This window comes from Lontra canadensis, unplaced genomic scaffold (genome assembly GCF_010015895.1).
Source record: "Lontra canadensis isolate GAN:19392208 unplaced genomic scaffold, GSC_riverotter_1.0 scaffold138, whole genome shotgun sequence".
Lineage (NCBI taxonomy): Eukaryota > Metazoa > Chordata > Mammalia > Carnivora > Mustelidae > Lontra > Lontra canadensis.
The window spans coordinates 3,568,571-3,640,659 of record NW_022631132.1 but is presented as its reverse complement, the minus strand read 5'-3'; the positions used below and the strand labels follow the sequence as shown (position 1 = coordinate 3,640,659).

Below are 72,089 nucleotides of genomic sequence, written 5' to 3'. Positions count from 1 at the left end.
TTAAAAAAAAAAGATTTTATTTATTTATTTGACAGAGAGACACAGCAAGAGAGAGAACACAAGCAGGGGGAGTGGGAGAGGGAGATGCAGGCTTCTGCTGAGTAGGGAGCCTGATTCGGGGCTCGATCCCAGGACCCTGGGATCATGACCTGAGCCAAACACAGACACTTAACGACTGAGCCACCCAGGTGCTCCAGTTTGTTCCATTATTGATGCTAAGTTGAATCACTCAGTTAAGGCAGCGTCTGCCACATTTCTTCACTACACACTGTTTTCCTCCTTGTAATTAATAAGGATCATGAGGCAGGCTGCTTAGAGACTGAACTATTCTGTTCCCCATCAAACTTTCACTGACTCATTCTGGCATCCACTGGTGATTCTGGACTGTAACAGTTCTTACTGGGATGTTTGTCGAATGTTGCTCTTTCCATTAATATCATTCCTTCTTCACTTTTATTTGGAATGCTGCTGTAATAAAGAGCGTTCTCTTCTCCCTATTCATTAGTTCTTGAATTATTTAAATCACTGCAGACCCAGGCATTTTATCCTGTAGGTAGTGATCCATCAGTAGCATTAATTACTTTTGTGCCCAGAAGTTGGCTCTTGGGAGTCTCTTTGTGTTGGTCCCTGTGTCTTTGTGGTTATTTTCCCATCATTCTTTGAGCACTTTCTTAATTTCTGGCACCACAAGATACACCAGGCTCATCTTGTACTTTTCCTGTCCTAGCCTTGGAATTGGCTGTTTTTCCAAAAAGCCCTGGTTCTACTCATTGGAAAGTAGTATTAGAAGTAGGAGAAAATACTAGTATTACAAACTAAGCTCTGGGCATTAGGTTATAACTTTTATTTTATTTTATTTTATTTTATTTATTTTATTTTATTTTATTTTTTGTATTCCAGGGAGACATTTACTGTTTGCTGAATTAGAAATCTAGTGGAAAACAGTCCCAGGCTTTGAGTGCTCAAAGACATGATCCAGAAGTCAAGCCTTTCTTCCCATTCTATTATACCATTCTCAGATTTGTCCCCTCTTGGTCACAAGATGTCTCCTGCAGCTCCAGACATTCACACAAGATTCAAAGCACAACAGGAGGGAAGAGGGCTCCCCAAGACCCTATTTCTACAACTCTCTATTAAGGAAGAAAAGTCTTTCTCATATACCCCCCTGTAATCTAGATGGCCAAAAACTGTCTCACACTTACTTCTCTCTAGACCAGTCAGTGGTCAGTGGGAATTGGTTTAGACTGGGCACATTGTCCACTGAACAAGACCCAGGGTTCTGTTAGCAAAGAAAAGAAGGTGGGGGAAAGGACTTTTAGAAAGAAAATTAAGAATGTCTGCCACAACAAGGTATAGAGCTGAGTAATATATTCTTTTAGACATTCTCACCAAAGTATCTATCCAATGTATATCTGAAAGAAAACAGTGATTCCATTGCACCAAAATGACAAACACCAATATTTTAGTACAGCGTGTTCTCTAGAAATTGAGTATTTAAGGAGCATTTCCTATTTTAAAAAATATTTTATTTACTTATTTGACAGAGATTAAGGAGCATTTCCTAAGAAATTGCTAACTGTAAGACATTGTGCTAGGTGTATCAGTCGGCATAAAGATGAATAAGAAATGGTCCCTGTCCTACCTCAATATAGTTATTCCAGAAGAGACAGGATAGATCTAGTGAGGGTTCTCAACCCTTGTGGCACAGTCCAGTCACTTGGGAAGCTTGTAAAATTCTTGCTCCAGGGCCAAGCCCTAAAACAATGAAATGAAACCCTTACAGGCAAAGCTGGGTCAAAGGTTAAAGCTTCAGAGTGGGTGAAGATGCAGAGAAAGGGGAACCCTCTTGCACTGTTGGTGGGAATGCAAGGTGGTACAGCCACTCTGGAAAACAGTGTGGAGGTTCTCCAAAAAGTTGAAAATATATAGAGCTACCCAAGATCCAGCAATTGCACTACTGGGTATTTACCCCAAAGATACAGATGTAGTGAAAAGAAGGGGCACATGCTCCCCAGTGCTCATAGCAACAATGTCCATAATCGCCAAACTGTGGAAGGAGCCGAGATGCCCTTCAACAGATGAATGGATAAAGAAGATGTGGTTCATATACACAATGGAGTATTACTCAGCCATCGGAAAGGATGAATACCCAACTTTTGCATCAGCATGGATGGGACTGGAGGGGATTATGCTGAGTGAAATAAGTCAAGCAGAGAAAAACAATCATATGCTTTCACTCATACATGGAACATAAGGAATAGCGTGGAGGACCATAGGGGAAGGGAGCAAAATCCAAAGGGGGAGAAATCAGAGAGGGAGAAGAACCATGAGAGACTATGGACCCCGAGAAACAATCTGGGGCTTTCAGAGGGGAGGAGGGTGGGGGTAGGAGTAACAGGGTGATGGATATTGAGGAGGGAATGTGCTATGTAACGAGTGCCCTCCTTAATGCCCATCGCACACATTTAACCCATCCCCCCGCAGCCCAACATCTCTTTCTAATGTTGCTCTTTCCTAGGATCAGGCACCAAATTCAGAATAATAAAACTGATGAGGTATTTTATACCAAAACCCATCCTTAGCTGTTCTCCTAGAAGCCCGCGAGCACCTGACTCACAGTGTGAGTCAAAGGTGGGGAGGGGTGTGTGTTAGCAATAATTAGGTATGTTAGGTATGCTTCATGTATGTTTCATGAGATCAACAGTAAACTGTCTTGTAGTTTAGCCTCACAACACAGGGAAAGTTGTCAAGTCAAAGAAGCTCAAGTTACTTTTGGTTTACCTTTTACTACTATAGGAAATGGTATCCCTTTTCAAGCATTGTGGTGATAGCATTCATGTTTGTGGGTGTAAGCGCTAGTGAAGTGGCTGTTTTTGTTTTTAGGATTTTGTTTATTTGTTTGGCAGAGGGAGAACCAGGCTCCCTGCTGAGCATGAAGCCCGATGTGGGACTCGATCCCAGAACCCTGGGATCATGACCTGAGCCGAAGGCAGACGCTTCACCGACTGAGCCACCCAGGTGCCCTTAACTGTTGTTTTATAGGGATTCTAGCACACATTGTAAAGGCCAGATTTTAACACCCTGAAGATTTCCCTGAAGCCTTCTCTGTTCATGAAATGTTCTTGCCCCAGGGTTATCGTACACCACTAGTTACAAGCGGGTCCTTTCCCTTGTGTACTGTTCCCTGCTAAGGCATTCGGCTCACCTCCATTCTGATACTGTTGGTTATCCTAAGGAACCACTAGAACAATTTGGTCTTTCCATAGATGGTCTCTGCTCTCCCTTCGGGCTTGCCCAAAGATCCCTGCTGTGATTTAAGTAGAGCTGTGCTATCCAGTATGGCGGCCACTAACTACATGTGGCCATTAGTCTACGTTCAAATGAATTACAGTTAAATAAAAAATTTGGTTCCTCCGTCCTCCTAGCCACATTTCAAATGCTCAGTAGCCACTTGTAGCTGGTGGCTGCTGTTAGCCCGCATGGACGGCTGGAGAACATTTCCATCGTTGTAGAAAGAGTGGGACTTCCAGGAGGAATAACAAAGAACAGGGAGGGCTCTACTAGAGGCTGATTTCTCTGTAAGGTGATACTGCTACGAGGGGCCCAAGACTGACAGACTGTTCCAGTATACCAAAGATTCAGGACTTCTAGGATTATCTTAGCCCAGAGTTGGAACACTTCATGAAGGTAGACTGCTGGGACTCCTGGGTGGCTCAGTGGGTTAAGAGTCTGCCTTCGGTTTGGGTCATGATCTCAGGGTCCTGGGATTGAGTGCCACATCCAGCTCTCTACTCAGTGGTGAGTTTGCTTCTCCTTTTCCCTCTGTGATCTCTCGCTCTTGCTCTCTCTCAAATAAATAAAATCTTTTAAAAAAGTTTATTAAAAAAAAAAGTAGACTGCTACTCTAAGTAGAAAACAAAGTAGGACAGAGTAAAACTGATAAGAAACCGAGTCACAGTTGTCTTAGATCAGAATTGTTCTGAATGTTTTCTGTGGCCGGCATAGCCAGAGCCCCCTTTCTCTTTTCTCTCTTCAGTCCCTCAGTTTAGCAGGCTGTTATCCATGCCATTTACCAGTGGACTCCAGTCTAAACTTCTAAACCAATAGCGTAACTCCTTCCTTGACTGTTAATGCCATTTCAATTACCTGATTTGTAGAGGGGTGCTTTTAAAGAAATCCTTGTAGGGGCGCCTGGGTGGCTCAGTCAGTTAAGCATCTGCTTTCGGCCCAGGTCAAGATCCTGGAGTCCTGGGATCAAGCCCGAAGTTGGGGGGGGTCCCTCTTCAGGGAGCCTGCTTCTCCCTCTCCCACTACCCCCCACCTTGCTAATGCACATGGATGCTCTCTCTCTCAAATAAATAAAATCTGAATTAAAAAAAAAAAACCTTGCAAGGCGGGGAATTAAAGCAGTATAGGGCCAGGGAGGGAGCTGAGCAAGGACATGGCCTCAGGGAAAGTCTAGTCCTGGCCTGACTCACAGGGGAAACCAACCCCCCATACAAGGACTTTGTATCCTAGAATCATTGGCTACCCTGGGAAGGGGGAGGGGAGGGTACCCCCCCAGGCTCCCATGAGGCAAGGGCAAGTAACCAGAGACCTCGCATGTAGAAATTAAAAACCAAACAAGTGTGGGATGAGGGCACTAGCTGGTCAGGGAAGCAGGGCACCAACAGCACCTCCCACACCCGTGTCCATAGCTACGTGCGATAGCTGCCAGTGAAAATGAGTTACCATGGGGTTTTGTTCTGCTAGAAACATTTTCCTAATAGAGGAAGGCAGTTTAAAGGAATATTATTGCATTATCATGAATAGAAATAACTTTAATAATGACTTTGCGTGCTACATAATTAAGACTAGTCTCATTTCCACCATTTGTTAGAAATTTTAAAAGCAATTGACTGGGCAACAAATTAATGGAATTTTCATTCATTTTCGCTGGTAGCTATTGAGTAATAATTTGTTTAGCTGAACCCAGGTAACATTCTGAAATTTACGTGTATAAAATGTTTCTTCTCAGCTTTGTGTGTGGCCTTTTAAAGGCATACTATCTGATGGCTTTGTAAAAATTATTTTTATTTAGCAATTGTATTTTATCTCCATTTTGTATCTCTTAATATTCTTAAGTGTCTTTGGGGAGTTTAAATTAGTATAATACTAGATTAATAAGCATCTACTTTTACACAGTGTACTAGAATTGCCTGAAATATATGCCTGTAACACCTATATACAGAGATGGTAATTATATGCAAGTGAGCGCTGATCTCGAGGTGATTTCAAAAACCTCAGGAACTTGTGTTTACATCTCCCTTCCCCCCTGAGAAAACTGGAAGTTTAGATAAGAATAGCAAACCCTTAAGTTGCACTTACCATTGGAGAAATTTAAACACTGGAGGTTTGAAGACAATCAGGGAGTACTATTAAAAACTGAGGAGTCCAGGGGCGCCTGGGTGGCTCAGTCGCTTAAGCGTCCGACTCTTGATTTTGGCTCAGGTCGTGCTCTCAGGGTCACGAGATTGAGGCCCACCCCAGGCTCTACTCTCAGTGGGGAATCTGCTTGGAATTTTCTCTGGCTCCCTCTTGCACCCTGCGCCCCATCAATGAATCTTTTTAAAAAAGAAATTTATCTTAAGGCTATAATCAGACAAGGGCAGAAAGCTATATGGATAAGAATGTTCATCTCAGGATGCCTGGGTGGCTCAGGCGGTTAAGCGGCTGCCTTTGACTTGGGTCACGATCCCAGGGTCCTGGGATGGAGTCAGCACAGGGCTCCTTGCTCAGCGGGGAGTCTGCTTCTCTGCCCCGCCCCTGGCTCGTGCACTTTCTCTCGCTCACTCTAAGTAAATAAGTAAAATATTTTTTTTTAAAAAGAGTGTTTGTCTCAGCATCATTTGTTACCGAGGCTTTCTATAAGAAAAAAGGAAATGTCACTTCAACAAAATGAAAAAGGAACCTAAGACAGACGAGGACACCGAAATACAAACAAAACAGGCGCAGCTGAAGGGTGAAAGCAGCTCATGAGGTCAATCTCCTACACTTCGGGGGTACTCCAGCAGAAAAGGTTAGCAATCACCCCAAGTACTGGGGAGGGAGAGAGTTCTCTCTGGGCCACTTGATCCAAATACAGTATATGCTCTTTCCTCCAGATTGTGGTTCCTTAGTGGCCTTTGGTGGCCTTCCTTTATAGGCAACTTGATCCAAGTATAGCTCGTGCTCCTTCCTCTGGGTTCCTTAGTGGCCTTCCTCTCTAGGCTACTTGAGCCAAATATAGCTCGTGCTCCTTCTCCAGAGTGTGGTTCCCCTTCCCTCCCCATACCCTTCGGAAGGATGTCTTGGCTTACTCCCGTTCCCTGAGTTTGGACCTTCTTCAGGCTCCCTTAATAATGGCTGCTATTTCTGCTGGTATGCCTAACGTTAGATTTTTTCCCAAAATTATAGAAAAGTGGCAATAACAGTGCAAAGGGCTCCTGCATACCATCCACCGAGATTCATCAACATGTGGTATCGTGCTCCATTTGCTTTATCTCTCTCTCTCACTCTCTTTCTCCTTCTTTCTGAACCAGGTAAAAGGCAGACATGACACCTTTACTCTTAAGCACATCGGTATCTGTTTTCTAAGAATAAGACTATTCTCCTATAACCACAATTATCAAAATCAGGACATTGACATTGACATCATAGTATCAATCTCCAGCCCATGTTTACATTTAGTCAGTCGTCCCCAAAATGTCCTGCACACCAGGAATTCTTTTTTGCTGAACCAGTCCCCATGTCAGGATCCCACATTACTTTCAGTCGTCACGTCTCTTTATTGCCTTTAACATGGGACCGTTCTTCAGGCTTTCTTTGATCTTCAAGACATTCAAGACAAGTACAGGCCAGCTGTTCTCTAGAATATTCTTTAACCTGGGGTTCTCTGCTGTTTCTTCATCATCGGTTGGGCACTGTTTGCAACAGCGAGGTAATAGCAACAACAAAACCCAGAAACTTAACGATCTAAGGATAGGAAAATGGCTAAACTAGGACAGATCCACAAAATGCACTATTAGGCAACTAATAAGAATGATAGAGTTTATGTATTGAACTGTGAAGATACTTCCGATTTTTAGGTGGGAAAAAAAGCGGAATACAACTTAGGTATAAAATGCGCCCATTTTTAAAAAAAGATTTTATTTCTTTATTTGACAGAGAGAGATCACAAGTAGGCAGAGAGGCAGGCAGAGAGAGGAAGGGAAGCAGGCTCCCCGCTGAGCAGAGAGCCCGATGCGGGGCTCGATCCCAGGACCCTGAGATCATGACCTGAGCCGAAGGCAGAGGCTTTAACCCACTAAGCCACCCAGGCGCCCAGAATGCACCCATTTTGTGTGATTACATATATGCACAGACATGTTTGAAGATTTTACAAAAAATACAATGGTGGCCTTACGGTTCATAAGATTAGGGGAGATTTGAAATTTTTATTTTTATTTCTCTGTATTTTCTTTTTTTAAAGATTTTATGTATTTATTTGATAGATCAGAAATAGGCAAAGAGGTAGGCAGAGAGAGAGAGAGGAGGAAGCAGGCTCCCTGCAGAGCAGAGAGCCCGATGTGGGGCTTGATCCCAAGACCCTGGGATCATGACCTGAGCTGAAGGAAGAGGCTTTAACCCACTGAGCCACCCAGGCGCCCCTTCTCTGTATTTTCTAATTTGGATTCAGTGACCATTAATTCATGTGCAAGTGGTGAAAATACAAAAAAAACTTTTCAAAGAGATGGGACAGCATTACTTTTATATAATGGAGGCTCACGTGTGGCAGGCAAGGGGACTAGCTGATGAAAGGATTTCCAGTCTTGACCCTGTCATCTAATGTGTTACTCTTACTCTCGGGTTATCTGCAAAATAACCACGTGACAGTGCTTGGACAGTTAGGGACATGACAGTCAAGAAGTCAAGGAAAGAAGAACTGAAGAGGACCGACGGGCTTTAACAACGGCCACTGGTGGACTTTGCTGGAACGGTGTCTGTGTAGTTGAGAAAGTGAGTGCAGTGAAGCTGAGGACTAAGTCATAAAAATAGGGAAGCAGGAGCATCGAGCGGGGACTCAGCTTTCAAGAAAATTATTTGCGAAGAGGAGAGACACAAGGTAAAAGAAGAAGGGAACACAGGAAGCAGGGCCAGCGTGTCAGGGGGATGGGAAATTCTTGCGTCTATTCTCTCCTTTAATCCTCACAAGTCTATGCATGGGGTACTATTTTTTTTTTTAGATTTTATTATTTATTTGAGAGAGAGCATGAGAGGAGAGAGGTCAGCCAGAGAAGCAGACTCCCAATGTGGAGCCCAATGTGGGACTTGATCTTAAGACTCTGGGATCATGACCCGAGCTGAAGGCAGTCGCCCAACCAACCGAGCCACCCAGGCGTCCCACTGAGTACTATTTTTATGGGCATTTTAAAGATGACATCATGGAGGTGGAGATCCAGTAACTTAATCAAGGTTACACAGGATCCCAGTCAAGGCCACCCATACCTAGAGTCCATACACTTACGTTTGTAATAGGTTCTAGGTATAAAAGGAAAGACAAGTAAAAAGGATTGCAGACTGATGTGGAGAACCTGAGACGAAACCCCAGTGTATGTGGTGGCGATCTCTAGTGGGTCCCCTTCCCCGATGGAACAGGAGAAGGAACTCTAGGCACAGGGACATGAAAGGGCAGATGAGAATCGCAGAGTGGCAAGTCGTGGCCAGTGATGTCTATTAAGCATCTCATGTGGACTGAGCAGGAAAGGAAGTGAGGCCAAGAAGTGCCCCCAAAGAAAACGGAGGAACAAAGAGTCTGGTGAACAAGGGTGCAGAGTGGAAACAGAAGTTGGGATTCTGAGCAAAAGGTGAAAGAGAAAAGCAAAACACCAGGTAAAATCAAAACTAGTTTGTCAGCCGTGAGGCTGTGGAGAGGATGGATCCAAGAGACAGAACGAATGACGGGTCCTGAGGAACTTCGCAGGCAGACGTGGAGATGGATCCAGACCGGGTGCAGCCCTAGAGACGGATGGTGTCATTAACAAAGACATGAAATTCCGGTCAGGACAACTGAGTTTGGGACTCAGGCCGGAGTAGCCTGCAGCGTGGGTACAAAGGCTCAGGAGGAGAATTGAGACTATTTGGTGGGTGGAGCCAGCTGTGGATGAGGATGGTGACTCTTTGCAGCAGACCACAGTGGAAAGGAGAACAGTGCAAGACGGCAGAGACCAGAACGCTGCCGTGGGTCAGGGCTGGGGAGAAGGGCTGGGGAAGGAGTCGTCCTGAAGGCGTGGTACAGATCATGGGAATGAAGGTACGGGGGTTTCCAGGAAAGCATCAAAGGAAGAAAGGAAGAAAGATGTGAACTGTTCCAAGTTTTGTGCCAACCTTTCTAGGAAATGGCCTAGAGTTGGCTGTATTTCCAAGTTTCATGGAATGAAGGGACCCCAGTTACGAAATAGACCTCTCTCTCCTACCCTGCCTCTTCCTGAGCGAGAATGAGCACCTGTCAAGCCTTTCCCTTAAGCAACATATTTTTTTTAAACCCTTCTCCCTGTGTGCCCGTCCCCAGCCCCTGCATACTGGACAGCTGCCCTAAGCCATTTGGGCACCTGGGACAGGTTGAAATGCTTAAGGGCAACTCCTCTAAGGGAGGTCCGGAATGACTGTTGTGTTTGAGGATAATGCCAAAATTCTAGCTCTCTGATCCACAAACTGTCAGAAACTGCTTATCTTTTGTGCTTGCTCTCTAACCGAGAACATGTGAAACCAGGATCCCAAGAATGATTGCTTCCTGGTAATACTAAATCAATACTAAATATAGAACATAGGCCTACTTGGGCTTAAGGATCAGGAACATTTGAAAATAAGCCTTTGTGTTAAATTGTCCGGTTAACTTCTGAAATGAAAGTAACGGCAGTCTCTGTGACCACTGAAGTTCAAAGTTGTAAGAACTCATGGAGTCAGGGTGTTTTCTTACCCCTCTTTACAGACTTATTTCATAAACATATGAGAAATGAGTGGAGGCAAACATGATCAAAGGTTCTGTTATTGGTAAAACATTAAAGAATTATTTTTATAGGTTATGCATCTGGCCGAAATCTTTTTAAAAAAATGGCTGTTTGGCTAATGTCGTAAGTACCTAATTAGCACAAATCGATTTTGAGAATTAGAAAAAACTACTTTTCAGGTGGCACCGACCATCCCTGACTCCATTCAATTTATACTTTACTTAGAAACTGGTAGGTTGACTGAGGAGCATAACCGAATATTTATTTTTGCCAATGGTTTATTTTTAGACATGAATGAAAGCAATCGTTCTTTAGCAAATGAGCTAAGAACATGGTATGTACATCAAGCCAATTCTTCTGGTTTGTCCTAGATTTTTTATGCATACAAGGACAAAACAGCTAGTTGAAAAGTGAAAAGCACAAATGGCTTCGTCTTGTCTTTACACAATTGACTAGTTGTTAGACACACGGATGGGGAGTAAGAACCATCACAACAGATGAAGGTCAGAGGAATTCTTCAACGGAACAGTACACGACCCGTTCAAATGCACCAAACCAAGCCACACATGACCGTGGACACACAGAGAAACAGATCATCTGGCAACCATGAACGGCTATGTCAATCCGTTACATTTCAGAAAGCAGGGGGAAGAGAAATGATTCACCAATTACTACTGTTACTAATACATATGAAACAAAACCTTGACTCGTTTCACAAATGAGATTCCCCCAAATAATCCATATTCTACTTTGAGATATACTCTACATGGGCTTTATGACAAAATGAAAAGCCCAGAGTTTCCTATAGAGCACGTAAGCATGTATCACGTTTTTTTAAAAGAAAGTACCAGGTGCCTGGGTGGCTCAGTGGGTTAAGCCTCTGCCTTCAGCTCAGGTCACGATCCCGGGGTCCTGAGATCGAGCCCTGCATTGGGCTCTCTGCTCATCAGGGAGCCTGTTTCCCCCTCTCTCTCTTTGCCTGTCTCTCTGCCTACTTCTGATCTCTGTCAAATAAATAAATAAAATCTTTAAAAAAAAAAAAAGAAGGTACCGTAACTCTTTCCATTAAAAGGCACTCGTTTGGAGCGGAAAAGCAGAGAAACTTAATCCCTTTGGGTGAACTTTTCAATTGGTATAATTTTTTTGGATGGCAATTTTTATTAAAACTTTAAATGTATATATACCTTTTACTTAGCAGTTCCACTTCTGGAAATTTAGCTTGTGAAATGGCCTGAGTAAGAACACGAAGATGTATGTGAGACCAGAGAGAACCATTCCAGCCCGTTCACAGAGCTGCTAAACAGAAGGCGGGAAATCTAGTTGTTCTGACACCTTGTGGTGGTGGTCCAGCGAAAAGGACAGGTGCAGATCTCCATGCCCAGCATGACCCTATTTATGCTAGAAAGTGTAGAAGTTAGAGATGTACACAAGTACTTTAGAAGGACCCATGTCACATCCTGGGGAGTAGGCTTGCGGACGCGGTGAGGTGGGGAAGGGGGGGTCTCACATTTTGCCCTACAGATCTCTGTATGCTTTAATTGTGTACGATGACCACACAGTACTTTTTAAAAATCGAGGTTAAAGTCATGTAATATAAAACTACCCTTTCCAAGTATATAATTCATGGTTTTTAGTATATTCACAAAGTTGTGTGACCATCACTACTACCTAATTCCAGCCGTTTGCATCACCCCAAAAAAACCCTGTACCTGCTAACAGTTGCTCCCCGGGGCCCCCTCTCTGCACCCACTAATCTGCATTCTGACTCTATGGATTTGCTGCTTCCGGACATTTCACATAAAGGGCAAACAGCAGGGGCGCCTGGGTGGCTCCGTCGGTGAAGCATCTGCCTTCGGCTCCGATCCTGGTCCCAGGGTCCTGGGATCGAGCCCCGTATCGGGCTCCCTGCTCAGCGGGGAGCCTGCTTCTCCTTCTCCCTCTGCCCCTCCCCCCTCTCGTGCACTTGTGCTCTCGCTCTCATAAATAAATCAATTAAATCTTTAAGGGAAAAAGAAGGGCACCATACAAGATGCGATCCTTGGTACCTGGCTTCTTAGCATTAAGTCTTCAAGCAGGGATCAGTTCTTTAGCTCTTTAAACAGCCATGCATGACTTCAATAAAGAAAACAATCTGTAAATAGCTCTGATTAAAAAAAAAAAAGACACTCAGAAAAAGAAAACACCTCACCCTTTTGTACAAATCACTTTGTAGAAGCTCAGCAGTTCTAAATCCGATGTCCATATTAAAGCACGGTTTATTTCTATCTTCCTGCTCCTGGCGCTCACTTGAATATACTCTCTCTCAGGTCCCAGTTCAAAGGTTTGGCCCTTCACAGAGCATTTTTGTTTCTGCCTAAGTCTGTTTATGAGATCATTTATCCCAGCATCATCTTCCCTATCTCCCTGGCACTGCCCCCACCCCCACTGTAAAAACACATTTATAGCCACAGAGAGGTAGAGACAAAGGCACAATCTGGGTGTTTGTGGACCTCCTATCTTTTGACAAAGATCCAGGTCTAAATGACTTCGGTACACTGACCACGTGCAGACCATGCCCGCTGCCCTGCAACACTTGAAATGCGATCGTTAACTTTCGTAAGTGACTTTCTAGTTTCCACCCTCTGAACAGAAATCAAGAATGCATTTTTGCTTTAGGTCCTTAATGTCCAGATGCCTCATTATCTAAACAAGGCAAAATTATGTGAACGTTGGTTGATCTACAAAGCAGCACCGTCTCTGCAGCTGAGGACTCTAATACATAAATAAGGAGGGTTTTCCCTAAAAAAGATGGACCAGCCCTTTGCTGGCCATAGAATTTTCCTAGAAAATTCTCCCAGGTTCATACGTTAGAATGATCTCAGCACCTGCTGATGACTGAAGCTGGAAAAGGAGAACAAAACTACCCCCCGCAAGGTCCCCAGCTGCCAGTAGTTTCAGTTAGCTGAAGAAAAGCACAGAATCTCCCTTCTCTAGGTCTTTATGGTGGTAATAAAAATGAAACTAAGTAATAGGGAGGCCTGGCTGGCTCAGTGGATATAGAGTGTGCAACTCCTGATCTTGGGGTTCTGAGTTCGAGCTCCACCTTGGGTGTAGGGATTACCTAAAAATAATTTTTTTAGATAAAATCTTAAAAAAAAACCAAAATGAAACTAAGTAATATATTTTAAGCACACGCACTCACACGTGTATGCACGCACGCCGAGCACTACTAGGTAATGTCTGCACATTAATGTCTGTCCCACAGTTCTGGCGTTAATCAGAACCTGTTCGTAATTTTTTTTCCTCTCGAGTAGGAATGCAGGTGAGGGCTTTTCTGTATGGAATGAGCACATTCCACTAACTGAAAACTGATTTCTGCTCTGGCTACACCTACCTCACTGTATGAGCGCGCTACTGTAAGTCAGCTGTCCATGATAAAGGGAGGACATTTAAATCTGTAAGTTGGAATCTCTTCACCCTTACTACCAAGCAGATAAACCACACTAGGAGTTTTGGTTTATTTTTCAAAATCACCTTCTACCTAGGTTCCGGAAGACCCAGTTGAAGCCAGGATTCTCCCTGAATCACATAATAATAAAAACAGCGAGGAGTCACGTACTTCTGCTGTACCTGGGAGACTGCCGGTTCTCTCCATGGCGAAACCTCTGTGCTGTGACCCCTTGAACTGGACTCGAATGCACTTTTTGACGACCAGTTCCTAAGCCAACTAGGCATCTCATCTCGAAGACTAAAGGGAGCACCGTCCTATTGCCGCTGCGCGTGTCATTAGACCCTCTCACAAAAAAGACAAGCGTACAAACGTGAAAGTCGTAACTCATTTATTGAATGAATAGTATATGCAAGGATACCAATAAAAGGAAACTAATACTACAAACTACCATTTTGAAAATAAAGCCAATATAACAGGAACAAAATATACATAACATGAGAGGAATGTTTGATTTTGACCCATAATGCATTCCTTATCTTTACAACGAACCTAAATGCCTGTTAGAACAAAACTGCATACCTTGGTCTAACCTTTAGTGCTTTTCAAAAAAGCAACAACATTCTAGAACACTTTTCTTTTTCTTTGAGATATTTAAGATTCACACATTTGTTCAAGTACATAGATTCTGATTCAACAGTAGATCTACATAGCTTGTTACTCTCTTAATATCTTGAGTAGCGTGTACTCCTGAGCAAGTACTATCTGAAATTCTAAAATTGCTGATCTTTGAAATAAAATCTATTTCAGCTGTGGGTTTTTAATAAATTGAGATGAAAATAAAATTCACACCCCGCCCCCCCCGCCCCCCAGGAACAAAGAGCTCTTATTAAAGTATAGAAACTCAAGTCTATCTTTCTACGCTAAAGAACATTTCTTACTAACAGTTCTGGTAAGGCAATAAATGCTCCAGAATAATCTTCAATATACGCTTGCAAAGATTACACTGTTGAATATCAATAACGAAAACAGAACAAAAAAGAAGAGGGGGAATAAAAAGGAAAGAAAGAAAAGACGCTCCAAAATTTCAAGCTAAAATATGCGTAAAAGACAGTCATGGCAATATTTTTTGAAACGATGTACATGTTATATACTTATCAAATAATGTCATGCTTATTAAAACTACAGTTAAGGACTTAAGAGATGAATAGTAAATACACTGCTGAGGTCCATTTTCCTAAATATTCATACCACAATGTAATTACTACCCAGAAGATGATGACGCTACTTGGGAACATAAGTACTGTACAATTTTTACATTGTAAGGCACTTTTTACTCAGCATGTGACGAAAACATGGATGGAGAATCAAAGTATTGGAGGTTTACAACCAAAGGTGATTTTTCATGTGACTTCAGTTTACATTTCAACTTTGAATGAAAGACCGTTTAGCCAATCACACCACAGTGAGAAAAATAGGTAGCCAGCCACTTAATTCTAGCCAACCAAAAGGTAAAGTGCTATTCTGGTTGCTAGTGGCAGAGAAAGGGGTGAAGAATTGACCCAATACGAATTGACACACTTGATTACATAACAAATCCATCGACTAACAACTACAGTATGTGAAGTCTATGATAGGATCATTGGCTGGCCACTATTACCCAGGCACCTTCCATTTTTCCTAAAAACATAATTACAGTAGTTGTCCGAAAATGAAGGCGCCCTACTGTTCCACGGGTAAGTCTATGGCACACAATGTAAAAATGATCAAGACACAGTGATTCGAAGATTTTAAAATAACAGGTTTCAAGCTGTTGTAAGGAAATAAAGTACAGATCCTTTGGGAAAAGTCACATAGCTTGGTAAACAAACATCTAGATCTGTCGTTGCACTTCAAGTCATGGTGAATTTTGAAAATTCATCACATACACACACACACAAAAAACTCAATGGCATATTTAGAGCAAAAAGAGAAAAACATACAGGGCAACCCCACTAAAGCTAGTTTCCTTCTAAAAATAATAAAAGATGGTTAAAATAAAGCAATCATTGAGTCCCTTGATTGAAGTGAATGTGTGAATAACACACTTGACAAATGTGACCTTAAGGGACTAGCAGTTAAAAAAAAATCAGTCATTAAGCACAGTGTAATTTTCCACCTGTTACATTTTAAAAACGCTTCTCCATAAGCTGCAGAATATCATGATGTACAGTCAAGTTAACATATTATTTCTTATTTGCTAATTTGCTTTAATGTGGTAGGTTAACGAAGAATTCAGAAATCAGAGTCCCTACCCTTGGTACTGAGGTGCTATGGTAATATTAGGCAGACCACAACTAAAGTTTTTTGGTTTTGCCATAAAGAAATACATAAATGTGCTTCAGCAGGTAAGTGTGAAAATCCTTTCTAAACAGCTGCGTTCTTAGGCTTCGATAAACAACTCTGATGATCAAGAAAACACCACCGAGCCCTACCAGGAAAAAACAAAACACGTAGGGCACCGAAAGCCTAGTCAACAGATGAGCAAAGCAATGCATGAAACCATGAGAAGTATTAAATAATTTTTTAAAAAATAGTGGTCACAAAATGAAAAATAAATACTGTTTTATGCAGACTGTTTTTTTTTTTTTTTATTCCAACAGCGGCTGAGACCTCCTCGTGTACTTTGGGCCAATATTTGAAGTGTTCCACACCACACGGCACCTGAGAGAAACCAGTTTCAGACATGGCGGCTGAAGTCCTTCGTGAGTGGTAACCCTTTCAATCTTAAAAAGAGGTTTAATTTGCTGCTGCCAAATCTTAGTTTAAACTTGAAAGGATCCAATCATTTTGCTAGAAGCTCTTTGTAGGACATGATAAGAGAAGAGGTTTACTGTCAAGGGAATTTTGGCGTAAGCACCGGAGCTCACAACTTAACATCGCCAGTCGCCCGAGTGCATGCTGGTCAGTGAGAACAACTTTAACAGGAACGAAATGAAAAGCTTTAGCACACTTCTTGGAAGAGATTTTTACCATGTGCTGTCAAAGCCAAGAGAAAAAGAAGGTTCTCTTCATTTCTAGCCTCCGTGACTTGAGTGTGAAAAAAAAAAGAAAATCACAAATTCCCATGTGTTGCCACCAGAGGCGTGTTACTGTAAAGTGAAATTTGCTTATGCTTTCCCTTGAGTATGAGTCCACTAAACAAACTTAGACACTCTAAACAGTAGAACTTTTGTTCAGTCCAGAAATATAGCTTACTTCATTTCAATGTCTGCTTTAACTGTTGACACTATACACAGGGTTAATAGTGTTTCGATTGCTTCCCAGAAACTGCAAACTACAGCTAGTAATATCAACATGTCAAATTCTGCCATCTAGTGAAGGCTCATAAAACAAACAAGATGTTTTTAGGCAGTTCAATGAAGGATCTAAGAGTTGGGCAGTAAAAAGTGACAAACCCTTTTTGATTTTAGAAAACAGTGAAAAAAGAATAGTAGTTATGGATGTCTTATTCATTCCCAGTTTTCTAACTCTGTCCCATGAACCTGTTTAAAAGATGATAAAAAATTGTAAAATATGATGTTTGAGGGGAACACAATAAATATCAAGTTACTGAGGAGCAAGAACATCTTACTGGTTCGACATTACAGCTACGCTGATTGATAAAGCGGATCGCTTGTTTTTATTGTTACAAAATCAGCTAGTTAAAAAAAAAAACTATGCAAGCCTACACAATCCTTTAGCATTCTAGTAACATGCTGAACTAAACATAATAGCATTAAAAAATCATACTGCATATACCATTACTCCAACAACGTTATTTATCAGCGAGTACTGTATCCCGACAACAGATCCGACACACGTAACGTTCATACCTAGTTTCCATTAAGTTGCTGCTGAGTTAGTTGCTGCTGGTCAATTTCTACTTTTCCCCGGCTTTTACTCTCTCGTTCCTCATCTTCTTCGTCTCTCTCATCATTCCCACTATGATTTTTACAGTACAGTCTACAATGAGGAAAGATAAAAATCTCAAAATGTTTTTTCGCTGTTGATGAGAATATATTTATGCCATTAGTAAATGAGGTCAGTGCCCACTTAAAATAGCTATGCTTTTTAAGAATGCTACAATCAGTTACAGGTCGTCCACTTCTATCTGAATGATAGGAAAGCACACTATTAATGAGATCATAAAAAGTTCATCTGAAATAAAACCTGTGGTTTAGGATAAAAGTTGTCATGTATGCCCAAAGATATATAGACATTTCCTCATTTTATGCATTGAGATTAAAAATAAAGCTTCCAGCCTACTTGAACATATAAACTTGCAGGTATGTAGACGAACAGTCCAATTCTATGTTTCAGATACAGAATTCAAAAGCACATTTTAGGACATAATATAAACTCTATAGATACTGCTGCTTTCTGCTCGTATTACATGAAACACTTTTATTCAAACTCCCCACAATGTCATTTCATCATTAGTGTCCTGGCCCTTCATGAGCCCCCTAACAATTTGGCTCGGTCTCTATTTTCATTCATTTATTCATTCATTCATTTATTTGGCTCGGTCTCTCTTGATCTAGACGGGCTCCTCCCAACTTCTTTGTTCCCCATGACACTGACTTTTGGGGAAAAGTTAGACCAGCTACCTTTTCAACTGTACCATTCTGGATTTGTCTAACTGTGGGACTGTTTCATTTGGTTCTCTCTTACCCCATATTTCCTATAAACTGGAAATAAGGTCTAAGGGTTTGGTTAACTCTAGGTTCAACTTCTCCTTGTGAGTCCAGGATATTTGATAGGGGACCCTGCACACTTCAGGAGGCATGTTAATTTCAGAATGCCCCACTATTAGTGATGCTGTTGGATCATTTGGTTAAAGTGGTGGTGATAGCCAGACTTTTCCATTGTACAAGTAGGTTTTCCCCCTTTAAAATCAGCAAATAACCTCTGGAGTGGTTTGACGTCTGGCTATTCTGACAGCCTTTTATGTGGGTATATACACTGTTTATTTGGCATTCATTGTTTTTAATAAAAAAAAGTAATGCGTGTTATTTAGGACAAGGGCGTAGGTAGGCCAATTAACGTATACATACCACTATGTGTTTTATAGTTAACCACCCCACCATAATCAATGGGTGAGCTGGTATCAGCTCAGTTTCAGGTCAATTATATACACCATGACAAGATGGAACAATGCTTTAAAAATGTTCAGTGGGTGCCCTCTTGTGGTCAGCAGTAGGTAAGACATACATATACGAATTCTGACACAAATGACCTAAAACTAGGTTTAACATGAAGAGTTTCTAACGTGTGAGTAGAATAAAAGGTAGGGAGGGGGGTGGGGAGCAACAATAACAACTGACTTCCAACCTAGTTTTGCTTATTTTTTAATTTTTAAAACATTTTCAATGATTTCCAAAGAACTATGGAGAATCTGTATTCTTCAAATGCTACATGTTGGCAATCACTTAAAAATAAACCAACAGCCTGAGTTCAAATATCAGGAGTGAATTCCTTTATTGTGTACCTATAAAGTGTCTTCCTCCAAAGTATAACCTGAATTAAGCCTTTAAGCCAACTTATAAATTACATGGTAGAGGAACAAGGTGAATGGCATCATGAAAAGACAAAAAAATAAATCCAGAATGTGGGGCTTTCACAGGACGACTTATCAGGGTTCTGCAACAATAGTGGGGAAGGCGGGATGGAGTGGGGATTGCTCTATTTTGAGAGACTTATGAGACATATTCATTAAATGCAGTGTAGGGGCCTTGTATGTATTGAGATTTGAACAAATTGGGTCTGGAAAGGCATTTCCAAGACAACTGGGGAAATGTGAACGTGGACTTGGGAGATGACCCGAAGAACTTCCTGCCACTTTTACACAGTGTGGTAATGGCATAGTGATACTGATGTATGTAGGGATACACTGACAAGAGGTGTGGGATTCTGCTTCAGCAGAAAGAAAAAACAGTAGATGAAAGCAAGTGTGGCAGTAACTCGGGAGCTGCTGAGATGGGGAGCGGCTACAGTATCCTATTACTGTATACTTTTGAAAAATTTCAGTAAGAGCCCTTAGTTGTTAAAACAGATTTTAATCTTTTTATGGCATCAGTTTTCACTCCCATAGGCCCGTTACGTGTCCTTTGCCAGTCTAGACACCAAGACCACAGGTGACATCCTGTCAAACAAGATCCCTGTCATATAATTTACTTTTTTATGGTGGGGGACTCACTTTTTAAACATACATATTTTAAAAATTTTAGTAATACAACAGAGACAATAAAACAGGATAAGCAGAAAAACTATGTATGGAATCTTCCCTCACCTTCTTAAGGAACAAATACATTTAATCTAATGAATAGATTAATGTAATAATTTAATGAATATATTCAGGATCCAGAAGGAGCCAGTAAAGAAGGAAAGCCACATGCAGGAGAGGGAAGCCACTTCATTCGGAAGTATTTCTCCTTGCATTTCCTATTTGTGTGTTCTTCTATCCCCAAACTACTTGCACACGGACTCATTTGAACTCAAGAGTCTCTATGAACAGAATCTGGAATCCACACCATAAGCAGATTTTAGAAACAAATTTCAATGTGAAAAAATAAAGAGTAATTCAAATCACTGTGGATGCTGGTGTAAATATTTTCTTTAGAGACGGTCACTGCGACGTGGTTTCTTAATAGCTAAAGATTAAAAACCATCTGAATGTCTAAAAAAGGAACGGATTACACTGATAGACCCGTACAATGGAATACTATGCAACCATTAAAATGGTGATATAAAACTGTTTAATGTCACAGAAAAATGTCTCAGATATAGCAAGTGGAAGACAGATTACAAAAGCGTATATAAGATCTTTTTATGAATAAATGCACATACACAATCACATACATGTCTAGAAAATATCCTGGAAGATTTAAAATTCTCTCTGCTGGTAGAATTGAAGTTCACATTAGGCCTTTTTCCCTTATCTTTATTTTCCACTTTTTTTCCCCCCCAAAGTGAAAATGGGTAAATACTACAATATGTAAATGGAGCTGAAATTTAAATACAAGAATTTTCCACATATCTGATTTTAGATGTTTAGCACGGGCCTGTTTTTAAATCTTAATGCCACTTTAAATAATGGACTGATTATAAAAATATTCAGCCACTGAACTATATAAATATAACTGCTGAACAGTAAGTTGTATAAAGAAAATTGCTTCTCTCCCATCCCCATGCAGTGAATGAGGTAACAACTGTTAAAGTCCATGTATGAACACAGACACGTATCTTGTACACGTGTGTTTTTTATATGCCAGAACAGGTCACACAACTCGGTTGCTTCACCTTACTCGACCCCAGAACACCTCTCCGTGACTCTCCACGTGGATCTACTTCCGTCTTTCATTGCTGCATAGTATTCCATTAAATGCACCTACTAAAACTTGCGTCTCTTGATACACATTGTTTTGGGCTTGATTTTTGCTGTTGTGGGTTAAAAATTCCTTTCCCATTTCACCTTCGGTTAACTCTAGCTGTTATTCCCTTGGCAACTGCGCCAAAACTGGCGTGGCGCGTCCGCTTCTTTACTAAGCCGCCCCCCCTTCCACCTGGTAGATGGTAGCTGGCTCAGAATTCTATTCTGCTGAGCCGGCTCTCGGGCCCTGTGCGGTGTGACCTGAAAATGCCCTATGCCTAGCGGACTATCCCGTAACAGGTGCTGGCTCAACGGGGTAAGCGGCTTTTAAGGCGGGGGGCGGGGAGGATCCCCTGTGGCCCCACCCAACGTGAATCCGAACTTACTGGGCCTGCGCTGTACCGCCAGCGCGCTCTCGAGGCAGCAGATGTTGCCCTGCCGGCCAGCCGCGCTTCCTGTCTCTATCCCCAAGCTGACTGATGCCATCTGCGCTAATCGCACCAATCCCAGCACAGGTGCGTCAACAGGGTGCCCTAGTGGGTAGTGCGGCTATCCTTCACGGGGCAACGGAACTGCCTGCACATACATCTTTGTGCTGTTTTCTGCTTCCCTGGCAGAAATCCCTACCATGCATACACGCATGCCCGTAGCAAAATACATTATTTTGTTAAAGGCGGTGGTCTCCAGTGCTAAATTGCTCTCCTAAATTGTAAGTTAAATTCTAATTCACCATCAAATGCAAATGCCAGGTCTCCAGAACCTGGTCAACAGGTGAATTCTACTCATCTTTGCCCATCAGATAGGCAAAAACTAGAAAGATCTTGTTTAATTTGCATTTCTGTCATTACTAAGGGTGAGTGGCTTTTCACATGCTTATAACCCACGGCTAGTTCTCCTATAAACTGCCTTTTCATGTTCTTCACCCATTTTATCCCCCCTAAACTGGGCTCTTTTTCTTAAGGACTTGGAGTTCTCTTTAGCCTAATTCTAATGTAGTCAAAAATTCCAAGTTTCCTAACACATTTAGAAAGGTCATCTGTACTCAAGAGATTCTAGAAAATTTCTCCTACATTTTCTGTTTTACTTAGGGTTAGATTTTTAGCCCATCGAGGAGGTATTCCTGGGGTACAGTCTGAGGTAAGGATTCAAACTGTTTCCTAAATGGAGCCAACTATATAAGCTGTACAGAGATCAGATACTGAATAATCAATCCATCCTGTCTTCACAGATCTAGAACCACCGAAATTGCCCAACAAAGACATGGATCTGTTTCCTGTGATCTTTGTCACTGTGCCAGTACCAGTTTTTTAATTACTGGGTGAGTGGGTTTGATATCTAATAGGTGATCTCTCCTCTAGATCTCATTAAACTTGTTCTTGGCTGCACGTAATAAAGACTAGTCCAGGACCCCAGTACCTACTTTCCCCTCTCCCCTTGGTAGCACTGAAGCAGATTTGGGGAGCATTGTGCCCACCAGGGGTGCACTTCCCAGCCCCCGCTGGATAGGTGATTGAATTCCGGCTAATGAGATGCTGAGCAGAAGTGTGTGTGGAACCTCCTGGAAGGAGGATTAAAAACCCGTCAGCTGGAGGAACTGCCACTTTGTCCTTCCACTTTCCTTTGCTCCCACTTCCTCCTACTGCCTACGGAAGGACACCCCGTGGATGAGAGAGCAGAAAGATGGTAATCCGGGTCTCTGATGACACAGAGAAGAGGCTAACACATTGGACTGCACTCCTTGGGACATCTTGCAGGGGAGAAACAAATTTCTATCTTGTTTAAGCCTCTAGTTCTTCCCTCTTCATAAGGTAACTTAATCATTACCAGTAGAAAATAATAACCCACTCACTCTTCTAGATAAAACCATCGACATTTTATATTTCATCAAAATTGTACTCGATGTATAGATTAATTTGAGAAGAATAGGTATCTTTCAGTGTTGAGTAACTTTTCATCAGGGAACATAATACATTTTACTATCCATTTGGGTCCCGTGTAAAACACTGTTTTTTTTTTTTTTTTTAAAGGTTCAACTTTGGTGTGCGAATGTCTGTGGGGAAGGGGTAGAGGGTGACATTTTTCCTTGCTATTTTCTAACTAGTTGTTACTGGAGCTGTTTTTAAAACTTCATCTCATAGTCAGCAACCTTACTGAGCTCTTATTAATTTTAGTAAATTGAGTTGGTCCCTTTGGATTTTCTTGGTAGACAATGACATCAGTAACAAATATTGACAATTTTATTTTGCTCCTTCATGGTATTTATTAGACATTTTTCTTCCTTCTCTTGTTGCAGCGGCTTAACCCTCCAGAAGAACGCTGAAAAGTAACATTGGTAGTTGGCACCCTTGTCTGGTTCCTGCTCTGAATGGAAGTGTATGGGTATAGTGGCTCTCAGTTACGGATGAACTTGAGAATAACCTGGAGAGTCATCGAAAAACATGGTTTGGGCCTCAATCCACTGAGTTTAAAATCTCCGGGGCCCAGGCACGAACATTTTTAAAGAGGGCCCTATCCACCCTCAGGTGGTTCGAGGCTCAGCCCTGGTTAAGAACCACTGTCCCTTTAACACTTCGCTGTTGTCTTCTCATAAATGCTCCATCAGGACCCCCCGCTTCCCACGGGGACCCTTGGTACTGCACTTTAAAGTTCAGAAATGGGTCTTGAATGCTATGAAATGCCTTTTCACCATCCACCAGGAAGGTGATAGGATTTTTCTTTCTCTGTTAATGGCAATGGATCACATTAATAGATTTCCTAATTCTGAATAGTCTTCAAATTGTTAGAAGACAGCACTGCATTTGATGTTCTAACATTTTATTAGGACTTTGGTATGTTATTTATAACAGTGAGACTGGTCTACAGCTTTCTTATTTGCTTTTGTTTTAAATGCTATCTTTGTCACGTTTGGTCTCCCAGTTATGCAAAGTTTTAAGGAATGAACCAAGCCTTTCATCTCTGCTATGCGCTCGACCTCTTTAAATAGTATTGGAATTCTCTGTTCCTTAAAGGCTTGATAGAACTCACTTGAAAGACAGCTCTGCCTTTATTATTAAACAGAGTTTGGCAAAGTTTATAATACAGCCCTCGCACCTCATGCAGTTACCCAAACGCATGGCGGCTGTCTGTACAAACTACTTTGTATACGGGGCAGTAGGGTGTTTACTCATTGGCCTACTGCGCCCTGGGAATGTAAGGAAGTGCTTTACAACTCGCAAAGGCAAGTCGAAAAATCCACGGATCCCCACCAACTTGTTGTCATTCAAGCAAACAAATGGAACCATTATAGATGCGTACTGATATGAAAGACCCAGAACACAGAAGGTAACATGTCATCCCAAATCTCCAAACCTTGTGCCTTCATCACAGGCGTAAGAGTGTCTCTGGCCTTCTGTCTTCACAAATGCACCCGCTTCTAAGCTACCACGAACCCTCACCTGGACACTGAGCAGAAGCCTCCCAACTCACCTTCCCATCTGCACCCTTGCTTCTGTCCCACCTTCGGGTCTTGCGCGTGCTTTTCCTTCTGCCTAGGACACTGTCCCAATGCCCGCCCTGACCTTCACCCAAGAAGATCAAGCTCTTCAGCTCAAGCTCTATTTCCTTAAGGACATTCCTAAACACTCTGCAGTACAGACTATGAGTCAGGCCCTCCTTGCTGGCTGCTCTCGTAGTGCTTTGTAATGGATCCTTTCCAGCACTTAAGTAGACTGTAATTGTAGATTTATTTATGTGCTCATTTAATTAACAGGTCTCTCCCACTAGACTACAGGCTTCAAGGGAACGTAGTCTGTGCCTCTACTGATCACTCTATTTTTTTTTAAAGATTTTATTTATTCATTTGACAGAGACACGAAGAGAGTGAGTGAGAGAGGGAACACCAGCAGGGGGAGCGGGAGGAGAAACAGGCTCCCTGCTCAGCAGGGAGCCTGATCCGGGGCTCATGTGGGGCTCGATCCCAGAATGGTGGGATCCTGACCTGAGCCAAAGGCAGACGCTAAACTGTCTGAGCCACCCAGGTGCCCCCACTGATCACTCTCGTATGCCCAGCTCCCAGCACAAAACCTGGCATTTGGTAAGCATGAAGCATACTGGCCGAATGAATGCGAATCCAGGGATGTGTAGTCAGAGGAAGACGCCAATCGTAGTACTTGTTTCTTTATATATAAGAGTCCTAAGTATTCTGCGCTTGGCTAAATACCACCTAGGAATCATGACCAAGTAAACTAATGCCATCTATTTAAGGGCAATTACTTACTGACAAGTTTAGGCAATGGACAATTGTTGTTCTCTTACTTGTAAATTCCTCGTGACATATTTTCAATGTATTTAGCTTTGTCTTGTACTCCACAGTGGTAATGGTAAGTCTTAACACAGGCTTTTATTTCACATCCAATAGTAGCACCGGGCTGACTGCAAAGTGTACATTTCTGTTTAAGGGAAGAGAAAGAATGATCATAAGCAGTATTTCAAAGTTTTTGCAACCTTATTTATTCTATTTTAGCCATATTTCAGCCACACATTCTACTTTACAAAGAAAACAGCCAGTTTTCTATGGAAAAAACAGTACAGTGAATTTACTGTTTAGCAGATCTGTTAAATCATGCCGCAAGTTAAACCATACTTCGATAGACTTTCTGATATTAAGTCACTCCCTGATGTTTCCATTATTTACCTATACTAACCTTCGAAGATCTGACATCCAAACATAAACAAGACACTCCTCAATACCGCCAAACACCAAAGAATTAGATTCTGTTACTTTAGTGGTTGGCTTCTTCTGCTCCCTGGGACCAGTTCCTTTCCTGTGATGACTGAAGAATGAGAAGACAGGAAAGCAATTCCCCACCAAGAGGGATTGCTACCAAGTAGGTAAAAGGGCAGAGGGAGACTGAAGGGGCTGAAATCTTTTCAAGACATCGCGTCTTGGCCTCGTTCAGCCAGGCTTGCCTCAAGAATGTTCTGAGATTCAAAGGTGGTTGTTGACAAAAGGGTTTCACAGTCAAGTAAGTTTGAGGAATGCTAGTTTTAAACAGACTGCTTGACTGCAGAACTTCTCACAGCCTTTCTGCAAGAAGGAGGGTACAGTAAATAGTTCCCAAATTACTGAACTCCAGATGCCCTTATATTTTTGGACGGGTGGGGGGGCATCTTGATGGACTACTTTCCTTTGGAGCACACTTGGGAAAGTGCTAGTTTGGTGTTTACATGAACATTCAACTGGGCAGAGGTGAATGAGTTGACCGGGATGATGAACTGTTACACTAGTCACCTACTTGGACCGCAGCTGTATGACACGACAACACTGCTTGGTATGGTAAGCTGAAGAGATTTTTCCCTTATATTTTTTTAGTATCCTACATTCTGATTTAAAGGAGTTTCATTTTTACAAGAGTAATCAAAGTATCAAAACGGAAACTGGATTTAAGTGGAACAGATCACATCAACGATCTTCACACCTTCAGAAATGCAGCTCCACAAAGAAAGGGGCATCTCTAATGGATTCAGATAAAGCTCACCAACATGGCCAACCACTAGATGAGACACTGAAGGGGAACTTCACAACAGAGGGGGGAGGGAGTAGACTCACCTCCTGAATCCAAGGATCAGACATTACGACTAGTCTGATGTAATAAAATACAGATGACAGAGTCCTACCTGTAGGTATTCTTACCCCCAAAAATCTTGACACTGAATCTAATCAAGCCTTTACATCTAACTTCCACTTTAAAAGAAAATCTGGTGGATAGAGGGACAAGTTAAATGGCATCATGAATAAGCAGACAGATAAAACATATGGGACATGGGATATTGTCTACAGGACAAATCATTCATTTTCTTCAACAAGACAATGGCATACGACAAAACAAAAACAGACACAACAAAGACAAGGAGAGAGGGAAATGCCCTAGGTTGTCACATCAAGGATACAGAACCACCAAATGCAATGAATGGGTGATCCTCCTCTGGATACTGAGTCACATGAATTGACTTTAAAAAGGTACTTTTGAGACAATTGGGGAGATACAAATACGAACTGGGTATTAAATAACACTGAGAACTCAATGTTAATTCATAAGGTGTAATGACATTGTGGTTAGGTAAGAAAATGTCCAACTTTGAGGAGATACATACTGAAATAATGTAGAGGTGAAATGATAGGAAGTCTCAGCTCTGCTTTAAAACACTTCAAGCAACAAGAATAAAAGGCAGAGATGAAGCAAGTGCCGCAAGTTCTTGATAACTGATGGGTCAAGGTGATGGACAGACGTGTGTTACTAGTCTTTCTAATTTTGAGATGTTTGAAAATTTTCACAATAAAAAAATTTTTAAATTCAGGTCATCTCTAGAGACAGTTGAGGTCTTAAAAGATTTAGCATTCCATTGACATTTTATAATATTTATCAACTGTAAAGGAGTAAGTAATCAATAAAGATGCCAATATTTCTTAAAGCTATTTATTAGTAATTCAGTATGTTTAAAAACATGAGACTTAGGCACAGTTTATAAAGAAAACTTTAAAGCTATGGTAAACATTTTAAGAGACATAACTGTGTATGTGAACTTTAACTAAACAGAAGGCTCTGAAAAAAATCTTTTCCTTTTATTTGAAAAAAAAGAAAGAAAAAAAAAATGAACAACATGGGGAAGTTCCCGATGATCTATTAGGATTATGGAACTGTTCTTTAAGCAAGCTGAAATAATATTAACATTTTAAACTGAGTAAGGTGTGTCACATTCACATCTTCATTTATTTTATTAAAAGACTCTCAGATACCCTGAAATATAAATCTCAGTGTAATTCTCTTAGGTACTGAAGTTACATAGAAAGAGGAGTAAGTTCCAGAAACATCAGCATCCTTTATTGTATTACAAATAAGTCAAATATATACTTGCTTTAACATATGAACTACTTTAGATTAGATGTTTTAATGACTGGATAAATTTGAGATGTGTTCTAAATTTAAAGCAGAAAGTCAGAAGAGTAACGTTGCATAGCATAAATATAAAACCACAGACCATTCTTTTTCCTCGCTTAATCTCCTGAAGTACAGTTTTAATATCAAAATCTCCAAATTCTGCTCTTGATGTTGTTGTGAGCTGGACTGTGCCAGAAGAAAATAACTAGGAAAGAAAAAATGCAGAAACATTTAATGTTCAGAACCCTTGTGAGAAAAAGATTAAACAATGGAATAACAAATGTGTTCTACTACTTCAATATCCTGAGAAAGAGAACTTTTCTTTAAAAATCAAGTATCAACTCCAGTATTTTTAACACATTCACATGTCTGATTAAAATATAATCCAAAATAAGGACAACAGGGGCGCCTGGCTGGTGCAGTCGGTTAAGCGTCTGGCTCTTGGTTTCAGCTCAGGCCATGATCTCTGGGTCATGGGATCGAGCCCTGTGTGGGGCTCCACACTTGGTGGGGAGTCTGCTTCTCTCCCTGTCTCTCTGCCCCTTCGCATGCATGTGTTCTCTCTCCCTCTCTCTCTCTAATAAATAAATCCTTAATTTAAAAAAAGGAAAATAAAACAAAACTAATGTTGCCAGTGTGGACCAAAGATTAAATATTTCATTCAACAGTGCAGATTTCAACAGTGTTACCCAGTCGTCTCCATTGTTTTATGTTTCCACAGAGTTTTAAAAAATAGTTGAAACTGGCAAATTTCAACCACAGATGTAGATCAGAATTACCTGGGGATTTTTTTTTTAGACTAGACAGTTCTGGGATATGCTCCAGGGGTGTGTATTTCGGAAAAAGCTCCCCAGGCAAGTCTGATACACATCTCTGGTCAAGAACCCCGGATATAATAAATACAATTTTAAAAACCTAACCATAAATGGGATGAATAACTGAATGCAATCAAATTCAAAAATGTTTATGTATCCTGTAAGTCAGACCCGGATCTAAGGACGCAAAGATCAAGCACAGTTCCTCTCTTCAAGGAATTAAAAGTCTGTTACGGGAGAGGATCATAAATGACTGCAGGGCAATGTGTGAGGGACAATGACACAGACATGAACTGGGCTACAGGGGAGGCCGAATGTGTATCTTCCATCACAAGTTTATAAAGCGCAAAGTTGTACAGTCACAAAACAGTTAACTGTCATTATCTAGAATATGGGCACTCTAATTAGGACTCCTTTAGATCTTACTAAATCATAAAGGCTATATTTTTAAAACCCTAAGGACTATGAGGATATGGAACTACAGGATATACTATTCCTAATTCTACACCACTTACGCTGGAGAGAAAAGTGCCCTATTTGGTTACTAGCTAAATGCCTTTCCAAAAAACCTGGGTTTAAAAGCACATGAAAGAACCATGCTTACCATGCACTTATAATGTGCAGCTGCCTTCTTGGCATTAAATATATGCAGCTTTCCTCTTGCTTCATTTTCTTCCTCTCCTACATGACAAAATCCACATTTAGGCCTGGTGTCACTAGGGCTGCTTCTATGTGGAGACCGATCTCTCTGCAAATGCAAAAGAAAAAAAAAAAGAAAAAACTTAAAAATATATTATCAGCACCTTCAAGCTTCGTTAACATTTCAAATGATGAGCTTTACCTATACACACCGTTTAAACGAAATACTCGTGGTACAACAAAAAGAATCCCACATTTTTCTACTTACGTAGGAACTACTTTCCATTTCATCTGTTCCATGGGAGGATGTGGACCTGGTATCTTCCGACAGCCCTTTAAAATTAGTTTTTCGTGGCCTTCCTTTGCGACTTTTCTTTTTACTTTTAGGTGATGAGGGCTCCAATTCATGTTCGTTAAAACTTTCTTCTAAGTCAGCTGCTCAAAAATGAACAAAAACTTGACACGGACTCATCTTAAAATGAACATTTGTTCATGGGTCTAAGGACATGGGTCCTTAGAATATGCATTTCTCCTTAGAATGAAATCCCCTCCAGAGATGAAGGGAAATGGTCTGTGGTATGCTCACTATAGCAACCCTAATGTTTCATATAAATGTAACAAAAATTGAATATAAAACATAGTTTTATTATAATCACTGTCATTATTCCTTTTGAATTTATAATTCTATAAAAATGAGTTTTGGAATCTTGACTGTGCACATAAGTCAGTAAACATTTTCAGACTCTAATAAAGTCAATTCTCAGAACTAGCACTTGTACTGTTTTTTTTTAACCATAGGTTTCAAAGCATTTTCCTTCACACTGTTGGTGAAATCAGAACACTTAAAAGAAACTTACTCTAACTTGGAAAACTAAATGAAAATAAAGCAGGTGTATCTGTGCTGTCCGGTATAGCAGCCATGAGCAAATGGTGGCTTTTTACAATTCCTGTTGCTTATAATTAAACAAAACCAAACCCGCAGTTTCTCACTCACACTGACCACATTTCAAGTGCTTATTACCGGTCACATGAGGCAAGCTGCACCTATACCAGACATCACAGATAGAGAATGTTTCTATCATCACAAAAATAGTTCTACCAGACATCGCAGTTCGAGCATAGCTCCTTGAACTATCATGAAAATCAGATGATCATATTCAACGAGGAAGTCTTGTACAAATGAACTAACTACTGATCAAGTAATTAGACAAATGTTAAGTATAAAAGGCTATTTCTAACATAAATGTTTAAAAAAAGCTGTGTTGCAAGTAAGCTGTATACTTTAAGAGATTAAACAAAATGTATGTAGAAATTTTACAACTACATTTCCCAGCAATTTGAAAAAAGAATTTCTACCATTAACAGAAGGGTGTTTCATTCAGTTATTCACTATAAACATTTATTGAGGCCCTACTGTACCTAAGACAATGTATTTAGTGTAAAAAGGTATAAAAACCAAACATTCACTTGTCTTTTAGGGTCCAACTAAAAGTTTTAGGCACAGTTCTAATGCCTCCATTGTTTTTTTCTTTTAACATAAGTCTTCAATTCCAGGGACTAATTTCTCAATGAGAAAGCATATCAACTTTGAATCATAGATGCTAATATGTTTCCTAATAAATATTACAATGGTTTTTAATTTTTTTATTGTTTTAGAAATAAAAGCATAGTCATTATGACAAGAAAAGGGTAATTTAATTACTGTATCTGAATACATAAAACTCAAGGAACCGAAAGCATAGGACTGTGAAATAGTTAATAAAAATTTATATCAATGCCACTTCACATAACTGCAGTAGAGTTTGAAGGAGGAAAAAAGGGGAAAAGGTAGAAGTGGATAGCATTTTATAGGCAACAAGGCAAATTTATATGGCTAATTCCCTGTGAAGATAGAGAAGTCAAAAATACCTTCTGATCTTAACATTATAGCAAATTACCTATCAGAACACATCACAGACTTTAAACATTCAAACTGACAGCTTCTAAGAAATAGAATTTCATTAGGACTGTCAGAATTACTTGCAGTTGCCCCAAATTTAAAAATTCTTAAAATAAAAAATCATAAGCAAATGTTTCAATCATTCTGATACATGTTATACTGTACATGTGATACACATAATATTCTGTTACAATGAAAACAAATAATCACTAACACTGTAACACTGCATTCTTAAACACCGTTAAAGAAATTACTTAACTGATTCCATTATCAGGCCAACATGACCAGTTTTCCAAATGGCTTTCTTTTTTTTGGTCCTAAATATGGAACAATTCGGTATAAAATTTTAGGGGACTTTATTTTTTTTTAAGATTTTATTTATTTACTTGACAGAGAGAGATCACAAGTAGGCAGAGAGGCAGGCAGAGAGAGAGGGGGAAGCAGGCTCCCCGTGAGCAGAGAGCCTGATGCAGGACTCGATCCCAGAACCCCAAGATCATGACCTGAGCCGAAGGCAGAGGCCCAACCCACTGAGCCACCCCGGCACCCTTTTAGGGGACTTTAACAGCAATAGTAAAAATTGTAAAAGACTGACAAATTTAACCATATTAAATTTTCAAACTTACATAGCAAAGAAAGTGTTAAAATTAAAAGGCAAACAATAAACGAGAAAAACCTGCTGTAATTGTGAAAAAGGATCACTATCCTTACGATATAAGCTCGTAAGAGATTAACACCCCAACTGAAAAAATGGACCAAACATATGATCAAATAATTCACAGAAAATAAGTAGTTAAACATAGTTCTATAGAACATTTGACTTCTCTGGATTCAAAGTGTAAATCAAGTGATATGTCATTTTCACCTATCGAAATAGCAGACTTATAAAAAGTACGAATAAACAAAAAATGAGTTAGAAATAAAAATCCAGAAGAAGCCCCACAGAAATACTGAGCTACACCATGCTTCTGGACGAACAGGATCAACATCAGGATGTCAGCTTTCACTAACTTAATTAATGCAACTCTGATAAAATGGTTGATCCCACCGTTTTCTCAAAGAGTAAATATATAATACACAAGAATTTTTTTTTGAAATCTCAAAATATACTATAAAGAAACAGCAGTTAAAATCTTGGCACAGGAAGAGACCTATATCAGCAAGAGAGAAAGCAAGGTTGAAAATAGACCCATAAGCATATGGGAATTCAGAGTATAATGGTAGCATTTCAAATGAGTGGGGAGAAGACACGATGGTATAATTGGCTATCCACTTTTTAAACACCGACACTCCTTTCCTTATACCATATGAGAAAAATCTCATCATAAAATAACCAACTATAAATATAACAGAGAAGAAAATGGAGGAGAGTAATTTTTATAATCTTGGGTCAAGACACCTAAGAAGTCATAAAGGAAAGGACTAAGATCTGACTAAACATTAGAAACCTTTGCATGGGGGCACCTGGGTGGCTCAGTTGGTTGGGTGGCTGTCTCTTACTTCGGGTCAAGTCATGATCTCACGGTCCTGGGATGGGGCCCCGCATGGGGCTCTGCACTCAGCAGGGACTCTGCTTCAGGATTCTCTCCCTTTCCTCTCCCTTTGCCCATTCCCCCCCCCACTTGCTCTCTCTCTCTCTCTCAAATAAATAATAGATCTGTAAACAAAACAAAACAAAACCAAACCTTTGCATGGCACAAGGCACCATAACAGAAATAGAAGACAAATGATAAACTGGGAAATCATTCCCATTTAGTGACGGAGAATTAATACCCCCATTACAGAAATCACTCACTCACAAATCTATTTCAAAAGGACAAACCCAGAAAGAAAAATGCACAAAGGACAGAAACTGGCAATTCACAGAAAAAATATAAATGACTGAAAAAAACTTGAACAGTAAGGCCAACCTTACTAGTGATAAGAGAAATGGAAATTAAACGAGATAACAGGATTTGCAAAAATTAAAGACTGATAAGGTCCAGCACAGAGGCAGGAAATACACTGTTGGTGGGAACGTAACCCACCTGGGTGTGATAGTCCTTTCCCCAAAGTTAAATGCAAACCCCTTTTTAAAACTTTATCCTATAGAATCACTCGTATAGGTAAGTAAGCATATATGTACAAGGAAGATCAATGCAGTCTCATTTGTTTTAGTGAAACAAATAGATGTAAATGATTTTATTTGATAGAGAATTCCTTAAATAAATTATGGTTCTATTTATTCTATGGGAAAAAGAATGAGGTCAACTGATAGGAAAAAAGACAAAATTGTTTCAATGGAAAAAAAGCAAAAAGAATGTGGTCAATCTGTAACCACCAGTAGGGAAGGAGGTCTGTGATAAATCACAGAATTAAAAAAGCAAGAAGCATCATAGTATGTACATCAACTATGATGCCACCATATTTATCAGTAAGTGTGCGCAGACACTATCTACACAGGTTTGTATGGAGGTAAACAAGGCTCTGGGGAGATACCCACCAAACTTACTACCAATTACTCCTCAAGAAAGTGACCTCAGGGCAAGGGGAGGGCTTACTGATCTGCTTTAATTTAGTATTATTGTACTATTTTAATATGAAACAATGGACAATGAACTACTTCCATAACTGAAAGAACTTCCATCATCCAATGCGGTGAAAGGAGGGTAAACCCATCCACCACTGATGGGAGTACAAGCTAGCACAACCTTCCAGAAAGTAACACGGCGACAGGCCTCAGGAACCTTAAGAAGACTGAACCCTTCAACCTAGTGACTGGACTTTGGGAAATTTACCCTAAAAAAAAAATCACTGAAAATGCACATGGAAAAAGGAGCATGAGGCCAGTCACAGTGCCTTTGTTTAAATTTTTCACGGTTACAACAAGTCCACCCCCATTTCAAAAGTGTGAAAATGTTTTAACATTAAATTGTGTTTCCTTCTTCAGTAATAATTATAAAGGAACTCTGCATAAAAAAGGTAAAAATCTCCCTTTCCACCTTCTAATTCTGCCTGCTCGGCACTCCCAGTGGCGCCGTGGCTTTCTTGCCTCCCCTCCCCTTCTCCCTCCCTCAAGTAACCCCCCTTAACTGCTTTTCTTCTCAACCTCAAGGGTTGAGAGCCTGGTTTTGGATCCTTGATCTGCCAGACTGCGTGTCCTCTTGCCTCAGAGCCACCTCACAGGGCCCAAGAATGAACCGGATGAGTTCGTCCGTGTAAAGAAGTGAGTTCAAGAACAGCGCCTGGCTGGTGAGACCCTCTCCGTATCTGTTAGCTACTGTTTTCCCTGTGTGTGCAAATGGGTTTTTTAAAAGGAGACATGAACAAATGGCATCCTAAGTATCCTATTCTGCATCTTGCCCTTTTCTGTGTTATCTCTAAATTGGAAAGAGCCCAAATCTAAGAGCTCACATTTCAGCTTCTGGAGTTCTGACTGTGCCACATGTGCTCTGCAAATTATACACGCGATCGTGCTGGAGCCTCACCACCTGCCCGCGAGGTTCTATCCGCCACCATCCGGATCCCTCATTTTTACAGATAAGGAAAAGTTCGGAAAGGTTAGGTAACTTTAGCCAGGGTCACAAAGCTGGGAAGTGGCAGAGCTGGGACAAATCTATGCCAGTGAGTTCCGACACGCTTCTGAAGTGGTAATATCCACTGTCACAGAAGTACACCATTTCAGGTGCTCCAGAAGTTAGAAAGAGGACGGTTTTAATCTGCTTCTGTCTGCAGAGCAAGGCTCTGGAAGGGTACTTAGGAAATGGCCAGCAGTGGTTGCGTTTAGCAAAGGAATCTAGGAACAGATAGAAGGGTAAGGATGGGAGGAAAGCTCGCAAACAGTGGATACTCTTGGCATATTGTTGACTCTTGTACAACGTTCATATACCTTTTCAAACAAACGAAAGCAATAAAAAACCAAAACCTTATCCTTATGTTCACAGCTTCAACTCCTACAAATCCAGGCTGGTAAGGGAGGTGATAAAACAAGGCTGTGCTCCTTCCTGGGCCACCAAGCATTCCCATCCACTTGCTGTGAGCACAGCTCCTAAACATCTCTGTCACCTCAGAAAGGCCAGGCTCCTGTCTGTTACCCTTCTGACTGTCACTAGGAGGCACAGCAGTGACCAACTGACCAGGGTCCCAACTCTCCTCCTCCTAGTACTGTCAAGCCCGACCTGTTCCTTTACCAATTCTTCCTAATCAGTATTTTTCCGTCTTCTAACCTCCTGGTTTTAGCTCCATTGCCTTTCCTCCCCCAAAGTCTCACATCAGGTAGAAAGGACCCCTGGATAGAAAGTCTGAAGACAGCCACCTACTAGGTCTTAAAACTTGGTAAAGTTAGTTAATGCTCACGAGGTGAAGTCTCCCCGCCTATCAAATGGAAGTAATGCTCACACCTTCCTGAAAAGGATGCCTTAAGAAAATGTGAAAAATGCTTTGTAAACTAGAAAATTCTATTCAGATGTTAGTTATTATTCTTGTCATACCTTGTGTAGCCTGTAAGCTCTTTGTCAAAGGGCTTATTTTCTAAATTGCCCAATGCGCCCACACCCAGGAGGCACTCAATAAATGTGTGTTGAAATTATTTTGAAAACAAAAGCAAAATGATGAGCATTAAGGCTGGGGGGCAAGCGTCACCACCTCTGCTTTGCATCTATAGGGCTGCGACCACAGGAGGCCTGGAGGTCACTTGCCCTGCCTTCACCCATGGGAACGCGATGTGCTTTTGCTCGGCTTCAACTCCGCTTTCTGCTTTGTCGGTAAAGTTGGGAGATAAATGATTTTATGCATATTCATATACAGATAAATATATAAACACATAACATACATCAAAAATAGTAATTCTTAATTAAGTGTGCTAAAATGAAATAGGTCTGGAATTTCAGTCCCAATTATCCAGAGGAAGTAGGTGAGGGGTGCAGGTGAAACAAGACTGGCCACAAGTGGATGACTGCTAAAGCTAGGTGATGGGGCTTTTTCTCAAACATACTTTTGTGTATGTCTGCAACTTCTGATAATGAGCTTGTAGAGCGTGCTAAGTGAAAGATAAGCGTAGAGTGCCTAGCACAGCACTCTGCACGGGGGTAGTCAACAAAGCTGGTGAATCGAAGAAAAAACAGGGAGTCAGTTCTAGCAGAGGGCACAATGTGAATACATCACTAAAATTTTCCAAGTTAAATCCCAAATACAGTGTAAATTCTATTACCTTCGAAGGAAGAATGCATGAACGTAGTACTTACTGAGCCCCTGACTATGTCCCCGGCACACTGCTAAGGCCCTTATACACGTTATTTCACTTAATCCTTATGATAGTTCTTCCAGGTAGGGTTTTTTTTTTTTCAATTTTACAAATGCAGTATCTAAGGCTCCAAGAGATACTAAATCACTTGCCCAAGACCATGTGACTAGTAAGTAGCAGAGCTAAGATTCAAATATAGATCTGATTTCAGAGCCCATATTCAACCAGTGTACAAAACTGCCTTTCTAGCACTTCCTAAATCTACTCAATGCTACAAAACCTAAAAGGTTTTTAAAGACATTGGTATCATAGTAAAACCTCCCTAAACTTCCATTTGATACAAGTAATGAAGACTGGAAGGTGCAGCACATTCCAGAGAAAACAAACGAAAAGAAAATACTAAGGGAATATTCAAGCAGGCAAAGGCTTCGAAACTACATGGATAACAACACACAATATACTTCTAATGTAACTATGATGACTCTAGTTCTTGAAACACAAATTGAGTTAAATGATTTGACAATATAAACAGTTCCAAACTGGAGGCACCTGGGTGGCTCAGTAGGTTGGGCCTCTGCCTTCAGCTCAGGTCATGATCCCAGGGTCCTGGGGTCAAGCCTTGCATCAGGCTCTCTGCTCGGCAGGGAGCCTGCTTCACCCCACCCTACCTCTGCCTGCCTCTCTGCCTGCTTGTGATCTCTCTGTCAAATAAATAAAATCTGTAAAAAAAATTTGTAAAAGCAATAAATAAAATCTGTAAAAAAAAAATTTCCAAACTGTCCGTTAAAGATGAGCTCTTCCAAGGTTAGGCACAAAAGAGTCCCTTACATTGTCTTTTATGGCCACTGCAAGTAATTACGGCACTTATCACTAAGCTATTTTTTTATTTGAGATTTTTATTATTTATTTATTTGACAGAGATCACCAAGTAGGCAGAGAGGCAGGCAGAGAGAGAGAGAGGGGGAAGCAGGCTCCCCGCTGAGCAGAGAGCCTGATGCGGGACTCGATCCCGGGATCATGACCCGAGCAGAAGGCAGAGGCTTTAACCCACTGAGCCACCCAGGCGCCCGACCACTAAGCTATTTTTAAGTAATTTCAGACTTATAAAAATTGACAGAAACAATTCCTTTATACCCTTCACCCAAATGTTAACAACTTACCACATTGGCTTTATCATTCATATACTATTTTCTGAGGGTTTAAGATGCAAGCATGATGCCCCTTTACCTCTAAGTACTTCCATGTGTCACCACTGTATTTTAATCAGCTCGTCACATAGCTGTCACTATGTGACACTATGATGTCCCCCCCAAAAACCCCAAACCCTGTTTTATTAATTCATCTTGTGCTACTAACATTCAGTAGGAGAGCAATCACAGGCGACAGAAAGGTCACCCCAAATATAAGTGATGCATTGCATACCATGCTTTGTTTCAAGCCAAAGGAAAGAGATCACAGACATCTCTTGAGTGTCCAACCTGAGCACAACATTCTGTACTGGGTAGTTCAACAAAAATAATAAGCCACAAGTTTGGCTACCTATGATGTCAAGAACCCAAACTGAGCTGAGGTTCTGTTTGTGATCACGACTTTAACAATCTACACATTCTTGCTGCAAGGAGCTAGCTCAGCCTCTACTCTGCTTCCTATCTCACCACAGATGACTTTGCTCCATGTAAATTATTAAACAGAAAAGCTTTAACCCGTTAATGAAAAGGGTTTTAGAAGAACCACAAGAGGTAATCACAGTTCCTTGTAGGTACTCAAACGTTTACTGATGACAAGCTGTCATGTTTAACTACTTCTACAATTCAGAAACTAGCAGCAGTTACAAGCTAGAACTACATGCTATTGCTAATGTTTGACATTTTTAAAATACTGCTTTAGAATTTAATTCTGGCTTTTCCTATCCAATTTTAAAGTATAAATTCCTATTCTTTTAAAGATTTTTTTTTACTTATTTGACAGAAAGAGAACATGTTGGGGGAAGGGGCAGAAGGAGAAGCAGACTCCCCACTGAGCAGGGTGCCTGATGTGGGGATGTGGGGAGGGATGTGGGGCTCAATCCCAGGACCCTGGGATCATGACCTGAGTGGAAGGCAGATGCCCAACAAACTGAGCCACCCAGGTGCCCCAGTGTATAAATTCCTATTAAGACTAGGAGGGTACTACACAGTTTTTTAAGTACTCAACGACCACGTGTGGCTAGTGGCTACCATATTGGACAGTGCAAATAGAGAACACGTCCACTGCCACCATAAGTTCTACTAGACAGCCTTGCTGAACCATCAGTTCCGTATCCTCTTGTAAAAAGCTCTGCGCCTGACATGGGCCCTGCGCCTGACATCCACGTCATTCACTAAACCACTGCTTCTCAAACTTTAACGTGCACACGAACCACCTGGGATCTCGTCAAAGTGGCGATGCCTATTTTGTAGGTCAGGGGTGGGGCTTGAGATTAGGCGTTTCTAACCAACTCCCAGATGATGCCAATTTTGCTGGTACACTGACTCTGCTACCTTCTTCCCTTCCATTCTACCAATCATTCTACCCCTGCATCAGATTTTCTGTAGTGCACAACCTACAGCTCTTTTCTCCTTCCTAGCCCCTGCTGCATCCTGGGTGACTTCAACAGCCTATGGGACAATCCTAGCAAGTTCCTTGACCTTCAGTGGTGTTCTCCATCAACTACCCAATTCTGATAATCACATCCAGACACCTTCACAATCACCTAAAAATGGTTCTAACCTCTGAAATCACTATAAATCACACACACTTTGGGACCACAAAATGATTGCTTTCCTGAGTACTTTCATTCTCATTGACCTTCAACCTTATCAGGAAACCCAATCTATTAACTCCTTCCTATTTCCTTTTTTCCTGCCTTCACTTCCCTCAGATTTTTGCCTTGCAGATATCCTAAACTCCCTTTTACCATTACTTCTTTGTTGAACCCACTTGGCAAAATCCCAGTTCTGATCTAACCAACTAATCCCTCTCTCTGTGCCACAAAAAGGATCCTGAAGTGCTGAAGGAAGTCACACAACCTGAGGGTATCACTATGTCAATTAATGGTTAACAACCTTAACTGAGCCCTCTATCCACTCTGGAAACCTTACATTTCTCTAGGCAAACTTCCTCTCCCAGTCTTCACAACTATTCTTTCAAACTTTCTCCTCCCGCCTTCAATTTCCAACCCTCAGGCCTCAGCCTACGTTCTCCCTCACAGAGAAAACAGACCAGTTAGGAGCCATCCCCCCTCTTCCCTCTCTCCTATTACAATGGAAATGTTCTCTTATCACAGGGCAATCCTTCTGTTCCAGCACTAAGTCTCCCTCCTTCCCAGACCTCCAATCTCTTCTCGCCTATCACAGCCGCTCTCATAAGCATTTACATATCAACTAATCCGCTGCCCTCCAAAAAAAAAAGGCCAACTAAGTGAAAGAAGCTAACCTGAAAAGGCTACGTAGGGTCTGACTCCCACTATATGACATTCTGGAAAAGGCAAAACTGTGGAGACAGTAAAGAGAGTCTCAAATTTAGTATTTCAAAACACAGTTCATATTACATCAAACTCATATGAACAGACTGAATTACAGAGGATTTATCATTTTAAGTATTAGCAAACTAGATTACTGAGCTGGCGGCAAATGACGGAGAGACACTGCCACAGGCATCAATTCCTCTCTGCTGCACAAACTACCATCCTGAAACACAATCCTAGAAACCCCAACCATAATTTATAATCATAAAGTAGATTTCCTATTAGAGCTCCTGTTTTCCTACAATGGTTTCCTAGTAGAACAATGAAATACCTGGAAATTCTGTTTCTAACAAAGCCCTCAATATCAAGGAAATTAAAGCTACATAAAAGTGATAAAAGCCAAAAGTCAATAAATGCAAACTCTGAAATGTCTTTAAATTGTAAAATTATGCTTCAAGTTCTACAATGTGAGTGTAAACACATTGTGCATACATCAATACGGCATGAGGTCCCAGAGTGCTGCGAAAGTATACACTGAACCCCAAATTCAAAACAATTGTATCATGAATTTGAATTGTAGGAACCTGCCAGTTACATTAAAAAACAGTCATCTTGGAAAGTATTAATTTAGATCTTTCTCGGTAAGTTGCTGAAAGCAAAAAGGTGGTCAAAATTCTTTTACTTTACGCAGCCTGCAGTGACTTTTCCCTACCACTAGATGGTACTATCAGCTTCAGAAAGCTAGAGAATAGAAGGGAAGCCAGCTCCACTAAACACGGTGGCCGCACTCAACTCTCCTGCCCCAGAGCAGCCTATACTTGGGTTCCTCAGAGCCTTAACTCTTAACCCTTGCTTTACCATACACATCTGGTCACCACAGTCTTAAAGAGAATCAAACACATTGTTAAAATCTAAAGTAATGAAAGGTGGGCAAGCTTCCTCTTAACCTTTGAACAAGGTCTTCGACTGAATTCTAGAATTGAACGAGGAAAAAAAAAACCAAGGCAAACAGTGTAAAGGTTTCTCAGTAGTACTTTATCACCTCTAAAATGTTCTGGTCTTACTATTTATCCAATCTGTTTACCTTAAAGACAAGTTTTTTTTAAAGTCTACACTACACTAAGTACTGGAACTAATCTAGAGTCCCAAAGTGGAGGATATAGCCACGATCTAAGATACCAAAGAGGGTGACAAACTCTTAATAGGCTAATATGGATAATTAGGTAAACCCTAACGGGGGAAACCACTTCCTAAATCGACAGGTTCAAACCATTCTAATTCTAAGCAACATGTTCTCAGAGGCTACCAAAAACCAAAGATCTCTAATTTAACTGGAAGGGTAGAACAATCTCAGATTAAAACTAAGCCTTTCTATATAGCTAGTGAAAGTATCAAAACCATATGTTTGCAAAGGTGTGAACCAACTCAGAGTTCAATTTAAGAACTTTCCATCCCTTTCAAAGACCAAGGACAACTTGGCTATTTATAAACGCCCCAATGTTGTTTTACATAAATTTAAGGAGAAATAAACTATAAAGTAATTTTAAAAGTTAACATACTTTAAGACTGATCACTTCTTATGAACATGTATTTTCAAAAAAAGTACAATGTGTACAATTGTATAAAAGTACAAAAAGTACAAAAAAGTAAATGTTAAAAATTTAACAGGAAGGCTGGTAATCACAAAATGTACCAGTAACTCTAGCTCATCCGACAGTAGTTAAGGATCCCAATTATTACCTTTACAATCTACTAACACTTACATGAACACAGAAATCCAAAATCACTAGCATCCTTTTTTTTCCTAAAGAGAAAATATATCCCAACGTACTCCTTACAAGAACTTCAGGGGTAAGTATCTTCTCAAAAATCCAGATCTCTTTCACTATGCACATTAGTTTATCCTAACACTTTTCTTAATTCTTTGAAATATATTCGCTATTGAGAAACACCTTATAGTAAAAATTAGGATAGTTAGAATTCACTCAAATCTCTTCCTGATGTTGAAAAGTGGCTGCACAACGTACCTTCAGCATTATGTGCAGTTTTCTTGTGTTTCCGGCAATAAACCCTATAAAAAACCAAACAAACAAACGAGGAAGTCAAAAATTACCAAGCCGACAAACTAAACTCTTTTTCAGATTAAAAAAATGAGCAGTACACGTCACCCCATTCACAAGCTGGATTCCAAAAATCTTATTAAACGTCCTATGCCATGGGTCTAACCATTCAACTCCTTACCAGAAACACCCTTTACAATGATGATGAAATGCTTTGAAATGGGAAAAACTTTTACAAAAGTCTAAAGAAAGTATGACTGCTAAAAAAAAAAAAACTGAAAAAGAAGTTAAATAATTACATGTAAATTCCTTGTGAAGGTTTCTCCCGTATTTGAGCTTTATCATGCAGCGCACAGTGGTAGTGGTACGTCCTGTGACATGTTTTCACATCACAACCAATTGTGGCTCCAGGACAATGGCACAAAGAGCACATCTACAGCAAAACAATAAAATAATGATTATTAGTGTGCGATTCTGCTAAGGCCATGATGGCAGGTTAGAGGCATATCAATCTCTGTCAAGGAAAACAAACTGGTTATTGAAAAGTTTTGTAACTAATAATGCGATTTTTCTTGTTTTCTTGCCTAGAAATAATCTGAATAAAATTCTACTAGGGGTACTTTCTCCCCCAAGATTGAATGCTGACAAAATTAATGGAATATTATTAATGTCTACTGTTTCACTGTGGTCAAGAGAAAATTTGAAATGTTGCGAATCAGGACTGTAAGCTGTATGTCACTTAGACCTTTTCACAATCCAGATTTTCCTGGAAATGGGTAACTGTGGAAAATGTCTCATACCAGAAAAAATTTTCCCTTCACATTTCTCCTTAATGAAAATCTTTGGGGGGGGGAACCCTCACATATTATTGGGGAACTTGGTAAAATCAATTTCAACTGAGCGAAGAAGGATAAAAAATTAAGTAGATATTTAAATATCTCAAGCTCTAAAAATATATTGTGATGTCAAATTGATTGTGAAAATACACTCATCTATTTTAATTTAATCTATGTTACTTACCTCTTGTGTTATGAATTCAGGCAGATAGAAGAACAGACTCTTTAAACATATTTTAATGTAATTTACCTTTTGACATTATTAGATAATTCCTATTGTTTAACTAGCTCATGCTCTCAATTTATGAAAAAGCTCTTTAAAAAAAAGCACATAATAATGACTGTTAGTGGTTTTGATTAACGTATCATCGTACACGGTACTGAGTGGACTTTTAATGAGCTATTCTCCTGAGCTATAAATGCCATGCCAAAATAAATTCACTGTAAGGCAAATCTTAAAAACTGTTTCTTGGTTGCTAGATACCTCATTCGGAACTGTTCTCATTCCTCTATTAATTTTAATATAAAGAACACTTACCACCCTAACTTGTAGATTACTTGGCCCCTAAGCAATTTGGGTATACTGGGAAGCTAATATAAATTCCAATAAAATTCCTTACACTTCTCCAAGCAAGTCAAACACTCAACCTCTCATTCAAACTGTCATTTAAGAAATACTCCTGTCTGAGTCAGAAACATTCTCAATACAGGTACATTCCAGAAAACATGAGGGCTAGTTCCCATTACTACCATTAGAGAAACACTCCCATTTCCTTAAATATAGAAACTTCAGAGTATTACTGTAAAAAGAAATACTGTGCCAAATTATCAGGCAGGAAAAGCTGTTAAACACTTTTGGGGAGCTTATAAATTCTTGAGAAGGTGCAGCATTTGTACTACAGCTTAATTATGAAGTTTTATCATTTTAGCAAATTATATTTTTCATCAAAAAACACACATTACAGACATTTTGGAAAACACGAGGGCAAAAGAAAATTAAAACAAACAAACAAACAAACAAACAACAACAAACTAACTCCTGCTTACCAGAGATGCACTTATGGTATGTTACAATGTTTACATGCAAGTATGTGTCTATGTAATTCTGTACATACTATTTTACAACCTCTTTTTTTTTTTAATCTAAACAGGTTGAACATTACTCCACCTCATTAAGAACTCTACTGTAAATAGTTCATCTTGAAATTTCATCAAAAATGGGTTTGCACAGGTACATTTTGAAGAAATGATTTTGAATTCAATTAGCGAGCAAAAATGAAAGGAGGGGAGGGACTGTTAAAAATACTGTACTTGGCTCGACACTGGCAAAAATACAGTGACACGGGCACTCTCATATCCTGCTGGGAATCACTACACTCTGCATAGCAGCTTTTGCCATATTTATCAAAAAGCTTTTAAAAAGTTCTTATTTCCTGATCCACTAACTTTACTTCTATTAATCTAGTCTAAAAAAAATAGATTCAAATGATTTATATACGTATCATCTTCACTGCAGAATTATTTGCAATAGTCCAAAATGTAAAACCACTCATGGAAAACAACTGAAAAATCTTTGAATTATAGCACACCCATAGGTAGAAGTCTATAGCCATGCTCCAAAGAAAACTTAAGGGCATGGGAAAATGTTTATGTATGAAGAATAAAGCAGGCTACAAAACTGTTAATTATGATCACAGTTGGGTTTATAATAAATTTTTGGGGGGCACCTGGGTGCTCATTTGTTAGGCGTCTGCCTTTGGCTCAGGTCATGATCCCAGGGTCCTGGGATTGAGCCCCGCATCAGGCTCCTGGCTCAGCACAAGCCTGCTTCCCCCTCTCCCACTCCCCCTGCTAGTGTTCCCTCTCTTGCTGGGTCTCTCTCTGTCAAATAAATAAATAAATAAAAATCTTTTTAAAATTAATAAAAAAACCCACAAATTCTTTGAAAATGGGAGGAAGCAAATATAGCAAACTGCTGAGGGACTGTCACTAGGTGGCTGGTTTTCTTTACAATTTCCTGTATTTTCTGATGTTTTTTCCTACAATGGGCAAAAATACTTTCACATGTAAAAAATTATTCTTGGGAGAATACACTAGCCAATGCTTTTAATACCCATCTGTCAGTTTGTTGAGAATAAGAAGGAAACCAAATGTCCAAAATATATCAAAATTTGTCTTTGCTGGTTCTCAGTTTAAATCTGCCCAAAGTATCACGAGTTAACTACAGTAATTTAGGACAGATACAATTTCTAAGTGAGAAGAAGCTCATTCTCACTTTTGTCAGTTCCTCAAGGAAGAAAGGAAGAAGATGTTCCATTAAAAATGGTTTCCAAGAGTGGAAAATTCTCTTTAAGGTTAGCAGTAGGAATTTTTCTCAATTAGAATTTACTGGATCTATTTTAAGCAGCATTCATATAAAAGCCGAAATACCCACTTGTATATGAAATTCTGGCAAGATGCTAACCAAATAGCAAAAAGTACCCATAAGAAAACAAAATATACAATTTAAACATCGTTGTGTGCCTATGAACACAAAATGGAGACACAACTGTTACCTTGAAGTGTACTACGCTATACACCCTAACCCCTAAATAATTCTTTTATCTCTAAACTCCTGTGGGACTTAAGATATAGTATTCATTTTTGGCTCTTACCATTTTGCTTCCTTGTGTGGCTAATTATATTTGTAAATGTATAGATTTTATCCATCAATTGTTTCTAGACTGAGTTTTCTGGAACACTGCCACTGTGCTTTGCAAAGTAGTGCTCGGTAAATGTGTTGACTTTAAGCTTCCTGTTACTGAAGATTTTAGTATCTCCCAGCATATTTTTTCCCATATATGTTTCTAATACCTACAGATTTCACATAATAATCTTTAAACATGCCTACAAATTTAAACAGTCTGATCTAGAGTTTGGAAAGGTACAACTGAGAAGAACAGTCCAGTAGAAGGGGCATAGAATGCACAGAAGTGAGACTATTTGGGAGGTACAGATTAGCCCTGTAAGATACAAGGTTGAGAATCAAAAGAGAGAAAAAGAAAAATTAAAGAAGTTGGGAAACCAGATAGGTGTCTGGTACACCTAAAAAAAAAATTATGGGAGATAAAACAAAGATGACTTCTCTTGAAAAAAGTAGAGTCACAGGAACATGGGGTCCCCAAAACGGCAAGGCAGCAGTGTGTTGGACCCAGGCAATGTCATCCCATATTTCTCTCTCTCTTTTTTAAAAGATTTTATTTATTTATTTGACAGAGAGAGAGAGAGAGAGAGAGGGATCACAAGTAGGCAGAGAGGCAGGCAGAGAGAGGGGGGAAGCAGGCTCCCCGCTGAGCAGAGAGCCCCACGCGGGGCTCGATCCCAGGACCCTGGGATCATGACCTGAGCCGAAGGCAGAGGCTTTAACCCACTGAGCCACCCAGGTGCCCCTACATAAAACATTTGCCCTCAAATTTGTCACGGTCCCTACTGGGCTCCTAGCAGAAGGACTGTGAGCTGCCATTTAATATCAAATTTATACTCCCCATGACTCTTGCAAATGTGGGAAAATGAAAGTTAACCTGACAGGAACATGGTGAACTAAATGTGGACCTCTTCCCCCTGCAAAAATGTCTGTCCCACACAGCAAATACTCTGTTGAGGGCTGATTTCCTGCCCCCAACAGAAGTATAAATGTCAACTGTCAGCTTATCCTGTTCATACCCTGATTTCAAGCCCTTTAAGTAGAGGTGAAAATTTGTTGATAATGATTTTTCTTTTATTTTTCCTCCTCTCTTCAGTTTGCTACCTAGTAGACCTAGTAAGCCTCAAAACTCGATCACCTCTTCTGAAATGGGGAGCCTGGGGGGCGGGGAGGCCCCATCCTACTGCAGATGTTTGCACGTCATCTTTACAGTATGGCCAGAAGCTATACTAACTTTAAATTATTTTTGCTAAAACTTATATATATATTCAGGATATATGGCACAATATTTTAAAAATTAGTGAAATGCAAGTTAGTACCGTTTAAGCAACATGTCTGCACCCTCCCTGCCTGTGGTAAGCACTATTCTAAAACCTGTGAGGCTATCCGAAGCTAACGTCAAGCTGTACCCAACAAGCTGAGTCTCAAGGGGCTGACCCACAGATTAAAGAGGAACTAAGTCACACCCGAGAGCCGACAATGGGAACCGAAAGGACGATGACTTAGCTGAAGTCCTGCGGGAGCCAGAGACCAGCATGTACCTGCTCCTCAGTCAGCTGAGCCAGGCCAGGGCTGAGATTCAGTCTGTAACAGGAAGAAGTCCTACAGAATAAAAGGAGAAATACTGCTTTCTCCGTAGCTATGGGTAAACCGCAGGGAAAACTCAACCAAGGGCACAGAGAGACACAAAGTGAAACTAAAATGAGATTCCCAACTTCTAGGATGGGCAGAAAGGGGTGGCTTTTGGGGGGAAAAGCTAGAGTCTGATGGCTAGCCAGAGTCGCAGGGAAGCGAGGGACAAAGTGCTTGCTAAGACAGCTGTGCCCAGCTTAAGTGCTGCGTAAGACCATGTGTATTGGGGACTGATCACCACCGTATAGATATAAATCCTCACGGCCAAGCAGTTACTACTCTTGACATCTGCTCCCCAAAAAGGGCTATAAACCTACGAGAACGCAGAAGAGGTTCCAAAATGAGACCTGTAGGCAAAGAAAACATCCCAAGAGCACTTGAGTTGGGAACAGGCTACCTAGGCTATCTGCACAGGAGACATGAGACAAAAATAAAGTGAGGGCAGTTCACCTTACACCGGTGTCTGTTGTTTTCAGTAACAGATAATTACTACCTCCAGTAAAAACGTGGGACAAGGCAGTTGGGGTAAGTTTTCCGAGCTGCCTAAAAAATGCTCCTAAACTCCAGGTTCACTGCTTTAAGTAAAGCAATGGAATCCCTCACCTATCCAGTATGGTTAGAAAGCTCAGTGACCTCTGAATTATCTGGTTAAGTGACAGCTGCCTGATTTATCGGTTATAAATTCCTAAAAAGAAAGGCGTCTGGGTGGCTCAGTCAGTTGAGCGACCAACCCTTGATTTTGGCTCAGGTCATGGTCTCAGGGTTATGGGATCGAGCCCCGCACTAGGCTCCACACTCAAAGCAGAGTCCGCTTGAGATTCTCTCCCTCTGCCCCTCCTCCTGCTCTCCCTCACTGTCTGTCTCTCTCTAAAAATGGATAAATAAATCTTTAAAAAAATTCCTATGGGGTGCCTGGGTGGCTCAGGCCTTTGGCTCAGGTCCTGATCTCGGGGTCCTGGGATCGAGCCCCATGTTGGGCTCCCTGATCCCAGGGGAGTCTGCTTCTCCCTCTCCCTCTGTGCTCTCTCTCAAATAAATAAAATGTTTTTAAAAAAAATTTCTAAAAAGAATAGCACTGTGTGGTGGGGAGGAACATGAACTCAGGACTGTTTCTGGTTTATGCTAGAACTACAACTGAAAAAAATAGTCCAGTGTTTTCAAGAGGGTCTTATAAAAACACAAACTCCACATTATCAATAATAATAAAGTCTGCCTAATAATTAGGTGTAAATGGAAAGCTGGACAGCAAAAAGGACATCTGAAAGCCATCAAAGTCATCAGAAAAAAACACACCTGATAGGGTAGGACCTTAAATCCCAAGTGCTTCTAAAAAACAGCGCTACTGAAAAGTACTTGTTTTTACTAGAGTGACAGACTAAATCTAAGCCGTTACTGAACAAATCAGAAATCTTTCCAGAACCGGAGGGCCATGAACTAAGTAAGCCCGTCGAGTTCTTCCTTAACCTAGTCCCCCGACTTTGCTGTGAATATCACATACTCCATACTCATACTTTATGAGTCATCACTGATGAGAAATTTAAATTCTCTTACTGTAGCTCTTGAAGGGCACTTTTTTGTTTCCACCTGAAAACATTCAGACCGAGTTTCTCTGGGCACAGATCAATAGGTTCAGGCGGCTCTCAGGGGTAGGTCTTTCAGGCTGAGGCTACTCTGGACTCTGAACATGCTGCCTGCTGTCCTTAATCAGGGAAGAACGTCAAGCACAAGGTCAAGTAAGTACCAAGACATCTCCCCAAACCAGACAAAAATGACTTTACATTACTGGTTTGGCCTCTCCTCCATTAGCACAAATAAATGAGAACTAGTTATGTAACGACATAAGTTTCCAGTATTCCCAGTTACAAAGAAGTATTTAATGAAGGCAGAGGGGAAAAAAAATCAACTTATTCAGTAATAGTCAAAGACTTGATTTTCTCCATCATTGGACTTGAAGTTTCTCTTTCGCCTGATATTCATTCTCCTTAACCGTCTCCAAAGTAAAGCAAAATTCATTTTAATATAAATGACAGGTAAAATATTTGCACACATTAAAATTAATCTGCATGCCATAATCTGAGCTTTATAAAAAAATACACACTTAGATGAATACGCTCATGATGGATTTACACTTAGTTGCACAGATGACAATAAGGCCAGGAAATCTGCAGGAAGAATTTACCTGTTTTTCCACAAAAATACTCTCAGGCAGGGATCCTGCAAGTCCAATCCAGCTCACCAGCCATTTCTGTAAATAATGTTTTACTGGAACACAGACATGCTCATTTCTTTGAGTACTGCCTGTGACTGAAACGGAGATAAAATAGCTGGCAAATTCTTAAATATTTATAATCTGGCCCTGGACACAAGGTTTGCCGATCCCTCTCCTGAGGCAATGGTCCATAACCAAAAGTGTTCATCAGAAATCATTTGCAGGGGTGGGAGGCAGAGCGCCTGGGTGGCTTAGTTGGTGAAGTGTCTGCCTTTGGCTCAGGTCATGATCCCGGGGTCCTGGGATCTCTCACTCTCACACACACTCTCCCTCTCAAATAAATAAAATCTTTCTAAAAATTCTTTGGGAACCTTTCTCAAAAAATACACACCTGCAATCCCCTGCACGGCCCACTCAGATTTCACAGCTGGTTCAGGACCACCGCTTGAAGGGTTAGTAGCACCACTGACCGATCACCTGGCATCTTCCGCTTCTCTGTATGCAGTAAACAGTCGGAGCATTCTATGCACTGTGGGCACTCCATTTTGCCCCTACTGAATGCTAAATGAGCTATTCACTCTATTTTAATTAGCACTGGCATTTAATACTTACCTAATACTTTTGCCCACTTCCTCCTCCTTGAAACTCTTCCCCCTCTGACTTCTACGGCATCACTTTCCCACTGGAACACATTTCAAGTGTCACTTTCTATGAAGCCTTTTGATTTCTCACATAGAGTTACTGGTGGTCCTGTATCACAGCTCTCCCGTGGCATTCTCTACATACTCCTAAGGCTAAACTGTATGTATTCATAGTGGCACCTACTGAAGTGTCTCACCTTATGCTTGGTACAAAGTAGGCACTAAATTAAATAACTGACAAATGGAGAGAGAGATGAATTTTAGACTCTAGGGCAAGGGCGTGACAAATTCCATGCCTAAGGAAACAACAAAAATAATTCCACACTGGGTCAGGGAATGTTGAAGAAACACGCAAACCCTCCTGGGTGAGGCATACACAGCTCTCCACCATCCTGAACAAATAACCAACAGCATGTTTCCCACTAGATTTCTCCCCTTTTCAAACCACTAGAGATGCAAACCACACCAGAGCACTGATTAATCAGAAAAGAGGCATTTTATGCTCTATCATTACTTCCCTGGCCAATCTACACCTAGCCCGTTATTAAGGTTTCCCACTGTTATCCAACTGAAGCTCTTCTCTCCTCAAATCCAGCAATCAGTGAGTGCCCGTCTATTCATCAGAATGCAACTGAGCCCAACTGAGACACCAAGGTCTGTGCCAAGTGTCTTCCATGCGTTAGCCCCACTTACTCCTATGCTAGGCCGGAAGAAGTCTCTACCCTCCCAGGGACCAGAATATAGTGGGGAAGAAAGGCTTGCGCACATGCAACAAACACAATGCATGTTATGTTAAACCCTACGACAGGGCGCCTGGGTGGCTCAGTGGGTTAAGCCTCTGCTTTCGGCTCAGGTCATGATCTCAGGGTCCTGGGATCAAGGCCCGCATCGGGCTCTCTGCTTGGTGGGGAGCCTGCTTCCCCCTTTCTCTCTGCCTGCTTCTCTGCCTACTTGTGATCTGTCTCCCTCTGTCAAATAAATAAAAATAAAATATTAAAAAAAAAACCTCTATGACAGAGGTGAAGTTTGAGCTGAACTCAAAAACAGAAGTGAGAGGCAGCTAAGAAACAGCTAGGATGAATAACGTCAATATGTGCAGAGCAGTAGGGACACACAGAGGATGTTTGGAAAACCAAGAGGAGAATGAGATCAAGAATGGAAAAGGTAAGTTATGACTTCTGAAGGGCAGCCTCTGGGTATGATTTTGTATACATGAAGGCATCAGTGAAAGTTCGAAGTCAGGGAAGTAGAGATCCAGTAGTTAGCAGCAGTATGTTGGAAGGATGGGAAAAGGAAGACTAGGTACAGGGTAGCACTGCAAAAGAAAAGATAGCAGATGCGCGCCTGGGTGGCTCAGTGGGTTAAGCCTCTGCCTTCAGCTCAGGTCATGATCTCAGGGTCCTGGGATCGATCCCCGCATCAGGCTCTCTGCTCAGCGGGGAGCCTGCTTCCTCCTCTCTCCCTACTTGTGATCTCTGTCAAATAAATAAATAAAATCTTTTAAAGAAAAGAAAAGATAGCAGAGACATCCCAGAAGGAGAACCAGTGTGACAGATATGTAAGAAGGAAGAGCTGAAGGTAAAGGATTCCGAAAAAGACTCAGAGTTCAGGGCAGGGCAGATGATGAATAATGGTTCAGACAGGCTGAGTTTTAAGACGCTGCTGCAGGACATCTATGTACAGCAGACAAACATGCTGCCATGATTACTTTATTCTCCACAGTGACTACTGTACATCCCTTTTCTCCTGAAAACTGCTTTGCCAATCCCCGTCCCCTCCTACCCAAGGTGAAATTCCTGCCTACGGTTTAAAGAACCTGCCATTATCCCACCTTACTCAACTCGATTCCATTACTGCAGGTCTCAGTGACCCATCCTGGTATTAACCTATTTTCTGGACTCGTCCCCCTCCCCTTTTTTTAAACTTCACCATCTCTAGGAGGCAGTCTTACCTAAACAGGCAAGCCTCCTCCCACACAGAATAAAAAGTTATATCTATGAATTGTCATATATGAGGATTCATGGCATACCCAATATTTAAATCATAAACTCTCAAAATTAGATACCCATTTCTATAGGGCACCCAGCACTCCACTGGAACCATATCAAATTGGTCTTCCCATTTTTAGAGGCCACAAAAAATATCTTGAGGATAGCGAACAATCAGAATATTCTTACCTAGTACCTATATAAGATTTCTGTCCTAAAAACAATGTATTAATACATATGAAAAGGTATCTGTTTATATCCTAAATCCAGTAGTATTTCCATATTTGTTTAAAAAAACTACTAAGCTCTAATATTTACATTTGTTTAAAATCTGATTTGGGGTTGGGTAGCTTAAAAGGCAGTCTAGTATAACCTGAGGCGATCAAGATTCTAGCTGTGCAGTCCACTGGCTCTGAAGTCAAATGGCAGCTCTGCCATTTACTAGTAATAGGACCTTAGTCAGCTTACGTCACCGGCCTCAGCTTCCTCATCCCTAAAGGGAGAATTAAAACTTCCCATTTCACATTATGATGGTAAGGATTATAAAGAATCCTGTATTTAAAGTACTTTGCCACCATATTAAGTGTTCAGTAAATGTTAGCTATTTCTACTATTGGGGGGGGAAAAAACAGGAAAAATGTTCAGAGGATTTCTTTAGACCTATAAAATTTAGTCCACAAAGGGGAAAGTTTAGGAGTGACCTGAGTATACTCATCAAGTATATGAAAGATTTTCCAGTTTTATTAAAGAAAAAACCCAAATCTTTCCTTTAATGGAAGGAGAGAGACCTAGAATTAATGGCTTACATTAAGCGAGATAATTAAATTATAAAGGAGGACGAATTTCTCAATTCTGAAGAGTGTCATATAACTATGGTCATGATTCAAGCTGCTTGGGTAGAATCACCACCTCTGGATATATTTAAGAATAGCAGAGATGAAAATCTTATGTTGGATGGCTTGGAGGCAACCTTGCATAGGGGGTGGGGAAGGTGAACCAAATGGCCTCTGAACTCCTGTTCTCAGAGTGATACATCTGACAGTTACCACTTCCAATAGTAACTATTATCCAGCGTAGATACTGCTTAATGATTTCACCACCTAGCTTCATCCAGAAAGAGTATGTTCTTCAAATATACTCCTCCCAAGTATCTCCTTAAAGAAAATGAAAACGGTGACGATGATTCATATAATTTTACTTGGAAATTCACATTTCTTGGCTAGATGGCTGGAGAATTAAGAGTAGATGGTACAGATGTGGCGTCTCCATATGGCTGCAAAAGAAACTGGAAACCATTCTGGAAAAACACGTATCTGTCTTAACTGCAAAAACAAAGACTCAAATGATAAAATCCTTAGTACCCTGGCAAATTCTTCCTGGTCCACCTTGGAGCCCAAAGGTAATGCAAAAGAGATGAATTTCCTCACACAGAATAACTTTCCTCCCCTGATCTTTGCAACTGACACGAAAACCTCTGAAAACTGCCTGTGGCAGTAAGAAGACAGAAACCATATACCTGTACCTCCTGTTCTGTGACCTCTCACTCTCTCAAGACTCTGACCCATCTGGTTACCTAAACACTTTCACCACAAGCCCCAGTCTCTTTTCTCTTTACTTTTCTTTGGGGCGAGTGGGCACCTATCTTAAGCCAACAGCCAGGTATAGCCTGGAACCTGACTTGAAAGCACCCGGGGACCAGCACTCCTGTTTATTTTTGACAGGTATTCATGACCTACTTTTCACCTAGAAGTCAAAGTTAAATATATGAATGCTGCTCTAGCCCTAGCCCCTACGTAACTGATTTAAATTCTGACAGCTGGGAGAAGGGAAAGAAGCAAAACTACGTAGTAGGCTCAAGAGTTCTTTCCTTTTGACCCTATTCCTTATTACTAGATGCCCATAGCCTCAAAACGGCCTTTTAAAACACCTTTCCTAGGGTAACTCTTTCTGTCTTTTACAGAACTGGTTAGCCATGGGACATCGCTGTTTAATAAGTGGTGATACAGCATTATCTTTTGACCACTGGCAAAAAGACAAATAAGTTAACGACCTAGCTAAAGTTATATAATGTGTCAGTGGCAGACTTATTTAAAAAAAAAAAAAAAAGCCTCATGACTTTCCCAGCCCAGCATGCTTTTCATTAGCCTACAATGACATCAGCAGGATATTATTATCTATAAACAATAACTACAGTGGTAGCTAGCATTTATCAAGTCCTAACCACGTGCTAGGCACCATGCTAAGTCCTGCCCAGCCTCTCTTTTAATTCTCACAATAGCCCTGTGAGACAAGTCCTGTCACTATCTCCTTTTAGCAGGGGAGGAAAAACATGGCGCAGAGAAGTAGATGACTTGCCCGGGGTCTTCCAGCTAGTCAGTGACAGAGCTAGGAGTCACATCCAAGTCTGTTACTTACTATAGCTTGTGGTCTGCACCTCCAATCTTCTTCCACTCCCTAGATCAAGGGACAAATTTAATTCTTTATAACTCACTACACTTGGGAAAAAATTAATTCCCCCCCACCATACCATTAAAAATTAATCAAAACAACTTATATTAGTGAAGCCTGTACAAAGTGCTGATGCTGTCTTCACAAACACGTCCGAATAAATGAAACGCCCGCTGGATTTACCAACACTGCCAGATGTACACCGCTGCTTCATGTAAAACCAGGCACTGCGTTCGTTAATAATAAGTAACATCAGAGACCAAAACTGCTCCGGTTCGGACCAGAGCAGCCATGCCAAGTGACAAAAATGCTAACGACTCAGGATGTAGGCGCACTTCCAGGCATATGCATAACGCCAGGGAATAAATGATGGGGTGATGAGGTTTACAGTACAACCACTTTCAGGTAAGTAGTATTCTTTCTTTACCTCCGAATTTGTTTTTAAGGACTAGGAAATAAAAACATACTGCTCTGGTTCTCAAAAATCAGCAAGCCATAAAAACATGGAAGAATTCTGAAACCACCAAATAAAAATCACACTAAAAAAAACGAAGCATTCAAAAAAAAAAATGAAGCATTTTATTGTTACTACAGTTTTGGGGGTGGGGGGGAGAAATACTTTCAGTTAAGGTCTCACTACCACAAAAACTGGCCTCTGAATTCCCATTTGTGCCAATACTGATTCTAGGGTTTTAGACTATTTATCCTAAAGCAAGTCTCAAATCCTTGAACTTCTTCATATTGTTTCTTTTTTTCCCTACTACTACCAGACTGACAACTTCAAAAAAATAGGTTATTCCTGGTCATCGACGCGACAGTTCCTAGCTCTGCTCCTCAAATTCTTTGTGAAACATGAGATCATCCAGCGCTGAAGAACACGGCTTTGTGTTCTGCCAAGCCCACCTTTAAAACAATGCACACTTAACAGTGAAGCTACGGAAGGCACATTTGCAGACATAATTTCAACAAAGGGTTCAAAGGGAAAAATAATAACCAAATGAAGAGACATTGTTTCGATGTAAACCATAATGGATCATAAACGCCAACTGAGATGAGGTTACTTTTCCAACAGAGCAACATAGTATCCTGCCCACCTGGTTGCGGGTAGAAGATGATTATAGGACCATTCAGTATAACAGAGCTTCAGACAAAGAGTGAAATCCATCAAAAGTGATACTAAGTTATAAATGCGGGGTTATATAGCTGAACCACAGTCAAATACAGCAAGTGCTAACATATTCCTGCTGAAAGGGTAGGGTCATCCTCATTTATGATGACCACAATGACTTTATGATGGAAGATGAAAAAACATCCGATTCATGAAAATTTTGAATGAAGACTTCAACACATGATATATTCAAATTAAGCAAACTGCTTGTTTTTTTTGAGTCAACACAGCCTCCAAGAACATTCTGACTCTTTTTGAAAAGGGAAAAAAAAATTTTGAATAATATAAATATTGATTCACTCCTTTTTTGTTGAGTGGTAAACAAGTTAAGCCCAACCTTGGAATTTCTGGTTCAGGGGGTGAAAAAAAAAGACTGCAATTTAAAATCATAATGTTAATAAAGCAATACACTGTAAACTAAGCAATTTCCTCTTTAATGAGCTTAAAATAAGTTTTATTCTCAAGAGGCAGAAATAGCAACTTACCAGCTTTGTGCCTCTTTTAATTTCCTTTTGGACATCTTCAATAGAAAATCCACCAAGACTTTCGTTATCAGAGTGTGATGATACCAAAGCAGATGAAAAGAGCTATAAATTACATTTAAAAAAAATTAAGGTTCACATTTAAAGAAATTGCAGTGAAACAGTGAATAAGATGTTAACTTTACAAGGAAATTTTCTAGTAAAAATGGCATAGCATTCGTGAGAAACCATCTCTTTAAAAATTTAACTGAGTTTTTTCGTATTCGGAAATATTCATTGTCAGGATTCTCATGGTTTCAGGTGTCTCCGTTGCCAGCCTATACTTACCATGCACTTATGGTGTGCTGCCACCTTCTGGTTTTCAGATATTAGTAACTGTCCACATTCCTTGTCTCTATTTGACTTACAAAAGCCACATTTGCGCTGTCTTGTAGGCCCCTTTTTCTGTTCAACTGAGCTTGACATGATTTTTAAATTGCTTTTAGAATGCCACTTTAAGCCTCAAGAAATGCTACAGAGAATAAGAAGGGCAACAAAATGGTTAATTTCACTTTAATACCCATTTGCACAGTCATGTAAGTTGTTTAATATTTAACCTAAGTTTTAACATATGCATTTTTAAATGGCTATTTAGTATAGACAAATTAATATTAAAACCTACAATGCTTCTATAATGAAAAAAAATGAACGTATGCATAAAAACAAGGTAATGAAATAATTCAGGAAAATCAAACTGCTTCCAAATTAGGGGATATGTGAAATAATTAAAAAGATTTCTGTGTGGATCGATAAAAAAATGTACAATGTGTGATACTAAAACAACCATCTGCTGACATAATTAATATAAAATATTTTTAAAATATAGCTAGATGCCTCTTCAAGGAGACAAAGAATTATGTATCTAAGAGCAGAGCAGAAACTTCTAAGAGAAGGACACAATATCCAGAGTGAACAGAATTCTAAAATTGCACAATTCCTTAAAGTTCACATAGTGATTAACCAACAAAAGACAAATGAATGCACTTAACCGTGACTCTGGAACACTCACTTTAAAAAATCTGAATTATTTTTAAGTAAAAAAAAAAAATGTATACATCCTTAACAAGTTTTGCTATTGTAGTCCTTTTTAGAGCAAAGAAAAAAATTAAGCCTATAACAATCTATTCCAAAAAGCATACTTTAGGAATCAATTATTTATTTTTAACAAACTATATTATCTGACTCTGGGGCTTACTCCACAAGCTTGCTTATCAAATTAAAGCTACAAACTGACCGTGGTGTTCTAAATGTAGTAACTTCCACATTAAATCAGCAATATTGTCTAAAAGGAAGGAAAATTTTTCTGAATGACCCTTAAATCTAGTCAAGTTATAATTATAGGTAGCAGAGTCAAACCTCCCCAAAAAAGCGGGGGGTGGGGGAGAAAAGCTCTGACATAGACGGTGTCAGATTTAGATCATCAATCTCAACAGGGATTCTTAAGAATCTAAACAAGTGTAAAATCAGTGATGTGACTTGTGTGGTTTTCCCAAATCGACCAACCTAAGCAGTTCAGGATCCACGCTGCTACCACACACAACACAATCAATAACATCTCCAATTTTTGTCTTAAAATCTCCCAAAATTCTTCCCATTTTTCTGTATACTCAAATGCTTTCATGATACTATGTTGAAAACTGGACTCACTGATGCTGCTACCTTGTAGCTCTCTGAGAGGCACTTACTCCCCATCACGAACAGTAGCTGCGGGATGCCAGCAAGGTGGAAGCTGCGAGCCAGGATTTTACAATATAAAAATGCAGACACGGGATTACAATTTAAGGTGAAGCCACAAAGAAACAGGTCTTTTTTTTTTTTTTAATCAATTTATACCTAGGCCTTGGCAGTCTCCGCATTGATGGGTTTAACAAACTCTTAATGCTATCGACAATTTTAAATACCTCAGTCTTCCAAATGGCATCGGATACTTTACAACAGTACTGTATTCATAGCACTGGCTATAAACCATGAAACTGATTGAAAACAGGCAGCAAATACTTTTAGGATTAAAGAAAAAAAGACATGAACAGAGAAACAAAAGAAACAAAAGGGGAAGTGTGTTTGCATTTGTACAGGCAAATATGTGTTCAGTTGCTTTATCAAGAGTATAGCTGCCAAATCTTTAGAATTAACCATGCGAAACACCAAAATTCACAAATAGCACTAAAATTTGCTATGTGAGTTCTAAATTAGCTTTCTTTACTACTATGCAATGAAGAGTAGGCACTCTGCAACCACTGTAATGCATTCAGCATTTCTCCCGGTTCATCCTTGGCCAGTTCAAAGGATGGCACATTATGAATCTAATATGTACAGACATCTTTAATGTGTAATTTCTGTTCAATCCTAGCATACGGTATAAAACCAGTTTAAAGTTTTTTAAAAAGTCCTGGAGTAGAAAAGCACTTTTTATTCTTGAAATTAATCCTGAAAATGGTGTCCCTCAGATTCGATCTGTATTGAATTCTGCCTCTTTGAATTTATAAACAGGTACATTTCTCCTCCTAATTTTGAGAATTTTTCTTTTCCAGATATCAAAGACCCAAAAATCTAAGAGAGAAAAAAGGTATGCTTTATTTTACATTCAAAAATATGCTAGTGTCTTAATCAGTATAAATTGGTAAAGTTAACAGAAACACAAAAAAAGTGCATCAAACCAATTAAAAACTTTCCCCAATGTACAATGACTAAATGGATTTTTCCACTAAAATTCAAATAATGCATCTGTGCATGTCTTGCTAATTTTTTACAGCCTCCTAGTGAAACATGAAGTGGGGAACATCATGGAAACAATGACTCCTAACAAAAATGTCTTTATCATAAAAATACAGATTTTTATCTAATGCTGTCTCATTTGTGGTCTCTAGTTAGGGAGAATAAGGGCATTCCAAGGACCAATATTAAGAGATTCATAATGATCCACACAGCAATATGGCCTTTTAATTTCAGTCTAAAACGTTTTTCAGCGCATGCAGAGATCAAACTTTGATGCTTTCACCCAACAATGAAACCTTTTCCTTAAAAGAAACAGAGTATTACGGACAGCGTTATAAAGCAGAAATAAAAAAGCAAAGGTATCCGCGTGAAAAACATTTAAATATCTGGCAAAATATAAAAGCTCGATTAGTTAGGCTGAAGCCATCAATGCGTTCCTGATTTTACAAGATGCTGTAAAGAACCAAGGTAGAAATAACCTGAAACATCAAGGAGAACCAAGTCGAGAGCTCATTCAATGTCTCGTATCTGAAAGACCATTTTCACAGAAAAACAAAACAAAAACTGCAGTTCCGGAAGATCAAACAATTCCGCACGCAATCGAGCTGAAATACACAGTTCAGAATACATAAACGTGATCCTCAAAGAAGCAGTATTTCTGTCAGGAAAGTTAGAGCGGAGAGAAATAAACGAATAAGAGATGAACCGGAAGGGCACCTGAATTTGGTTGCACGATATTATTACATGCTTCGCACTGCTTTTTGCGGTTATTCAAAAGGAAACTGAAGGAATTTTCCAGTTGTTTCAAACCCAAGGGTAAGAAAGAATTTGAACTGTATGAATAAGACCTGATATTACGTGGTAAGCCGATGAAAAGAAAAGGGTTTTCAAAAATAAAGGATTTTTCAACTTCCACGCAGGATATCGAAACGAACAAATTTCAAAAGAATGCCGTGCTGTTCGTCCATATAATAAAGGATGGTACACATAATGTACCGGGTCCTCTCCCCGTTATTTATTCCTCAATACACACTAGACTCCACGACCTCCCTCTAATCAAGCGCTAGATCAACTCGCAAAACTATCTTCCTCTAAAACACTTTAGCAGGTCCTTGCGGTCGGCAAGTCAGGGTCCCCTAATCGTCCTTTTCCAATCCTCCCGAATCCAGGCAAATATCCCACCACTTTCTTTAACCCTCCTTCCCCAGGAGTTCGCCCTCAAACAGTCTCCGTTTCAGATCTCAGTTTCGCCCCTAATTCCCCCCACCCCAGAGTTTTTTCTCATTCCGTAAAGCTAACCCTCTTGCCATCCTAACCATTCTTCCTCTTAAGCTTCCCAAACTGGGAGTCTCCCTCCTTCCCAAATATGTCCTAAGCGATGGCAAAGACTAAAAATTCCCAGTATTTTTTCCTCCCTAAATGCTGCGCCCCCTCCCCCGAAGTCTAGGCTTAAGCCTAACCTCTCCCTTAGCTCCCCCAAAGCACTTTTCTCAGCAGCTTCTTCGCCAAGCGCCTTCAACGAGCGGCGCTCCGGGGGTCCTTGACAATAAAGCGAGACCACCAAGAGTCCCCCTTAACAACGGGCAGGGGCGGCGGCCTGGCCACCGCCATCCTCCTTGTCTTCTCCCGCCGGGCAGAGAATGGGGGGCCCCAAGCTACCGGGGGGACTCACCGGCGGGGCCCGGAGGCGAACGGCAGCGGAGAAGCGCCAATGAGGGGAAAGAGAAAGAAGTCGGTGTCGGTTCTCCGGCAGCGCCTGGGAGCGGGGCTCTGTCGCCGGAGGTTGTTTCCTTTCATTCGAGGAGAGACGGGCTCGCCGAGCGCCCTTACGTCGCCCCCCTCGCACGCAACGACTCAACACAGCGTTAATACGTCCCGAGCGCGCCGCGGGCCCCGATTGGCTGCACGGCCGGGCAACTGAAGCCGCAGAACCACGGCGCATGTGCGGAGGCCACCCCCCAGGACAGATCGGGGCGGCAAGCTCCGCCTCCTGCTCGCGCGCGTACCTTCTATTCTCCGGTCTGCCGCTCAGCCAAGTGTTTGGGGGCAGGAGCCGAGGAGATAGAGAAAGAGGTTCAAAGATATCGCTGTGGGTCGGACGGGGAAGGGGCAGGGTTGGGACTAGAAACCACTGGACAGGGGCCCTGGGTAGCCAGTTTTCAACAGTGATTGAAGTGGGTAGGCCTGATTCTTGCACTTGTTCACCGAGGCCTTTTCACATCCATTATTTCATTGTACTCTCGTGGCATCCCTTTGAGGTCCTCCGTTCTCTCATCTTACTGCCAGGAGAGACTGAGAAGCTCGTAGTGGAGTCAGTCGGCCCGGATTTCAGTCGTCGGGCAGATCATTTTCATCTCTGTACCTGAATAATTTTTTTTTTTGGTCTCTAAGATGGGGATTAAAAATAGGATCTCACGGGTTTATTGTGAAGAAGAAATGAGATAATGCAAGTTAAGCGTGTATGAGCGTCCCTCGCATATAACAGGCCCTCTATAAATGCGGAGATTATCATAATCAGAGAAAGATAAGTGATTTCCTTTGTAACTCAACATAGGTAAACGCTACAGCTCACCGAGCGCTTTCCTTTTTGATGTATGGAGCCTGACTGCTTCGGTTTGAATCCCAGCTCCCCCACTTCTAGTTCTGTGACCTTGAGCACGTTGCATTACCTCTCTGTCCCTCAGTTTCAGCACGTCCAAAATGGAGATCACAATGGTAACCGTCTCATAGAGCTGTAAAAGAAATGAGTTAATACATGTAAATCATGTAGAATAACACTTGGGGCACATAGTATGCCCTTTGCGAGGGTCAGCTTTTGTTATTTTCTTTTACACTCACAGACTAAACGCCAGTGGTTAAAAAAAAAAAAAAAGCCCTAACAAACCGGTGAAAATTTAAAGATGTCTTTTATGTAGCGATTTTTCCTGTAAAAGGGGGGAGGGGGGGTGTGGTGGATTTCCATTGTTGCAATCCAATGTTGTTACTATGCTGTTTCATCATTCTTTTTATTTTTCCCTGCAATGTCAACGTTAAATTGTAATCCTAAAGAAAACAGTAACCATGTTCATGTAACATTGTATCCCATACAAACAGGTATCAAATAAGGTTGGACAAAGGAGTTACTTAGCTGCTCGGGACCCTTAGCCCTTTTACTCAGGCCCTCTACAGTGAAAGGGAGAGGCTGGCAATTTACATAAGATCCAGAATGTGTGTTCCAAACACTAACTATTTATAAACAGGTCCCCCAGCATTATTTTCACCAGCTTTACACACCTACTGGTGTCAGAATGAGACTGATGATTGTGAAAGTGACAAAATGTAGTGCCTGTGCAGTATGTCCTCTTTTTAGATCCCTCCCCCAGAATCCTGGCATTTTGCTATCATTCTTTCATTAATGCACTCATTTCAAAGATTTTACTGAATACACATCTGTGAAACTACTAAGTTTCTTTTTTTAAAATTTTATTTATTTATTTGACAGATAGAAATCACAAGTAGGCAGAGAGGCAGGCAGAGAGAGGAGGAAGCAGACTCCCTGCGGAGCAGAGAGCCCGATGCAGGGCTCGATCCCAGGACCCTGAGATCATGACCTGAGCCAAAGGCAGAGGCTTTAACCCGCGGAGCCACCCAGGTGCCCAGAAACTACTAAGTTTCAAACACAAAAGAGACACAGATCAACTCAATCCCTAACCTCAAGTTCATGGTCTAAAAAGGGAGACAAAGAAGCAAACAAATAGGTTATGGTGAAATAAATGCTATAGAAAGGTGTGTGCCTGGTACAGCCATCCTCCACCTACCACGTACAAAGCGCTATACGAACTCACAACAGTGAATTAGACACAGCCTTTGCCCTCAACTATTTACCATCTAACAAGGAAAATAACAAATGGCTATGATAGGAGATGGACTGCAGCACGTGCCTTAAGAGGTGGAAAGAAAGTGCAGGAAATGTTCCAGAGAGGAAGAGCTCAGCAACCCTAGTAAGTTTCAGGCCCCAGGTCTGCTAGCCAGTTTCAGTTAGCATGACTAGATAGATGCAGCCTGTCATTTCAAGGGCTACAGAAAAGAGTCAGATTGCGATAACACACTATTAACAATGCCTGAGGATATAGAAGAGGATCTCTTCATCTCTTATGGATCCACCAGCACGCTCCCACTGACACTCTTCCAGTCCCTCTTCAGGCTCTAGATCCCACTTTCTGGACTTCATTCTCAGCAAAGGCCTTAACTTCCTGACATACTTAGAGTTGGGCCTTCTGAGCTAAGTGACTTTGCCTTGAACACCCACCCTTATGGCTTCCTTCAAAACTCAGAAAGAATTGTCCTTTCAGCTTTTTAAAGCTAAGGCCGTGATTTAAATCACATCTCTTCCATGCTCTAGACGAACTGCTTCTCTCATTCGCTTCTCTTGTTTGCCCTCAAACACTTAAGATTCTGCTACCTTCACTCCCAGACTGTGTTCTCAGCCTCCGATTCCTTCCCAATCACACGTTCGGCGGGCACACATATTCTCTGTAAGCCAGGTACTATGGCAGACACTGGAGATTTGAAAAGAAATAAGAAACAGCTCCTGCCTTCAAGGAATTCTCAGTCTAATGAGGATGAAAACCTGGTATTTCTAACGAGGAAGAAAAACCGAATTTCAGTACAAGAGACAAAACGTTCTAATGGAATTACATACTACGAAGATTGACGGGCTCTGTCCAGCAGAGCAGGAAATACATCCTTGGGGAGGAAATGTTTTGAGTTGGATCTTGAAGGACAGGTCCAGGCCCAGAAAAATCTGGATTCCATCTTCACAACTTTTCTCCATCTTCATTCTTGACATCTCTGTGACATTTGACACTTTGGGAAGTTTCCTTATTCCTAAACTGTCACCTTCTTCGGCCCTTAATGGAGACTCATGACTCCTGCTCTCTGGCCGTGCTTCCAGTCTGTTCCTGGAAGGTTTCCCTTCTTCTTACCTTACAATGCAGACTTTTCCCTAGTCAGAGTCTTAGACCTGCTGCAGGTCTATTGTGATTCCAGCCCAGCAATTCTCAAAATTTGGAAGTGAGAATTACCTGGGGAGCTTGTGAAAAATGCAGAAATTTTTGGCACCAGTCCCCCACCCCAGCCCTGGGATGCTGTAGTGGGTTCAGGAAGATGCCTTCTTAATCTTCCCAGATATTCTGATGCAGATCTGTTGAGGATCACACATTAAGAAACTGCCTTCCATTCTTTTTTGTAGAATTGAAATGGTATCTAGACTTCACCTTGTAAACAACTCCATCTGCTCTGCTTGGATTGGTCCTGCCCTTTAGCTCAATCACTAAGTCCAGTACAAGCAAATTCATCCTTTCCAGCAACTAAAAAGTAATTCCTTCTCCCATCTTCAGTGTTTCTGTGTAAGATACCTCTAATATTTCTACTCCTGCCTAAAACAAAGGCTAAATTCAACTACATGCCTGTGACCTCCGTTCTAGCTATGATCAACACCAGGGGATCATTCATTTATTCATCAAGTTCATATTGATCACCTACAACATGTTAGATGAAAATGGATGTAGTCCGTTTTGGTGTAGTGGCGGACAGACCTTAATCAAGTAATACAAACAAATGTAAAATTACAACCGCATCTTGTGCAAAAAGAATTCAATATCCCCTATACGGAAATGAAGTCTGTTTGCATTTTGTATATTGGATACATTTTACATTTCTTATTTTTTATTTTTAAAGTAGACAGCTTCTGCCTTTTAAATATTTCTGTGTAGGGGCACCTGGCTGGCTCATTTGGTGGAGCGTGTGACTCTCAATCCCAAGCATATAAATTCGAGCCCCACTTTGGGCATAGAGATTACTTAAAATAAAATCTTATAGAAAAAAAGAAATGTTCCTGCGGTGGGGGGAGTGCTTTTTATTTGTGTGAGATGCTGTTTAAGAGTCAGAAGACCTGTGTTTGAGTTGTTGGCCAGCCACTAACTAGCAGAGCGACCTTGGCTATTCTTTTTCTTTTTTAAAAGATTTTATTTATTTATTTGACAGAGATCACAAGTAGGCAGAGAGGCAGGCAGAGAGAGAGAGAGAGAGGAGGAGGAAGCAGGCTCCCTGCTGAGCAGAGAGCCCAATGTGGGGCTCGATCCCAGGACTCTGGGATCATGACCTGAGCTGAAGGCAGAGGCTTTAACCCACTGAGCCACCCAGGCGCCCCAGACCTTGGCTATTCTTTTGACTTCTCGGAGACTTAGTTTACACATCAGTCAGATGAGACTGGTATTACTTGCAAAGCTGTCATGGAGAACAAGGACAGATAATGATGTACATGAATATTCTTGCCCCAATATTCTTGTTGTTTGTTTATTTAACTTCCACTGAGTGTATTGGTGAGGTTTTAGAACACCCTTTACGTAGTCCAGGCTATGGAGCTACTCGGGTACCTAACTGAGGAGCTAGGAGCCTCGGCCGGCTCTGATGTTTCTCCTCGTTAAGCAGTTTGACGTTGGGTACGGTACAGAATCTGCCCAGGAAACCAGCGACCTGTGGCAGAGGGAAATGCTTTAGAGGCACGTGGACATCCCTAAGACATCGTTTATTGGATGTTAAATAAACACAGAAGCTGAACATAATGTATTGATGGCAATATTGGGGAAGTAATTAAGCTTTATAGTGCTGATGCTTGCAAAATAATGAGTTAACTGACTTCCGCGGACAGTGTACCAGGCACTCTGCTAAGTGCTTTATGCACGTTATCTTATTCAATCCTTACAACAGCGGTGAGGGGCAGGGGATATTATTAGGCCCATTTTACAGAGGAAGAGACTATTGAGCAATTAAGTAACTTGCCCTAGGAAGAAGAACCATGTGTCAAGCCTACATCTGTTTTGACTCCAGAAGCCAAACTCTTAATCACTAGGTAGCACTTCTTCTTTATTTGGTTATGTGTTTTTTATCTGTCTCCATCGAGGCAGGGGCTTAGTTGTGCCACGTTTGCTGCTCCATCCCCAGCCCGGAGAACTCTGTGCCTAGAGTAGATATGCAATAAATATTTAATGAGGGAAAAACCATGGAGAACAGGGAACGGAAAAGAGGAGAAACGGAGAATGGGGAGGGGAATATCATGAAGAATGGAGACAAGTACATTTGGGATGGAATGAAAACATCTCAGAAATTGGTGAATAATGCAGCAGCCTAAGCCCTACAGTGATTCTGGCACAGACGTGAAATGGGGTCCAGCAACTTTATTTTTAACAAGCTCCCCTGGTAAGACCACAGTACGCGCAAAAGTTTGAGAACCACTAACCTACAGCCTTCAAACAGAAAACGAAAATAAACACTTACCTCCTGGGCATTTTGTCAGTTACATCTGCAGGCCTGAGAGACTTCCTTCTCATCAATATCATTCTTCGGCATGTATCTTAGTGAAGACAGGTGCCACTGGGTCCTGGTGATCTTGAGCATCTTTGTTCCTTTTGGTCCTACTTTGGCTGTTGGTTAAATAACAAAACCAGAAAGGTCTACACTAATCTCAAATAGTACGATAATCAGTCCAAAATCTCAAAGAATCACACATGACTAAGATTTGAAGGAGCTAATACAGTGAGATGTAACTATACTGGGAGGTAAAAACCTGAATGACCTGGGCATGAATCCTGACTTCAGATTAACTTCTTAGTGCCTTGATTTCCTCAACTGTAAGCTGAGAATGATGGAAGTAACTTTCTCAAGGATTTTTTTTTTTTTGAGGATTGCATGAGATAATCCACATACTGCACTTAGCACGTTTTCTGGCCCACAGAGCACAATAAATAATAACTGCAAGAGCTATTTTTATAGGAGGTGATATGGAGTGTTTTTTATCTTCTATCACTTAGGAGGAGCTAATAATGATCTCCAGTTTTTCTGAGAAGTGGAATAGAGAGACAAAAAGCCTTTGTTTCTTTTTTATTATTTCAATAAGCTTGTCTTTCTTTCTTTCTTTTTTGAAGTCTAGTTGACACACAATGTTCCATTAGACTCAGGTGTATGACATAGTGATTTGACAAGCGTATACGTTATGCTGTGCTCACCACAAATGTAGCTGCCATCTGTCCCCAAACAGTGCTATTATGATACCACTGACTATATTCCCTATGCTGTGCCTTCCATCCCTATGACTTATACATTTCATAACTAGAAGCCTGTACCTCCCACCCGCCTTGACCCACGTTGCCCCATCCCCACCTCCGTTCCCCCGGCAATCACCAGTTTGTTCTCTGTATTTATGGATCTGTTTTTGCTTTGTTTATTTGATCTGTTCTTTAGATTCCACATATAAGTGAACTCATAGGATATTTGTCCTTCTCTGTCTTATTTCACTCAGCATAATACCATCTAGATCCATCCTCTGTTTCTTTTTTCTTTTTAAAAAAATTTTTTTATTTGTTTGTTTGTTTTCATCCTCTGTTTCTTTACTCGTACCATCCTTGCCTCCCCAAACTCCTTTACAACTCATTTTGGACTAGCCAGGATGTAGCAGCCTTCAGGAAGCCCTTTAGGTGTCAGCCCTTAGCTTTTCAGAAGCTTTACTCACCCTTTGATTGGGTAAAGCTCACCTCCAGGGCTTCCATAGCACCCTGGCCAGACCTCTAGCTCATCACTTGAAATTACACATACTTCTGACTCTCCCACGAAGACAGAGAGCTCTTTAGGACCTAGCACAGTGCCCATCCAATAAACATCTGCTGAACTTTCTCAAAGGAACATGTCATGGAGCCAATGGTGACTGCTGTCTGAGACCCTCGTCTTCTACTCTGGGCCTTGGCTCCCATGCCTCTGTTGCACAGAGAGTCACACAATGCAATTCAGCAGCTCATCATATGCTGTCTATCATATATTATTCTCTAATTGCTTCATATGTTAATGTACCACTTCTTTCCTCTTCCCTCAAGCATGGAGAAGAAAAGATGACGAATGGGAAGCAGACGAGACAGCTGTAAGCCACACCCAGTTGTCAATCAACTCTGCTTATTGAATGCCCGGGGACGCTGTGAATCCTATTCTTCATCACCAGAGGCAAATGCAGACGGAAAGGGAACATAATTTATCATAACGGCCTAGAACAGTACCTTCCCATAGTAGGCACTCAGTTAATATTTGTTGTCTAAATGAATCCTTTTTAGTGAAAGAGAGTAACATACTTGGTTAGGCGAGAAATCAGGAGGCCTGGCTTCTAATCAGATCTCTATCACTTCATTTTGAACTTGAAAAGTCAGTTCGTCTTTCTGGGACACGCTTTTACATTCTGAAAAACATGACGGAATCAGACTAGATGACCTTTAAGGTCTCTTCTGATTTTAATATGCAATTCTTCCCACCAACAGCTTGAAATTTCCTCGAGACTAGGCACAGTTGATATCCCTTACTTTCTCCATAGCACCCAGCACAGTGCTAAGCACACAGGGCTTGATAAATACTTTCAAAGTTAGAACCATAAACCTCCATAGTCACCCTTACCCAGAATTAAAAAAAAAAAAAGGCATAACAAATGGACACCAAGCATTGTCATGAAACATACAACATCTGTAAAAATAGGACTTAAAGGAAATGTAGGAGAAAACCTAGAAATCTATTTGTTGCATTTCAAAATCTTTAAAACCTGGGTGTCAGTTGCCCATCAAGGAATCTCCTTAATCCTGATGAAAACTTGAATGCGATGGGGATTCGACTGTAGCTTCATCTTGGGCCCTATTCTCACGCTCCCTCCTAATCACCCACACTCATCACTTTATTTACCACCTATGGACATGGTAACACACTCATCCATCTCTCTAGCCAACATCTGTCCGCTGAATTCTAAGACAATATAGCCAACTGCCTATTTGAAATTGCTTGGTCATCTCAAAGGCATCTCAAACTCGATTATGTCTGAAAGAGAACTCATGACCTTCTCCCTATAGAGCTGGTACCCGTCCACCGTTGGCTAGCTGACTCATTCCACGGCCCCTTTATTCACCCAGTTCTGCAGGCCAGAGATCAAGGAGTCATCCTTGATACCAACCCCCATTCGGCTCCCTACCTCACCACTTCTGCTCATCTCCACTCTATCATTAACCATGGCAATTGTGTCTCCTGGTCACCTCTAAAATCAGTCCACTTTTCCTTATCTCCTCCACCTTCTCTACCAGCTCTAATCTGGACCACTCCACTAGCTTACAGACTTGCGTATCTGATTCAGTTTTCCCCTCCTCCAACGTAGTTTCCACACTCCTGCAAATATCATTAATTCATTTATTCACTAAGATGTTTACTGTAGGGGCGCCTGGGTGGCTCAGTTGGTTGAGCGACTGCCTTCGGTTCAGGTCATGATCCCAGACTTCCAGGATCGAGTCCCGCATCGGGGTCCCAGCTCCTTGGGGAGCCTCCTTCTCCCTCTGACCTTCTCTCTCATGCTCTCTCTCACTCATTCTCTCTCAAATAAATAAATAAAATCTTTAAAAAAAAAGATGTTTACTGTAGAACTATTTGCCCACAATGTGTTAAGCACAGGGGATAGAGCAGTAAACAAAACACACAAAGCTCCCTCTCCATAGAGTTTACATTTTAGTAAGAGAAAGACACACTCATCATACGTAAAATACACAGTGGGAGCAATTCACTTCTGACACAATGAATGAAGGAGGGTAACAAATCTTCTCCCCAAAACCACTATAATGTTGAACAAAACTATCAGAAACAACCCTTTCAGTACTCTGGAGAGTTACCAAAGGTATAACAGAGTGACCAACCATCCTGATTTCCTTGGTACTGTCCCAGTTTCAGCACTGTGAGTCCTGAATCCTGGGAAACTCCACCCCAGGATGTGAAAAATCCATTTTTGGCAATGGTTGCTCGTGTCTGGGGGGAAAGGTATGAAACCCAAACCACGGCTCCAGATATAGGAGTTGAAAGCAACACTCTTTTTAGTGTCAAATAGATATAGACTAGATCATCTATCCACAGCCACCATCAACCCTGACCATGACTTCCAGTTCCCGATAGCGAATCACAGTCATTGCTGCTCCCTTGAAAGGACGCAACTTAAGTTTGCAACTTAAGAGCATTGCCAGCATGAGTTGTGACATTCTGTCTTGGACAGCCTGTGGATTAGTTCTTGTGATTTGTGTGGAGATAGTGCTACTTTAATTTTTAATGTTATGGATATTGTACATGTATTCTAAGTATTCAGATAAAGAAACTGAAAACAATCACAATGCCAACCTCAGCTTGACCCAGAAAGCATCCAAAGAGAAAGCTAAATGACTATGTTATTTTGATGACAGATGGAAGAATACATACAATTGGATTAGGCAGGTAAACAACCAAAACACAGCTTTCTGAAAAAATGAGCTGAAAAGAACTAGGGACTAGGCATGCCAGAGAAGGGGATGTGAAGGCCCATACAGAGCCTGAATGTCAGAAGTTGTGGATGAGAGAGATAGGCCTTACACATCAATCTGAAGTTTTTAGTCTCCCAAAAAGAACACGAAAGCTCAGTCAACGCTGGCGGCCACTGATTTCGCTTGGCATCCCACAGCAACAAACACCCATTATTGCGTCATTCTCTTGATTGCTCTTTGAATAACGTTAGATTTCCTGATTCGGAGGTCACAACGAAAATGTCCTGTATTTGAACAAAAGAGGAAATTTTGCTCCAAGATGGGTTGGTCTGTTAGACCTTAGCAAGGATTATGCTTTCTACAGTCTATCAACTGATGGGTGAAATCACAGCAACTAAAAATGTTCCTCCTGGCTTTCAGATACTTTGATTTGAAAAGCAATTTTAAATCATTTTCTTGATTTCTACAAAGATCATAATGAAACTGCAGAAAACATAAAACAAAAGATTGTGGATAGCTTGTATAATTTTGCTCATCTATCTACATATTCAGCCGACAGTGCCAGTGTAAATTTTGGAAATCAGAAGGCTTTAGACATCAAAATAAAATGTCACCAGAAAAGGGCAGTCAAATTAAACAGGACTTTCTCAATTTCTTACGAAAACTCTAACTTATTTGGAATCCAGTTTTGATTTTGCAATTTCGAGTTACTGCTGTGCTTTCAAACCATTTTCCCTGAGGAAAAGGGGGTTGACTTATAATGATGACCAATATGTTTCATGGTGTTCCATACTTATGGACATTTTTGGGGTACCTGGATGGCTCGGTCAAGTAGAGCATTTGACTCTCAATCTTAGGGTCATGAGTTCAAACCCCACAGTGGGCATGGAGCCTACTTTTAAAAATTATGGTCATTTTGGGGGCACCTGGGTAGCTCAGTGGGTTAAGCCTCTGCCTTTGGCTCAGGTCATGATCTCAGGGTCCTGGGATCGAGCCCCACATTGGGCTCTCTGCTCAGCATGGAGCCTGCTTCCCCCTCTCTCTCTGCCTACTTGTGATCTCTCTCTGTTGAATAAATAAATAAAAATCTTTATAAAAAATTATGGTCATTTTAGACATGAATATCCTTTATGGTAAGTTCACAGATGCAAAGGACCTGTTTGGCAAACAGCTGGTCTACCAAAAGTAACTTGAAGATACAAAGTAAATGTACATATTTGGGGAAGATACAAAGTGACTATACATATTTGGGGAAGATACAAAGTGACTATACATATTTGGGGAAGATACAAAGTGAATGTACATATTTGGGGAATTGGAAACTAATTCTTACAAATCTGAAAACCTGATGTTTTTACTTTGCGAAAACGTATGTATTCCATGTTCAACAGTTTTGTTCGAAGGATCTTTCAGCTCTTACATTTAAGTCTTTAATCAATTTTGAATTAATTTTTTTTTAGATTTTTTAATTTATTTGACAGAGATCACAAGTAGGCAGAGAGGCAGGCAGGAGGGGCGGGGAAGCAGGCTCCCTGCTGAGCAGAGAGCCCGATGCGGGGCTCTATCCCAGGACCCTGGGATCATGACCTGAGCCGAAGGCAGAGGCTTTAACCCCCTGAGCCACCCAGGCGCCCCTGAATTAATTTTTGTATATGGTGGGAGGTAGGAGTCCAAACTATTCTTTTGCATGTAGATAGCCAGTTGCCCCAGCACCATGTGTTGAAAACAGCATCCTTTCCCCCACTGAATTGTCTTGGCAACCTTGTTGCAAATCAATTGACCACAAATATGAGTGTTTAGTTCTGATACTCTTCCATTGTTCTGTATGTCTATCCTTATGCCAGCACCACATTCTCTTGATTATTACAGCTTTGGAGTAAGTCTTGAAATTAGGAAACATGAATCCTCCAACTCTGATCCTCTTTTTCAAGGTTGTTTTGGCTATTCTGGGTCCTCTGAATTTACGTATGAATTTTAGGATCAGCTTATAAAATTCTTCAACAAAGCCAGCTGGAG

General features: G+C 40.8%; 1 protein-coding gene across 3 annotated transcripts; it reads right to left on the bottom strand.

Annotated features, from left to right (window-relative positions):
* Positions 1-13,808: 13,808 nt before the first annotated feature.
* Positions 13,809-60,589, bottom strand: PHF6 (PHD finger protein 6). 3 transcript variants are annotated; one of them, XM_032843364.1, is made up of 11 exons: positions 60,413-60,589; positions 56,314-56,497; positions 55,990-56,091; positions 42,199-42,332; positions 41,867-41,910; positions 29,464-29,630; positions 29,161-29,304; positions 27,842-27,946; positions 25,118-25,251; positions 17,289-17,418; positions 13,809-16,137 (listed from the first exon to the last, which is right to left on the bottom strand). In XM_032843364.1, exons 2-10 carry the CDS (start codon positions 56,449-56,451, stop codon positions 17,289-17,291), a joined length of 1,098 nt encoding a protein of 365 aa, XP_032699255.1. In that variant the 5' UTR covers positions 56,452-56,497; positions 60,413-60,589; the 3' UTR covers positions 13,809-16,137. The 3 variants fall into 3 exon arrangements, with proteins under 3 accessions (XP_032699255.1, XP_032699254.1, XP_032699256.1); XM_032843363.1 differs by having other exon boundaries at positions 13,809-16,958; positions 60,413-60,588; XM_032843365.1 differs by lacking the exon at positions 55,990-56,091 and having other exon boundaries at positions 13,809-17,418.
* Positions 60,590-72,089: the final 11,500 nt, after the last annotated feature.

Coding starts and splice junctions, on each gene's coding strand:
- PHF6 (XM_032843364.1), bottom strand. CDS start 56,451: ATGTCAAGCTCAGTTGAACAGAAAAAGGGGCCTACAAGACAGCGCAAA. Junction 56,092..56,313: donor CAGCACACCATAAGTGCATG/GTAAGTATAGGC, acceptor TGTAATTTATAG/CTCTTTTCATCTGCTTTGGT. Junction 27,947..29,160: donor CTGCACATTATAAGTGCATG/GTAAGCATGGTT, acceptor TTTCTTTCCTAG/TTATTTTCTTCTGGCACAGT.